At 36.5% G+C, this 72,089-nt stretch overlaps 1 long non-coding RNA gene across 1 annotated transcript; it reads right to left on the reverse strand.

Annotated features, from left to right (window-relative positions):
* Window positions 1–21,898: 21,898 nt before the first annotated feature.
* Window positions 21,899–46,473, reverse strand: LOC145674675 (uncharacterized). Its single transcript, XR_014129013.1, has 3 exons — window positions 46,273–46,473; window positions 40,912–41,080; window positions 21,899–22,688 (listed from the first exon to the last, which is right to left on the reverse strand). It is a non-coding gene; the product is annotated as an uncharacterized LOC145674675 (long non-coding RNA).
* Between the last annotated feature and the right edge of the window lie 25,616 nt (window positions 46,474–72,089).

Here is a 72,089-nt window from a genome sequence, read left to right on the forward strand (position 1 = left end):
GCATGTTTTCTAAAGCTTGCTCCCATATAGTGGCATTATTAGGGCCATCAATATCTTCAGAGGAAATTTTCCACTTAACCATCAAGGTATCAATGGGATCTCTCCCAAGAAACAATCTAAATGGAGAAAATTTCAACTCTGAATCTTCAGCAGTATTTAGAGAAAACTGCAGTTGGTTTATAAAATATGCCCATTTCTCCTCTTTTCCATTCAAATAGGATTTCAGACTAGTTTTTACTAATCTCACGTATTTCTCGACTGCATTTAGACCAGGAAAGTAAGAAGAGCTCCTAATATGTTTTATTCCATTTCCAAAGAGGAAATTCTTGAATTCCACGGAAGAAAAACACGAGCCCCTATCGCTCGTGAGAGAACGACAAAATCCGAAACGACAAAAAATATCATTCAGGGCTTTGATAACAAGCTTGCTCGTTGCATTACGTAAAGGAACTAAATGAAGGAATCGAGACGCATTATCGAGACAAAGTAGAATGTACCGGTATCCATAACTACACGGGAGAGGCCCAGCCAAATCTACGTAGTTATGGCCATTCACTTCAGAACAATATTCTGAGATCAACTGCCCTTGAGGAAGATAGTTTCGAGCCTTCGAGAGTTGGCACTCATGGCACCCTCTCACATACTCTCGAACTTCATCGTACATGTTCTTCCAAGTGAAATACTTGGAAATTTTCTTGTAACTCTTCAAAATCCCAAGGTGAGCCCCATTAGGTAACATTGAATGATAATAACTTAATAACATAGGGACAAGTAAACGGGGAACCAAAACCTTATAAGGTGAATATTTCGCCTTAGTATTTTGATACAAGATATCCTTCACAATCTTATAATCTTGGTATTCCCCACCATGTTCAACCACCTCCCGATAGATATCTTTAGTATCAGCTTCTGTTCGTTGATGTTGTACAATATCGGTATGTGACAGAGGTAAACTCCATAGACTAAACATACAATTCTCCGCGGAATTAATGGAACAAGGATCAACGTCTACATCCGTGGGATTAATTTCATAAATCCGCGTCAAAAAATCCACTTGAAAATTCTTTGCACTCGAAATGTGCACAATTTTGAATTTAAATTCAAATAAATTCTGTACTATATTACCATAACGACCTAGATTCTTCGGATTACGTAACATGTGTACGAGAGCATTATTATCTGTAAATATAGTAAATTCGTTACTCAAGAATGAACGAAACCGCATCACCGCATTATATATGGCAAGTAATTCCAATTGATATATTGTTCTATTAAAATCAGCGGGTTTTAAAGTCTTACTGAAAAACCAAACTGGTTTCAACAAGCCCTCGTCCGTTTTCTGAGACAAAATTGCGGCTTGAGATCTCAACGTAGAATCTACATGCAAATAAAATCTTTTATTTAAATTGGGGATGGACAAAATAATCTGTTCTTCAAAAGCTCGCTTTATTTGCTCCAAACAAGAGTCCTCTCTGGGACCACAAACAAATTTCTCACGTGGAGAACGCATTTTCGATAAGGGTTCGATAAGGCCCGCGAAGTCATTACAGAAACGAGAATAGAAATTTAAAAAGCTCAAAATCTTCACAAGGCCACGTCGATTTTGAGGGGGTTTAATATCCCTAATTGCCTGTAGCCTTTCGGGTAACATCTTAATCTCACCATCCTCGATCAAGAAGCCCAAAAATTCAATTTTTGTCCTCAATATCTTACATTTGTCGGGAGAGAGAGTGAGGCCTCTGCTCGAAAAACGAGAGAGAACTTGTTCAAGCATGGAATTGTGTTCCTCAATAGAACGTCCATATACGACAATGTCGTCCGCGTAGAATTCAACCCCCTTTCCTCTCAAATCTCCCAATATATTGTTAAGAGCCCTCATTAAAGCCTGTGTCCCAATGCAGATTCCCATCGGTACTCTATCGTACTCATATAATTTGTCTTGTACAGCGAAGGCGGTGAGCTGTCTACTCTCAGGGGACAGCTGGACCTGGAAGAAAGCTCGACGGGCATCAAAAATTGACATAATTTTTGCATCAGAAAGCGAACTAATACACTCGTCGAGGTTCGGACACGGGACCCCATCTCCACAAATGATATTGTTCACCCGAGCGAAATTTACTACTAGCCTGGAAGAAGAATCCCTATTCTTAACAAGAAAACAGGGAGATCTAAACTCAGAGAGTGAAGGACGAATAACATTATTTTCCAATAGTTGTTCAATAATATGGGATAATTCCTTCTGCTGAGTTCTCGAAAAAGGGTACTGTCTCTCACGTATCACTTCATCTGATTTTCTTTGGATATGGTATACAAAATCACTAATGCAGCCTATACGATGAGTGATCACATTATCATATTTACTCAATAACCTATCTACATACGCCCCTAAACTCTTATCTTGTTCCAATAAATTTTTATCTATACCATCTATAATTTTCTTTCTCTCTTCTACAGTAATATCCCACTTACTCTCATCACCTGACTGTAACATACATAACAATGGATCGCCCCCTATTTCATTATCATAATCGACATTATTGACACCAAAATTCACACGTTTCCCACAGACGTTATCGTCATTTACTACATTACAAGTATCAGGTTGCGAAGAAGGCCCAGGTACGGGCTCATTTTCTAACATTGAAATATTATTTTTCTCAAAATTAGAGTCCGAAGTAACATTTGTTTTTCTTTTTAAATTTGATGAAGGCAAATGAAATGTCCTGGAAGAAAAATTTTCGCTGCAAGAGTACCTGTAACCATGTAGTCCCACTGTGTCGCTCCTGGTCGGCTTAGAAAGTTTACGGCTCCTTATCTGCGGTGCCCTGGTCGCATCGAAATCTTCCCTACTAGGATGTTTACTTCCGTTGTCAAAATGTCTCTTACAAGTCCAGGGCCTACGGGAATGAGGCGAAGAATCTCCCAAGAAAAGTTTGGCGGCAGCTTCGCTCACACTCCCCTCCCTGGAAGGATAAAAACCAGCAACAGACTTCTTTTTGTTATAAATAAGAGGGGAGGGGGGAGAAGATTTTACTAAGGGAACTTCTATTTTTGACTTGGTCCAATATAACGTGTTTTTATCAAAGTCAATACATAATCCCTCTCGACGAAAACAATCGAGTCCCAAAAGAATTGGAAATTCAAGATTTTTCATCACATAAAACTTGCACTGAAACTTATATCCATCTATAACCAAGGGTAGCAACACTGAAGGACGTAACACTAATGCTTCTCTGTTAAAAGTATTTCCATGAAAACAGTCTTTATAATTAACACGGACTCCATCTAAGTTCTTGATTTTATTAAAAAGGTCCAAACTAATTAAATTAGCCGTGCACGCACAATCCAAGGCAGAGACGACTGAAAAATCCCCAACTTTCAGGTTCACCAAGGCAACGCCCCCACTATCTTCTACAGAGCACACTTTCTTTTCATTATTTCCCACAAACGACATAGATGAAGACCAATTTTTATTTAAACTACAGTTCCGTTTTAAATGCGGACCGCCACAAAGAAAGCACGCAACAGTTTTTTGTTTCTGTTTATTTGTAAAGTTTTTATTCACAACTGGCAACCCTACTTGAGAGCGCACCTTAAAATCAAATTGTTTAGAATAGAGTTCATGAAAGGCGTAATCGTTAACTAATCGGTGTAGTTCACTCATAGTTTTAGGTTTCTGGTTATAAAATAACCTCCCTTTAATTCGAGGCAGAACGCCACTGGTAATGAAACTTATTAATCTCTCATCACCACAATTTAATTTAAGCAAACGGTCCACTGTGACTAGACGTTTAACAAAGTCTTTCAAGTTCTCTGCCTGGCCTTGGGGCTTATACATATATTCAACAACTATGGATTGTATAGCACATTCCGACAATAAATTATGAAAAATATAGTCTCGCGTGAGCTCCCAGGTACGAAGCTGACTAGGCAATTCCAGTAATACATTTTTTAAAGGACCTGATACTTCTCCTCTTAAAGAATACAGTAATGCCGGGAAAGGAAAACGGTCTACATTATAAAACTCATCTATTTGTTTAACAAACTCATATAACACTATAGGGTTAGATCCATCACAACTTGGTAAATTATCAAAGAAAGATCGAAGTACCAAAGCTGCGGAATTCTGTTCTAGTTTTGAAAAACAAGCATTCGAAGAAGAAGTTAAGTTACATTGCTGACCTTGCACATTCTTATCAACTAGCGAGCCAGCAAAAGGTGAATGAACACTTGGTACAACAGGCACCGTGTTTGTATTACTCACAGGTACTACGTTAGCTACCTCCTGCTTATCAAGGTCAACAGACGACTGTGGGTCAGCTGTTTTATTTGCAAGGAATCTATAGAGTAGTGATTTTGCTTCTCCTTCTGATAACGTTTCTAAGACCTGTCTTTGGTCAATTGGATTCATTGTAGCAATTTCTTTCAAAAATATCGATTCGACCTTTCTTTGCTCTACGTGTTCTACATTTTCATTTTCCTTAAATAGTGGTATCTCATCCATAAAAAGGAACTATCACCACCAAAAGCCATGATGAATATAAACAAGTAAGCAAGGATATTGACTAACATGTGCCAAGAATTGGGTTCAATCCCGCCTGCTTTATATTATCAATGAAGACTATAACTGACTTTAAATTTTTAAAGCATACCATAAAAAAATTGACTTGTTCTCTTCTTTTGTAACAGCCAAGGTGGGTAATGTTGCCATTACCGTCCCTTCCCAGAAAAACTAAATCTTTGAAAATCAGGAAAGAAAGTTTTACGTTCCCTTCCCTCTACTCAAACAAGTAGCCCCTCCGAGAAGAGTTTCCCGGGCCAGGTATGTGGTTTAAAACGCCGCTTAACGCACGTAAAAATGTAAGCTACTGAAAGAGAATGGTATGCTAAAGTTCAACAAATAATAATAAGTCTTCAAAGGTTGCAGGAACATAACTCTACTTGATAAACAACACAAAAAAGAATTCCGATAGCTTTAACAAATTTTATTATTATTTAAAAAAAAAGTAAACGTAATGTTGAATCTAACAACGAATTTGTAAAGTTCGTAAAAGTTTGTCCGATTTTGAAAAATATTTTCAACTACTAGTAGATTTAAACAATTTCGATTCATGCAAAAACCACAAGAAATTTATAATTACTACAAATTTTATCAGGCACATGTTGCATGAAGTAAAAAGTCCAAGATGGCTCCTGCCTTATCACAAGACATATTCAGCATAAACCATATTTGAAATACACATATTTATATTATAGAAATTCAATACCAATATTTGAACTGAAGGTTCAATTAGAATATTTAACAATTTTCTATCTACATGTTTTTTTTATATACTCACGGAAAAACCCAGAATAGATTTTAAATTCACAAAATAAAATATACTATACACAATTTTAAATATGGTGTAACACATACCTCGCGAAGAGAACAAGTGACGAGCCCAATCACTTAATTTCAAAGCTCCTTCATCGGAAGGGTAAACAACCAATCAAATTTAAGTATAGCAATCACATGACATTAACAAAAGACTAACCATAATACCAGATCATTTAAATTAAGAAAACACCAAACTCTATATCGCAAAAATATACTGTAGTGGAATACAGGGAGGAAAAAGGAAGGTGAATAGGTTACTAAAATAATAATAATAATAATAATAATAATAATAATAATAATAATAATAATAATAATAATAATAATAATAATAATAATATAGAAGGAAACAGTATAGAAGGAAACAGCGCTGTTTCTAATCTTAAATTAAATCCCTTTTTCATTTTACTCTATTATACCAATGTAAAGATCACTACGGCACAACTCCCCTGCCCAGACTCTCGCGCTTTCTCGGCCTACGGTCTCGCATATCTTACTTATCAGCCTTTGTATCAAGAGTGATTTTTTCTTTTACTTTTAATGGCTAACTGTGGGCTTCCCTTCTGACTTGCTTTTTCTACGCCCTCACACCTCTTAAACTCACAAACTCACATTCTACCAAATATACGTGTTAAATTTATTTTCCTATTTCAAGAGTCTAAAAGATAAAATGTTATATCCAAGTAAACGCCCATTTAAATAACATGGTAATTTCTTCATCCCACCTTTAGACCCCATACAATAAAAAATATTCACTTCTATACAATCTAAAAATTTTCCTATCGCTTAGCTACGGAAGGCTATAATCCTGCCAAATTTCTTCATTCTTATCGTGCCGGAAGTGCCTAAACATTTTGGGGTGTTGAAGATATCCCATATAAATAACATAGAAAATATTTTTCTGTTCCTTATAAAACCTTTCTACAGTTTGAAATGTTTGATTTAGTTGACTTAATTAGGTAACACTACCGAAAGCATCAGTGCATTTTTTAAGAAATCGCTACTGGGTATCCAGGCACAAAAGGGCCCTTGGCAATAATAACAAAATTCAACCGCACAGTGTTTTTAAAGTACATTTTTGTATAATGTACTACGTTTGAAATAATGAAATATAAAATGACGTGTTCGTCAGACTTCTGCTAACCGTTTCATTTCTAATTCAACACATCGCCATCAATACAGGAGCATTACATGTAGCCCTACTTAACCTATGAAAATAGAATACATGCGATGTATTAGATATTTCGACATTATATACTATTAGGACTGTCAATTAATTATGTAACGCTACAGAGAATGAAAAAGGTTTACAATTTGTTATGCTTTGTGACATAAGGGATTTTTTTTAACAATTTAACTGTCGCCATTTTGTAGCATCTCACTGATCTTAAAATTACCAAAGAAAAAGAAACATTTCTGGCAATATTTAAGAAAACTCGCTCTGAACAAAAAACGGAAAAATACCCAGTGATTATAATCTGGTTCTAATATCTGGAAATAAAGGGAAAAAAGGGAGGTGCACCAGCGACAAATTTAGAAAAATATTTTAGTAGGGTCTTCTCTTAGGAATACTTCGTGTTTAGAAATCCCAAAATTTTAAGGGAGTTACTTGAAGGTAATAAGTAACAATTGATTCATTTTCTATAGAAATCCCAAATTTTTGGAGGAGGTCAGCCCCTTCCCCGCCGGCGTAAATCCGCCACTGAAGCTATGTAACAAATTGCTTCAAAAATTGTATTTAAAAAAATAGCGCTTTATACTTAATGGATAATCGCACTTTCTTAAAAGTTTGTGCCACTTATGGCACAAATTATGTCAGAAAATTTGCCTGAAGAAATATTAATTACCGATAGATATGAAATGTTTGGTTGATAGGAAATGTTAAGCCAGTATAAAACAGGTTAGGTCTGCTGAACAATCTTTGAGCAGACTGGAATTGGGCGATAATGAGAATTGGAAATCTCTGGATAACGAACCATATTACGAATGCACAAGCGTTGCTCAGGAAAGCTAGTCTCAACAGGCCTCTAAAATAACAACTTCAAAATTATGTATGCGTAGTTAATGCACTCAATATAACCTAACCTATGCAAACAATCAAAAGTTGTTTTATCAAAGTTTATAACTTAATATGTGTCACATCAAATGAATATCAACAATATAGTACGTAGTAGATCGGTATGATGGTAGAATGTATGAAAAAATCACGTTATGGTAAAAAAAAAATACAATCTGACTTTAAAAGAAAAGTCGTCCGTGATCACTTCTTCTAAATTGAACGGAAATGGATTCTAGGAAACTCGATATTCAATTGTCGCCAGAAAACATACAAGCAGCAAAACAAAACAAACATGGAAAGCCTAACTAATTCTGTCGCTCAATATCCTTCCTATTTACAATAACCTCCTCTTTAATAGACAGGCTAGCTTAGCCTCAAATACAGGGTCGTATCCCTTGTGCTGCCTCTTGATACGGGGGAACAGGAAGAAGTCCGGCGGTGCTACATCAGGGCTGTAGGGGGTGAGGCAATGTGGAAACGCCGAATTTGGTCAGGAGATCCCTCACAATCCACGCGCCGTGGCACGGCGCGTTGACATGGTGGGGCTTCCATTTTCCCACCAGGTCTTGTCGCATGCGTGTGATCCGATTTCGCAGCCGTGTGAGCACTTCCACGTAAAATCTTGCATTTACACTCTGTCCAGGAGGTACAAACTCCTTATGGACAATGCCACGACGGTCAAAAAATGCAATCAATATCGATTTCACTTTCGATTTCGACATTCTGGCCTTCTTTTTACGGGGTGATTGTGCGGCTCATGGTATCGTCCTTGTAGGCCTGCGTAAGCATGTCCTTGGTTTCGGTCGCTGATTTTCCCAGTTTGACGCAAAACTTGATGGTGTACCGCTGCTTCAAATTTCGCTCCATCGCAACTGACGACGAGGCGTCACAACAAAAGGTCACTAACACAGTGGTCCACACTCAACTAACACACGTAGGCAACTGCCGCCGGTCGACGCCTATTACCAAGGCTCCCCTCCATAACATCCGGCCTTGCAGCCCCCCCCCTACATTGCTCCGAGCGCGCGGGGAAAAAACAGTCCTACTACTTTTGGATACAATCCTGTATGTTCTAATACGCAATCCTACCTTATAGATGACAGACGACAATCCTGGCTTTGCCTTCACATAGCTACATTAATCATTCTGCATGGGAGATTTTCACTAAAAAACATCGGCGCCGATACTCTGAATCAGCAGCTCCTTTTTATTCTACATATCGCTGTTTTCTTAATCTAAGTGGCTATCGTCGCAACGCAAAATGTTCCCCAAAAGTGTTGTATAGGTTCTTTTCTCAATATTTTATCATAAATAGTGAGCCTTAATTGTAACAAAGCAAAACAGTATTGTAAGCTAAACATAATTAAAAATTCCATTTCATAAAATTTAAATATCCAAATAGCAAAGTTGTTTTCTTCTGTTATTTTCTTTCAGAGACTGTTCGAAAGGTATATAATCCAAACGTCATTTGGACCGATATTCATGTGAGAGTTTGGCTTCAACCTTTCTACCTTTTTAATCGGTCTATTAACTTCCTCTGTATTAGAGTAGAATGAAAGTGATAGACAAAACACGAGATAGACAAATGACTACGCAAAACGAAGGAAAGAGAGATTTCAAGAATGAAGCTCTCAAATTTTATACCTATCCACAGAATACAAGCTAATACATATAGTCACAAAATCAAAGTATATTGAAGTGATTTTAAATTTACAGTAATTCAAGAAATTTATTGTTAAGTAGTACTCTTCTCTTAACAATACCCTACTCTACCAGTAACTTAAAGATTTATGATGTTCACTGGGTATCCAAACTCCTGGGCCTGGGTATCCAAGTGCTGGGCCTAGGTATCCATTTGGATACAAAATGATAGCTTAAAATATGTCCTGGAAAGCATACAAGCAAACTTCAAACAAATTACACATTTCGCAGCTTCCACATATGAAAATTTCTCATGTGCCCTGTAAATATTTCTTGAATTTTCACTACGTTTGTGACTAGTCACTTCTTGTGTAGTCTATACGGCACAAGTTGTGGTACCTGATTTCGGCTGCTATGAGATCCATATCTCGGATCTGTAACAGTAATGATTGATCTTCCGCTCCTCTAGTGGCACGTTTACCAATTTAGTGACACATGTCACTAACGATTAACATGAACCATCCTTTCTTTTTGTCCGTAATCCCCTTTCTCGCGGTTTCTGGCAAAACACGCAGTGCTCCTCGTTACAAAGGATGTTTGCGACATTATCGTGCAACTGTACGTTTCAAATATGGCGAATTATCCACTAAGAGTGGATAACATTTTTCGGCCCGAATAATTCAACAAACTGACTTAGCAATCATGGTAATTTTGTGGAACTTTAGTAGTCCCAGCGATAAAACATGTTTGTTTGTGTCGTATTCTGTAGGAATTTGGATGCAAATTGATATTAAGGGGTTATTTTTTTTTAGTGTCGCTATTTTGTTGCAGTTCTTTAACCTAAAATATTTTACGGAAGTGTGTCTCGATGAAATTTCTTAACCTCATGTCAGTTTTGTTTTAGGGTAGATTACACAGATTTTTCGAATTTCCACAATAGCAATCCCTTTTCTTCTTGCAATTGTAGTCTGTCTGACTGGCTTCTTTTTGTTTGCCATTCTTCTTCAGAATAATTGAGATGACTTGGATTCCAGGAGGAACATATTACTATTATTAACCTACAAAGAATTAAGAATACGAATAATATAACAGATTGTTTAGCAGTGACGACGCCAGCTTTAAGTTCTTAGGGGGGCAAAGAAGGGGCAGATATATTTTCGGGGGGGGGCTATTTGCCATACCAAAAATGACATATTTATTACGTTTGACTTAACATTATGCATTTTGTTGCTGTTTTCATATTAGACCTATATGATTATAAATTAAACTTATTTCAAGTAAAATGTGTAACTAACAAATAAGTAACGTCATCACATGAAATATTTTTCAATGAAACTTTTGAAGCTTAAACATAAATTGAATTACTTTCGCGTATGCTACAAGTAATACATTGGCCTAGTACTATATGCTACGTATATATCTATGTATCTCTCTCTCTCTCTCTCTCTCTCTCTCTCTCTATATATATATATATATATATATATATATATATATATATATATATATATATATATATATATACAGGGTTTGTCCGGAAAGTAATAGGACTGAGTCGATTTAAAAAAAAAACATTGAGCCAATCGTTACAATTCTTTAAAAACTTTCAAAATAGGCTCCTTTTGCGTCGATGCAGCGCGGCCAGCTCGATTTCCAAGCATTGAAGGCGTCACGGAAGTCATTCTCCGGAATAGCCTTGAGAGCCGTGGTGCAAGCTGCTTGGATCCCCTCTGTCCAAGGTATATAAAATAACAGGTAGCCCCAGTTCGCGATTAGCGTTCTGATTGGCTCCCTGTCCGTGACGTCATGTGGAGGTATCTGTGAAGATTGTTTTCGCTTGCCTGCTTGTTACACTTCGCGCTTTATTCGTAAAACTGGATTCAAAACATAATTATGATATTCCTTGTCTTTCCAAATACAAATAATGAGTTATTTCTATTCACAGATGAGACAATATAATGTAATAAATATATAAATATCGTCAATAGTGGTTAATTATCTATACAAATAAAAATGAATATAATGTTTACTCGCTAATTCATTCTAGAGCTTTGGATCGATTTTTATGATTTTTAGTACCGTGCATGAGTTGACCTGGCCCTTATTACTTAGATTAAAGTGCGAATCCTAAGGGGTAGAAGGGGTTCAAAATTTGTACCTAAAATACACTATCTCACGAACCTATCAAGTTAGAAAGATGAAACTAGATATATAAACTCCTCATTAAGCTTAAAGAAAAACATGTCCCATTGTTTTTGAAAATTTCCGTTTTAAGGGAAGAGGGGGCATTTTCTATTCATTCTAACAATGTTTGATTGCCAACTCTCCTCGACCAACTTGAACGATTTTTGGTACTTTAAACGCAGCCAGGACTAACTAACTGCCGAAATTAGTGTCCAGTCCATGCTTTTCAGGATCACTGAAATAAATAGTGACCATCCCGATGCCGTTTAAAACCAAATTCATCCTCTTTGGGCGTTTAGAAAGGGGTGGCATTATGGATTTTTGTCATTGCACTTTCATTGAAACGTAAATTCTAAGGGTAGAAGGAGTTCAAATACTTTCCATAAACCAATCCTCTCAATAAGAGCATTTCAGGTAGTAAAATACATAAAGCAAATATTATTCAAAATTTCCGAGATTCCGGGTATGTAATAACAAATTAGGTTAGGTTGTATTAGGATAGGTTAGGTTATGTTAGAAATCTATTCTACCCTAACCTTATATAACCGAATCTAACCTAACCTAATTTGATTAGGTTATGTAAAGTTAGGTCAGGTTAGAAATCTAACCTAACTCGTTGTATTTAGTGTGTATTAACCAAATTGTCAGAAATCGTGACAGAAAAATATTTCCTTTACATTACTAATATTTGTTTATTACTCAATATAACACATTTTACAGTATGTATTACAGGTTATAAGTTGCACAGATATCTATAGAGTGGTATACCTACATACATAAAAGAACCATTTTCACAGGGGAAAATTTGCAGTTATTTGTCCTACACTTTGCCCTTCGATTCATCGGAATTTAGTTTTTGTGGCTTTACCCCCTCTCTCGGCCAGCCCTTCAATTATAAGAATATGGTAAGAGTGCACTTTGATCAGAACAAATGATTTTGTCACACGATGTGGCATTCGAGAAGGAATAAAATCAATGTGATTTGTACGTAACAGGTACGGTTCGGTTGAACAAGATTAGATTAGGTTAGATTAGATAAAGTTAGGTAAGGTTCGGTTCGTAATAGGTTCCTATGAATGTTCTGCTCAAATGCACTTTGAACTCTTTGCTAGAATAATGTTTCAGATACTTAACAAAACTTACGAATATCATTTAAACTAAAGAATATATGAGGTATACATTTATATTCTCGTTGATACTCCCTTCCACTTCACTTTACGTACATAAACTCCTTAAGCTTCAGGCCCTCAGAAACAAATGTCATAAAAGTAAAATTAATATTGTTGTTACACACCTGTTTTTCAACTTGACTAGTGTCATGCCAGTTTGGTATCAATAATGAAGAAACAGCGTCAGATCTTAAACATTACTTTTGCAGGAAACTTAGAAGCTCATTTTTTCAAACTCTTTGATAATTCTCTGGTGGAAAGTGAGCAGAACATATTCGTGCGTTATCCACATTAAAATTGTTCTTTCGCTTACAGCGAGAAATCAATCTTCTTCGAAGTTCATCATTTTTAGAGAATCGATGGAACGTTATTTCGTTTGTATCTTCCTATGTTATTAGAATGAGCTACTGCACAAGTAAGATAACTTTTCCCCATCTTGAAACAGTAGTGTTATTGTTTATGCAGAATTTCACTTATTTTGAAAAATACAGCGATACCTCCACGTGACGTCACCGACCGCAAAGTATCCTGGGAAAAATGAGAGCAGAAAAGCTATCCCGAGAGTCCCCTGCCCTCTGTCGCCTCAAAATACTTGCCTTTCATCGGGCGTTTCAGGCGAGGAAACAAAAAGAAGTCCGGGCGGCCACATCTGGGCTGTAGGGCGGCTGCGGAAGCGTTGGGATGCCGGCCTTGGTCAGGTAGCTGTGCACAAGAAAGGCGGTGTGAGCCGGGGCGTTGTCGTGGTGCAGCTTCCAGTCGGCTCCGATGTCTGGTCGGACTCGATTGACCCTTCGTTTGAGTCTCTTGAGCACTTCCACGTAAAACTTGGCGTTGACGGTTTGTCCGGGAGGAACAAATTCATGGTGGAGGATGCCTTTGATGTCAAAAAAGACAATGAGTATCGTTTTCACTTTGGATTTGCTCATTCTTCCCTTTTTTTGGCCAGGAGACGCCGGTGTGTGCCACTCGGAAGATTGCATCTTTGTCTCGAGATCATACTCAAAGATCCATGATTCGTCACCTGTGATTACGTTATTCAAAAATTGGGGGTCACTTTCACACATGTTCAAATTTTCTTGGCACAATTCCACTCGCCGCAATTTCTGGTCGTCAGTGAGCACTTTTGGGTCAATCTTCGCGCACACCTTGCGCATGTTCAAATGCTCCGTCACAATTTCATGAACCACAGTTTTTGGTAAGTTTAACATCTGGGCAATTAAACGAATACTTAGTCGACGGTCTGAGTTCAAAACTTCGCGCACACGAGCCACATTGTCGGTGTTTGTCGAAGTCGAAGGTCTTTCAGCACGGTATTCATCGGCGACCTCTTCCCGGCCCTCCGAAAAGGCCTTGTGCCACCGAAACACACCACTTCTTGCTAAAGCATCATCTGGGTAAGCCTGCTTGATCATATCAAACGTCTCTGTCGCAGATTTACCGAATTTAACACATAATTTAATCGCGTACCTCTGCTCTAACGAACGCTGCATTTTCGACTTGCACCACTCATATAAACACGTCGCGCGAAAAAGCCTGTCCTGACTCTCCGTGTGCTCGGAGACAACTGACCAGCCGCTCGTTCGTTAGCTAGGAGCGCCCTCTACCCCGGATCCAGTCGGTGGGCGCACGCTCCGAAGTGCAGTCATGGCGAAATAAAATCAGTCCTATTACTTCCCGGACAAACCCTGTATATATATATATATATATATATATATATATATATATATATATATATATATATATATATATATATATATATATATATATATATGCTGAAAATGTCGTAGTCCAATCCAGAAGGAGTGTAGGTACTAGGTAGAAAAATGAAACTGTAGTTTAGAAAAACGTATCTCTGTATGTGCAATACAAATTTTCATATTAATAATGAAATTCTTATTGTTTCTCAGGCCTCTGAAGTGGTTATGTGTGCCCAAACAGATAATTTCACGAACATCCAGATCCTAACTGTTATAACATTTTTGTTCCACCAAGGAAAGTCACCGAAGTAAATTAATTAGGAAATCAGTGAAACACCACGGGACTCTCCTCCGTTATATACAATGGTGAAGAAATGAGTGTCTTAGTATAAACGTGGCGATTTCTCAACAATTTATGTTTTACATCCAGGATGATTAAAAGCAATGACTCTTCCCGAAATCAAGGATGCAATTTGTGACATTATTCTTGAAAATTATAACATTTCAGCCAGTGCTGGATATAGCCCGGGGCCGGAGGGCCTAGACCACCCCAGTTTTTGAGTGACAAAAATAATTTAAACTATTATTTATTTAGTTTTTAAAGTGTATAGTAAACTCACGATATACTTATTATAGTCTGAGGTCTGGCTGCACCCCGCTTTCTCAGTTTTTACCTTCTCAGCAAAACTTGTGTCAGAGATTCCGGGCATTTCTTTGGAGCTCGTCGGTAGCATAATTCGGAATGGCTTGGGTATGCGCAAGTTCTCGGCATAATGGGTTCCAAAAAATCTGTCAGGAGAATAAAAGAGTGACGGCATTAAGAGAAGTCTTCTTCCAATTTGACCGTAATGCTGATCAATTTCGCTCACGAATAGTAACCATAGATGAAATATGGTTGTACCACCATGATCCTGAAACAAAACAACAGTCAATGGAGTAGTAGCACTCATTTCTCCATTGCCTCAAGAGGTTCAAGACACAGAAGTAGGTTGAGAAACTGTTTGCAACATTCTTCTGGGATAAGTATAGAGTCGTACTCATAGACTACCTCCGCAACGGTCAGATATTTAATCCAGAATCTCTACATTACATACAAAACTGAAAGAAAAATTCGAAGTTCAACGCCGCGGAAAATGAAAAGAAAAGAATTCTGTTCCTTCAGGAGAATACACCGTCTATCATGCCCCTGCGAACACAACTGACATTGCATAATATAGGATTTAAATGTCTAGATCATCATTCTTATTCCGCAGATTTAGCCCCGTCTAACTATTACGTGTACTTATTTCCCAAACTTAAATAACACTTGAAAAGATGCCATTTTAAATATGATAGGAGTAGTGCTACGAACAGTGGTGCAAGGAAATTTTCAGATTTTTTTAACTTTTCTGCAAAAACTGGAGCACTGCACAAGGTAGTATATTGACTCTCGGGGGAAGAGAAGAAGAAGTAAAACTTCACCATTCCACGTACACTCCTTCTGGGTTGGGTTACGAATTTTTCAGCAGTTCCTAGCCAATATGGTAGACGTCACGTCAGTACTTTGAAACTAAAAAAGTTATGGAGCACTAGTATAAACCAATTACTAATTAAAGATCAGCACTCTGACAATACGTTTTACTGGGAATCAATTTAATTCCATAGATTTATTATCATCATTTGCAGGAAAGGAAAACACAACTCTTTTTATCCCCTTCAAAAAAATTAAGCCCTGGTAGTTGCAAACTAAGCTCTTATAAGCACATCCTCTGAATATTGAAAGCGGAGAATAATGTTTCAGAAAAAAAAGTATATAACCTTTAAATAAAACAAAATATGAAACTGAAAACTTCAAACCTGGGTAAATACAAACAAGTTACGTAACTGGTTTTACCTTTCTTTTGTTTCCAATCGAAGTTGATCCAATGAGAAGAAAACAAGTCGATCAAATCTACTATTATTCGCTAGGTACAATAATTAAAAATCATAAGAAAGAAGCATAACTAAAATTTACCTCAAATACGCTAAATTAGAAAACAGAAATATGCGTGCATACCCACACGCTCAAAGAAGAAAGCTTGAGGACTAATCTGCCACATAGTAAATGCATGGAAAGTAGACTACAATTTGACAATGAGATTGGTTATGATACTGATATAAAATACTATATGTAGAACGTATAAAGATTGTAGGAGTCTGGGGGGGACAGTCTAGGTGGCAATCAGGGGGGCAGAAGTAGCTACTAGGGGGGCGCTCGCCTCCCTTGCCCCCCTCTGGCTTCGTCACTGTTGTTTAGTATTACGGCAATTGAAAATCTACATATTACTTACTATATTAAATGCGATTATGTGCAATAAGAATATGCAATATGTACTGTATATGCAATAAGAATACACGCACTATGCATAACTTCGAGGGTTTTGATAACTTCACATATCGGTAGACATGTTTGGAAGTTGTTTTCATTGTAGAACGCCAGAAAAACAAATATTTTTAAAAGAACATAATGTAATCGCACAACAGTAAAATTTTTGCTTTGAAATATTTTCTCTAGCAGAATATACCCATTCTTCGCATTGGTCAGATAAAATATATATGTAACAAACTGAACAACGAAAAAAAAATATTCGTCATTTTCTACTACTTTTACATATTAATGTAAACGCCCCCTAAGACCCCTTGGTTCAAAATGAAAAAAAAACTCGTCTGGCCCCAAGCCGATAGGGGCTGTATTTTGAAGTCAGGGTGTATGAGAATATCATCATTCAACTCAACAACCGCGAAAGCTTTGAATTTGAGACTAATTTCGGTGATTTTGGATTATGTTTACATGTCTCGATGACCTGTATGGCCCAGTTACTTAGCTGATGGGGACTAAATTTAAAAGGAAATGCCATCTTGAGTTTCACCATTGAGCTCAAGGACCCCGAAAACCATGGATTTGACACTAATATCTCCCATTTTGGATTATTTTTACATGTCTCGGTACCCTCCCACTCTTCAGGTGACTCCCGGTCCGCGTACAATAGTAGCGCAATTTGCTAGTCATCGCTAATAGAAATGTCACCATTGATCAAAGGAGTTGCTGTTAAACTGTGCTAGCGGTAGGACGTGTTGTCCGGTGTAGTGTTTGTTCGCAGTTTGACGTGCTCAGCTTTACCACTACGTGTGGTTTATTTGTGTAAGTGACTATATATTGTAAAATATTACGATGTCTCAGCTCGTTAGAAAAAATACCATCAAATGTGTATTTGACAAGAAGAAACGTAATAATCGCCCGTCACCCATCGCTATTCATAAATGGATCGAAAGTTTATTTAAAGAGGACTGCCATGACATTATTGCGCTCCAACTTCACTCTGATGAATATGCTGTGTTTGTGACCTTTAATACTGATGCCATTTTTGAAAAAGTGTTAAGTAAGCTCGAACCTACGGTACCCTTTAAACATAGTGACGGTAGTACCTCTTTTGTCAAACTTGTCAACGCAATGGAAAATATTACCAGGGTAAGAGTCTTTAATTTACCTATTCAACTAGATAATAACGTTATTGTGCAAATTCTGACTGAATATGGAACAGTGAAAAATATAACCAATGAGACATGGTCTCAAAATTATCCCCTTGCAGTGTCCAATGGAATACAAACTGTGAACATTGTCCTTAAAAAACCTATCCCTTCACGTTTACTCTTCAACGGCTTTCGTGGCTTCATATCATATGAAGGCCAGCCTGTAATGTGTTTTTTCTGTCGATCATTGACTCACCGCCTTAGTGACTGTGATAAGAAAAGAAGACAAGAACTGAATGGCCCTCGTACGTCTCAAACGTCTGACATTCGATTTACCGAGTTTTTCCCCCCACTCCGCCCCGCATCTAGCGCACCGCCCCTGCCTTTACAAATGGCATCCCTCGGCACTATTCCAAAAAAATCTTGTGAACAACATGTGCAATTACAACCAAACAGTTCAGAATCAGTAACTGACACCTCTACTACGATTGCTGCTCATACGGATGACAACTCTGATTCCAAATCTGGCCTTATCAGTAATGCAGGTGAAGAAACACATACACCTAGTGTTAATGTTAATGACCTTGCAAGTGTTGATAATATCGATACTCCGTCTTGTCTCCCTGGTAAACAGCCTGTTGGTACTGAGGGCTCCCTCCAAGCTGTGAAACAAAAAACTGATATAGAATTCATTGCACCTACTTCAGATACAGACGGTAGTGACCTTGACCTGGAAAGTGAAACAACAGACATTCTTGACACAACAAGGGAATTACGTTCACGAAAGAAACGAGGCTCACGTGGTTCTTATTCACAACCTGTGAATGTCATAACAACTCGAAAGAAGAAAAGACGTGGTACTTCAATACCTGAATGTTTACGTCACGACGATACTGCCTCAGGTGTGCTCACTGACCTTCAAGATTTGTAAACACTTTTTTCGCTTTTTTGTTGTCAGTGTGACTATATTGACGTTCCCGTCTTCTGTTCATAGTAATGCGTTGATATGTTCCAATCTTACATTTGCTTTTTTTGTTTTCTTACTTCTAACACTATACATTACACGTATTGTTTCCCTCAATGTAAACCGTATGCAAAATAGTGTTAAAAAAGAATTGTTTAAAAAATTTGTTTATGATTATGACGCAGATTTTATATGTCTTCAGGAAATAATCTCCGATGAACACTGTTCCATCTATGGTTATAAGAGTCATGTTAATATTGGTGTACATGGTTTTGGAACTGCTATATTAGTGAAAGAAGAAATACAAATTGGTTCCCTTAAAATGTTGGTGGATGGCAGAGGGATCGCGTTGTATTGGAAAAATACTGTAATTGTCAATATATTTGGGAATTCGGGGCATCAAGGGAAGACGGGTAGAGAGACCTTATATTCTGAAGATTTGTTGTATTTGCTTTCTGAACCCTTTAATAACATTATGCTCATGGGCGATTTTAATTGTGTACTTCGAGCTAATGATTGTGTCGGGACCCCATCATATAGTCCTGCACTACAATTTTTTTGTTTCTCAATATAGGCTGGTTGATACTGCTATCTACTGTAAAAAGGACCATATCTTTACTTACGTGCGCAGTAATGCGGCGTCCAGAATTGACCGTTGCTATTGTAATCCAGACTTGGTTAAATTGATTGTTAAATATGATGTCTGTTTAGCCCCGTTTACTGACCATTTGGGTCTAGTTCTTGAATTTAATATTGGTTCGCCGTACTGTGTCTGGGGACGATCCTACTGGAAAATGTCCCCCCTTGGTCTAAATGATCCTTCTTTTCTTAACCAGTTTCATCGGCACTGGTCAGTCTGGCTTCACCACCGCCACAGGTATACCACAAACCTCAAATGGTGGGAGCAATATGTAAAACCCAAAATCAAATGGCTATATATTGATCACTTTCGAGATAGGAATGCCAATAGTAACCATATGATGCAATTTTATATGAAATGTTTACAATCTGTTAGTGGTTTATCGGCTACTTCCCCCATATCGTACCGAGATATGCAGTATTATAAAGGTAAAATTTTACATTTGCAGAGAGAATGTACTGAAAAATTTCGTTACTATTGTAAAGATAACACTGTGGTACAAAACGAGCGTATGACGTTATACCATCCAATTCATACAAAGAAACGTAAAAATCGAACTTTAATTTCACGATTAACCTCTAATACTCAGCAAGTACTAACTAATCCGAGTGAAATTAGAGCTCACATTCATAATACATACCAAGAGTTGTATAATGTACCACAGAACACGACTCCTGTTTGGCAATTTACGCCACTGCCAGGTTATACAGTGACATCTGACTATAACGACATGTTAATGCAACCATATACCAAACATGAGATCCATGATGTAATACTCAGTTTTCAGCGTTATAAAACTCCTGGAATTGATGGATTAGTAGCAGAATTTTATCAAAAGATGTTTCCTATTATAGCAGATGAGTTTACTACTATTGTCAATGAAATATTGCATCATGGTGTAATTAGTGAATCCTTTGCTACAGGTGTTATTATATTAGTACCAAAGTTACCAAATCCTACTTGTCTTAAGCATTATAGAGCGTTAACTATGTTAAATGTTGACTATAAAATAGTAGCAAAATGCTTTTTCAATAGGTTAAAAACAGTGCTCTCAAGCATTCTCCACCCAATGCAAGCAGGATTTCTAGAAGGTAATAAACTTCTTGATGTATTGATGGATCTTCGCGATGCAGGGGCATATTTTGATTACAACAACTGTAAAGGTGGCCTTCTATCTATAGATTTAAGGACGGCATTTGATTTGGGTAACCATAGGTATTTATATCAAGTAATGGGAAACTTTGGATTTCATCCTGCTGTAATTAATCAAGTGAAAATTTTGTATATGTTTGCGAGATCTAAAATTCAGGTGAATGGTTATTTAACACCTTTTGTAACAATCAATAGATCTATTAGACAGGGATGTCCGCTTTCTATGTCTCTTCTTAATATTTACATTTCACCATTGATTTGTGAATTACATGCTATGCAAATAGGTATTTCCTTTGCTGATCTCCACCTTACAGTGCGTTCCTATGCTGATGATCTTTCTGTTTTAGTACGAGATGAAGCTCAACTTAATCAAGTTATTCATGTCATACAAAATATTGGACAATCTAGTGGAGCATGCATAAATTTTCAGAAAACAAAATTGCTAGCATTTGGTACTTGGGACTTTCAGATGATTACTTTTCCTATTCTCCATGTTGATAGGATAAAAATTTTAGGTGTCTATTTTTATTGCAGGGTCGAACAAATGATTTTAGAAAATTGGGCTCTAGCCCTCCAGAAGGTGAAAGGTTTATGTCAAACGTGGAAATTTCGTGGCTACTGTCTTGAACAAAGAATTTGGATTGTTAATACATATATTACATCTCACCTTTGGTATTTAAGTCCGTTTTCTTCATTGTTGAAATGGCTTGATTGTTGAAATGGATACCTAAACCTTTAACAATAGAACTGTTTCAACTGTGAAGAAAATTCTAAATAAAAAATCGGCACGGATTGTTCTCTTTAATAGGTTATGAAGTTCCTTCTCTAAAAATTTGAAGTCTCTAGGTTGAAATTTGTAAGAGAAATTGTAAATTTTCGTGAAAGGTAAAAAATACACGGGAGAGATACGAAGACTGTAGCGACATCTATCGGCAGAACTTGTCCCTTTACACTAACCTTAAATGAATTTTTCACTGATAACTCAACAATATGAGTTAACTTATTTGTCCTATGAAAAATCGCAATAGTAATTTACTCTTGGGGTATTTTCTTTTAGGCGATTTTTTCAAAAACGAATCGGTCCATTTTGTTAATACTTCATTAATAAATATTTCAGTAATAAACTTATAATAGAGCAAAATCCATTTGTCATGAAATGCCCACAAGAGTAGTTTGATCTTGGAGATTTTCCCAAAAATGTCTCTGTCAATTTTCTCTACATTTCTAAAATAAATATATCATTAATAATCTTACAATGCACGAAAAGTCATTTCTTCTGAAATAACCAACAGAGGGTAATTTACGCTTGGGAGTGAGTTCCTTTTCGAAAACCGCTCAGACGATTTTCTTTAATTTTCATAACCTGTAATACTCTGTAAAATATTTCTTATGAAAATATTCACAAGCTTTAGGGGATACGTTTTCTTCATACGAAATTTCCACGGAAAACTAAATATAATTTTGTTAGTATTTCACTTAAAAAATAGTTTCAATTATAACTACAGAATAACGTGATGTAGTTTAAGAAATTTCAGTGACAAAGTTTAATTCTGTCACCTGAGCCTTTTATTTATTCATTTCATAACAAAGTTATATTTTTGTGTCTGAGAGATATTGAATATATAAATTTCAAATTTCATGATTGACCGAACAAATGTATTATTTATTTTATAATTTTGAACACTTAGTGGTATTTTCAAATATTAATTAAGAGAATAACAATGCATACAAAACAAGATTGTCTTATAATATTTATGTAAACTTCAAATTAAAGGTTTGACAAAACACTTTTTTTTAATTATATTTTTTGAACGCTGTTGGATATTTGCAAGTGTTATCTACAGAGAATAGCTATTTTCAAAAGGCATATGAAACAAAGTTATCATGAGAAATTAATATGATTGCAACACATGTCATATTTTCGTTTTGTGGCGAAATGTGTTAAGGCAAAAATTTAATGCTTGTGAATATAGGCTTACAATAAGGCAGTTTTTGCCCTTTAGGTCCTCAAGCTTTAAACAGAAAAACCAATACACTTGTTTGTTTAAATAATGACGTTACAATTTATGAAATTAATTCAATTAATCTTTACCCTTGATTTCTTAAATTTCATTTATAATGCATTTAACATGTTTTGCAACCGTATTAGTCAATCAAGAAACATGTTTCTTTATCTTTTTAATGTACGAGTCAACCCTTTTATACAATTTATATCTTCATTTCTCTTTCGAACTCTGTGTAAGAGCTAAATCCTTGATGATCCTCCGGACAAACGTTTCAGTTTGCTTCTGGATGTCTTTTCTAACCATGCTTTGGTAAAACCTGTAAAACAATAAGTTTTCACTTTAGTAATTATCTTCAGTAGTACTGTTAAATTTAATCGAATATTATTTGCTAATTTTTAAATATCTGAACATTTGTTTTCAGTATTCGAACAATTGTTTGTTATTCGACTATTTATTTAATAACCGAATATTTTTCATATATAAATTTATTCTAATAAATTATAGGACATTTGTAAAGTACTAGGTAGGGAAGGTAACTACAAGTACACACTTACAAATTTACTGCAGGTGTGAAAATACTATTATATTTATGACTTTTTGCGGAATTCTAACAAAACCTATCACAAAACTGTTTAACCCTGGGTTCTGGAACTAGTAAATTTAACTTACGAATTATTTTGCTTGTATCCCTATTTTATTCATAAATAAATTCAAGAACTGTTTTTCCTTCTCAATCTGAAAACATTAACGTTAGTATCGAAACCAAGATTACATTCACCAAATACTGTTTACGTTTCAGAGAGCCGTCTGCTTGACGACCTCACGTGATTGCAGCAGCTCTTTTGATGGAGTGAAATCATGTGAACCGAGTTGGCAATGATTTTCTCTCTCCTGCCACTTGCAAGACAAAATTCTTTATTTCGTGACTGTACACAAATGAAAAGACATATTGGAGAATACACTTGGAAAGTTGGAAGTATTTTCATTGACAAATGCAATAGTAGTAGTAGAAACAAAAAGTGTCAAACTAACTGCTATTTAATGAACAACAAGGAATTGGTCGAGTTGTCGCAAGCAGATTAACAACTGTTCAGAAAATAGAACTTATTTTTATAGAGACTGAGTTTGTTTTTATGATTTGCATTATAAAGGGTATCATGTAGGACCAAGGTTGTAAAGAATTGGACCTACTATTAACGTAGGCTTTGAATCACGAGTAGAACTTAAGCCCAATGCGCTTAGCAAGTGCAAATACCATCATACAACATCAATGGTCGTAGTATATGCTCTTCCCCAGGGCAGGATCTCTCTTCCAAGATAACTGGACTACAGGCAGAGCCGGCTCTACTAGGGATGAAGATTGCTGTAAACGTAAAGCGCGCATTCAGTTTGCCACTTAAACCGGTCTGGAACAGTTAACCGAAACCGAATCGAATAGTTTCCAAACCGAACCGAACCGTTCTCAAACTGAATAGAACCGTTCAAAAAACGAATTGAACTGTCGTCAAACCGAGCCAAAAGGTTTGAAATGTGGTTTTGTTTACTATTGGCTAACCAAAACTTAAGCGTACTCTCTCAAAGCGAATTCAGCTGTGTGCAAATGGAGCTGAATTTAATCTTTAACTCACTCGTAATTTACGACCAGTTAGCAGATTTGTGTAGAATAAAATATTTTACGTGTCACAATTTTTACGTATAAACGAATTATAGAGCTCCTTCGCGGCTAAGCGGTTAGCGTACGCGCCTTTGGTGCGGGAGATCCGGGTTCGATTCCCTGTTGTGTGGTTCGGATTCCACGTTAATCAGTAGGTCCCGTCTCATATTGTCTCGCTGCTGAAAAGGACGTTAAACTCAAAATAAACTCAACTCAAACGAATTGCATTGGACTACTGTGGGTAATGATAATATTAAGTTTATTTTCATGAACTTTGTTAGGGTTAGGTTTTGATGAATATTTATATTTAAAAGTTAACTAATGATCTTTTCCACTGTCCTTTATCTAGGAAACAATATCCTTAAGTCGTAGGAAGATAAAGTTTGGTAGACAGATAGCCTATTGCTTAAAGGGGGTACTAATATAGTGTGCCTGTGAAATTCTCAAACGGTGGGCTGAGGATTTTTTCACAATCAGAATGGCAAACCTGAAACCCCAGAATACCTAGAAATACGAAATTTTGAAAATAGATATTCTATTATTCAAAGGGGTAGTACAAATAGTTAAATTTTTGGTAGTTTTGGTACTCACTTAAATAGTATAACTGTAATATTTTCATTGTGCGATAATATTTCCTTCGCACTAGAATATGATTTAGTACTATAAAAAATATTAAACTAGTTCCCAGCTGCTTCAGTCAATTATCATATGTATACGATTCTCATAACAAAGCATCAATACATAAGAAACGATAGTCTTTACGCAAAATTGAGGGCCGCGGTGGCTCAGTGGTAGAGCGTTCACCTCTGGTGCTTGGGGTCCCGGGTTCGATCCTAGCTCCCGCTAAGTGAACTTTGTGGTGGACAAACACCGTGTGCGTGGGTATTTCCGTGGTTCTCCCGTTTCCTCCCACTTTCTTCGTTCCACCGTTTCATTCATTACTCATCATCACCGTCTCCTTTAGCCTAACCGGCATAACTATGGCACGTAAAACTCAAAGATTTCGTTTCATTTTTCTTTACTCAAAATTACTTATATTTCCTTTTCCCTTGTATTATACCAGGTAACTAAGGAAGTTCGTGAGGTTTTCGTCACTCATCAAACAAGACCCACAAAAGTCTTAAAAACCCATTTTAAAAGAGGAAAAAGAAATATTCTTGCGTGATAATGGCCATGAAAACGTACGAATGATTCCGGTCGGGGAAGACCGAAGTTTACCTGTTGCTGTGACATCATTAGAGCACGTGGCCTTTCCAAGCATTGAGCAAACCACGATCGTTATGCCATCTGTTGCCGAGAGTATGAACTCCTATTTATGACACATTTGTGTACTTTGTATCACAAAAGCAGTAGAATATGAAGGAAGAGGAGGGTTCTAGTTCATCAGATTATGTTCCGATGAGTCCAACGTTCTAACCATTAGATCACAGGAGACCGCAGGGGCGGATCCAGGGGGGGGGCGATCGCACCCTCCCCGCAGAAGATGAAACTTTCTTATTTTATATATATAAATAAAACCCATCTGAAAGCTTAAAACCCTTGAAAGTAGCAGTATGACAAACCACCGCCCCACCAGAAGTCGGTCCTGGATCCGCCCCTGGGAGACACAACCCACCCAACCAGGTACATTCTAGGAACGTGCCATTTAAGTTCCATATGTACCGTTTACGTACCTGGTACTTGAAACATGTACATTTCATATGCACAGCACGTGTCGCTAGGTACGTGCCTTTCGAGGAATTTCTGACACTTGAAAGGTACTTTTACATGCTTCACTGGAATGTGAGGAATGTGAATGGCACATACCCCATGTACCATGGCATGGTTGTGCGTTTGCTTCGTATTGCGACTAGGGTTGCCAATTTAGCCACTTTGTGACGAGATCTGGCCATTTTGAGAACGTCGTTAGTCACATAATTTCCAAAGAGCCAATAGTGGCTTTTTAGCCATATGCTTTTCACTTCTATAGCCACTTTCTGAGTTTAGCCACATTGTAATATATTGTGTGTGTCATTTTGCAATTTTCTGACGTTTGATGCGTTCTCTAGGTTGTAACATTCTAAACCCCACTGGCAGAATTGTCCTCATAAAATTAGCATTGATGGTTATATTGTGACGTTACACAGCAGAGAATTAGTTCAAAACCTGTACGTTAAAACTAGACGTTAAATAAAATTTTCGGGAAGACGTAAGTTTAGGTATAAACTAACTCCTTAAAGAAATTCAGCCTGATAATATAGACATCCTTCAGGAAATGGTTATCCTTCCTTTTCCATTATTATTTGGCTATGAAACAAATGCCGGAGACATATACAACCGCTATATACAACAGTGTGGTGTTGGAATGTGTAATGATTAGGATGTGATGTTTTATTTTATTTTTTTGAAAGTTCAACACTTCCAATGTACCCGTAAAAATGTACTAAAGAAATAGTGCCCATGTTTTTTAAATATTCAATTAGAACTGGACAATCTACATGAAATTTGCAATCGATCAGTGAAAACGTCATCTTTCTAGAGCCTGTAATTTCTGAGATCTCATTGTCGAGAAACATATATGTGTATTTTAAAAGAGCTCCAAAGATGGCAGCACAATTCATTTGCATGTATTTCGGAGAAGGCTTACTAAAGGCAAAGGCCTTTGAACAATAATTTAAAAGGATAAACTTTGTGAAAAATATTTATTTCAGTAATTTATTTAAACTACACTCTTTTAAAAATATTTGTCTTTGTTATAAACGTGAAATCACAAATAACCGTAAATCAAAGGTTTGAATGCTAAGATTATAGGTTAGAGCTCGGTCGCTCGTAAATGTTACTGTAGTATTTTAATATATAGTTAAGTTGCCACACAGATGCCGGAGGAGGGCATCTATTTTCAGAGTTAGTTGCTTGGCTTTTTTTAAAGTCCAAGCTTCTAAATTCGAACGTAAAAATGAAGCGTTAAGGTTTTAGTACTCGCACCCCCAGTTGCATAGCACTGCCCTAAGGAACATTACTGACATGCCTAGTACATTCCTGGCACATGCCAATGCCAAGTAAATGTGTCAAGTACATACACGGTATGTGATATACGCATAATAGATACATTCCTCGGTATGTGTCATGCACGTACTTTTGGGCGGAAGTAACCTTATTCCTTACATGTGTATTTCACATGATTGCTCTATTCACGTACCTATCATGTACATTCCAATGTATCTCGAGGAACATTCTTTACACATGATCAGTATGTACTTGTGTTGGGTGGGAAATGTTAATTGCAACAATTTTAAAACAATTATGGTATTAGCAACCAATGTGGTTCATGGATGATTTATTTGCACTATTTGTTGCCTAATGGTCTCCGCATAGCATGGTCGTAAGGTTCTGTACTGTATCTACAGGGATTCAATGGGTTAGTTAACTCTGCCGAGATTATCGCTCTCTCTCTCTCTCTGTATATAGAGCTCCTCCGTGGTTAAGCGGTTAGCGTACGCGCCTTTGGCGTGGGAGACTCGGGTTCGATTCCCGGCGGGAACTCATGTGATTCGGATTCCACGTTAATCAGTAGGTCCACGTCTCATATAGCCTCGCTGCTGAAAGGGCGCTAAACTAAAATCAACTCAACTCTCTCTCTCTCTCTCTCTCTCGCTATATATATATATATATATATATATATATATATATATATATATATATATATATATATATATATATATATATGGGGAAAAATCAAAAGTTACAATTCAAGAGTTAACGTGGGGGCTCAGTGGTAGAGCGTTTATCTTTGGTTCATCCGTTGGGTTCCTGGTTCGATCCTCGGCCAATTAAATTTTGTGGTGGACAACGTCGTGTGCGTGCGTTTTCTCGCGGTACTTTCTCATTCCATCAATTCTTCCATCATAATTCACTTTCTTTAATCATCACCTTCCTGAGCTTAACGGGCATAATGTGGGAGGTTAAACTGGAAAATTCAAGGATGTTATAAAATAGAGGATCTGCCCATACGTATCTTCATCCTGTTAAATCAATGAAGCCGAAAAACAACCAAGCATCGGCATGTCTGATTGGCTACTCTCGTTTCCACCATCGTCTGAATGGCTACTTTTGTTTCCGCCATGACTGTTGGCTCAAAACATTGTGATACTATTGGTCGGAGTGGGCAGAGTAGGGGTGGCGAAACTGTGACGTATGGCTTCAATTTTTTGTTCTAAGGGTAGATCCTCTATTTTATAACATCCTTGGGAAAATTTCATGTTTTCAAGAAAAAAAATGAAATCTTTAAGTTTTACGTCCCACGTTATGCCAGTTAGGCTAAAGGAGACGGTGATGATGAGAGATGAGTGAAATGGTGGAATGAAGAAAGTAGGAGGAAACGGGAGAACCCCGAGAAAATCCACGTGCACGGTGTTTGTCCACCACAAAGTCCATGCGGTCATTTTTTCAAGAGTTAACATGTGAAGAAACGGATATATGGACGGATGGACATTCTAACAGCAGAATCTTATAAGTTTCTCTGGGTGATCACAATAATACTACACATTCCTTATAATGTCATAATTCTTAAGTACTGAACGCCTTTTCATTTCATGAAAGGCTTTGAAGAAAATATTGTTAATTTTCATTAATTAGCATTTTTTTATTGTACAAACTGAAATTAATTCTATGGCCTGTGGAACCCGGAGGTTCAATTCCGCGTTCAGAAAAGCTCTCCATTGATTTCCATCCTCAAACAACTAGACCCAGTTTCTACTTTGTATTTCTAGTTCTGCGAGATCCATCTTAATATTGTCCTCCCATCTACTCCTAAGTCTTTCTAATGGTTGTTTTCCGATTGGACTTCTAGTTAAAACTTCGAAAGTATTCTATTTTCCTTCATTCTGGCTACATGACCTGCCCACCTGATCCTCCTAGATTTGGTGATCCTAACAGTGTTTGGTAAACGATAAAAAAATTATGTAGTTCCTCGTTATGAAGTTTTCGCCATTTCCCCATTCCCATCCTTCTTGGGTTCAAATGTTCGTCTCAGGATCTTGTTCTTAAATACTTTCAGTCTACGTTTCATCCTCAGAGTAAGTGGCCATGTTTCGCAATCATACAGGAGAACAAGCATGATTATCATTTTACATATTTTAAGCTTCAAATTCCTCAACAGAATTCGCGACGACAATAGATTTTGAACATAATAATAACATGAATTTCCTTATTTCAGTCGACATTTAATTTCTTCGTGAGTATAGTTTTCGTTTGTTAATATTGATCCTAGATATTTGAAAGTATCTACTTTATTGAAAGTATTATTTGATATTGTAAAACATCCATAATTTCAGTATTACGATCCCGACGAACTTCCTGTATTTAGTTTACTCTGCATGTACTTTAAACCCATTATGTCCCTTCACGCGCTTAATAAGACAATTGCTTTGTACGGTATTAAGTTTCCACAAGTATATTGGGGTTATTATCATTATTATTGTTGTTTGTATTGTATGTACTGAAAGCAATAAAACACTGGTGAGAAACGTAATAAATAAACATCTTGAACGGAAATGAAACAACTCACTGGTTTGTTTTTATATTAAACATCCTGTATAAAGATGACCAAAGGTGTTACACATTTAATCTAGATAAACCTAACAGATAATATTTTGTAATTGTGTAACAATAATAGTGAATTCATTAATCACTTGTGTTGTACTCTTGTACATAACAACATGCAGGAAGAAATATGCTGAAACAAACCCGTAGTTAGAACGCAAAGAAGGGGGCGCGGTGGCTGAGTGGTAAAGCGTTCACCTCCGGTGCTTGGGGTCCCTGGTTCGATCCCAGCTCGCGCCGTGTGGACCTTGTGGTGGACAAAAACCGTGCTAGTGGGTTTTCTCGGGGTTCTTCTGTTTCTTCCCACTTTCTTCATGCCATCATTTCATTCATTTCTCATCTTTACCGTCCCCTTTAGCCTACCCGGCATACCTGTCTTTCGTAAAAATCAAAGATTTCGCTTCATTTTAGAACGAAAAGACAGGGATTCGGAGATATGAGGAGGGGGGTAGGGTCTCTAACACTGATTGTCCCGTACTGATTTTTTCGTAAGGAAAATTGGCAATCCTGGATAAAAACAGACATTGAAATCTTGTAGCCTACACAGATCATTCGGTTAAGTATGAGCTGAGTAAATATTTCTTAAAAACAAAAAAGAAGACGAAGAAGAAGAAAAGAAAGAAGGAAAAACTGAAAATGGAAAAACCCTGAACAATCACTTTTATTTATGTTTTCTATTTGCATCCACAGATAATGCTTATCTAATGTGGGTGCTATCTTCTATTTGCACATAACTTATATGCTTGTACTAAAAAAAAAAAAAACGAAGTAAAAGGGATGAAAAATATTGCATATGAATGCATATAACTATTGAGTCACTGAAGTAACTACTAGAGGTACAATTGGTGCTGCAACCGCTTTTCCCTGTCAACCACAGTGTTGTATGACAGAAGCGCGCTTGTATGACGTTCTTTGTTATGTGTGATGTTTGTTTGGAGGAAGAAAATCTCACTTTCTTCCCTCGCTTATCGCTATACAGAAAGATATAAAAGAGAAAATGATAGGTACACCGTTCTACGCATTAATTACACATAGGCGTATATTTATACAGGAAATCGGAAAACTATTTTCTGGGAAAATATTTTAGTATGTAAAATCAAGGATATTGTCGTTGCTCAACTACAGATACCTTGTTCAATTTCCTTAAAACACAAAGTTCATATCATTTTAATCCTGTATGAGGAGGGGAAGGCCTATAATTCCTGAGGAAGCTTCAATACAGTTGAGAACTTATCAAACAGAATATTAAGGACAATAGCCACATTAAGCTATTAGATTACACCAAGCGTAGGGAAGGCCGTAAGTTAAATGCATAGCTGCAGAAAGGAATAAATATGTTAAATTCAACGATCCTTGTTTAATACTAATTAGAGCACTTAGTGCAATTTTTAATATTCACACGATGTCACAAGGTGATTGAAACCATAATATGATGCATCGATATGCTACAGTTTAAGCTTTGCAGTTATTTTCTATTTCACTCCAATTGATCTAGGTAAAATTAAGAAGGATTCAGATTTATATTGCTGGGCTTTCGGCATCTATGGCCATGTTAGACCGTCACTAGGACTAGGATTAAAATTTAGATATCTGGGCTTTCAGCATCTAAGGTCATGTTAGCCCGTCACGTATGAGGGATGGCGATCACACTATCCGAGGAAAGAGAAGGAAGGAAGGGGCCTGGGACCTATATATTAGGTACCATCCCGGCATTCGCCTGGTGTGCATGAGGAAAACCCAGGGAAATTCACTCAGGATGGCTAACCTAAAAAAGTTGTTACATTTTCTAGACCGAGTGTTCCCACCGGGAATCAAACCTGGAACCGCTCGCACCAAAGTTTTTTTTTTTTTTTTCAAAATATAACATATATAAGTAAAATATATCTAATATGCGTTAATCGTACTGCATAAAATATTACACACTAAGAAATATGCATCAAAGTGCATCTTTGGTATATGTAGTTTTAACCACATAAACTTTTTTCAACTCCAATGCTATTCAAGATGGAACCACTTGCTACAGTAAAATCCAACACTAAGCGGGCAAGAGCACCGATTTCTCTATAACATTTGGGGCGTATTCAGATACAGAAGGCATATGTGAGGATTTTAAGAGAATTTGAATTCAAATTATGCCAAATATTATATATTAATAAATAAAATGCGGAGGACTCACATGAGCTTTGGGGTCCTGGGCCCCCCAGGATCGGCGCCCTTGTGCAGTTCTGTACTAGAGGGAAGCATTCCACCATGGATCGAAGTTATAACCAAACGCAGAGCTTTCTGGTCACAATAATGTTATCATATGAGTCTCTTATGCGGGAGACCCGATCGATTCTTCGTAGCTCATGCGGTTCAGATAACATCTCAAGCCACAAAACCAAGTCTCATATAGCATCAGTACTGATAGGGACGCTAAACACAAGTTCAATCGCAACCAAATGGCTTGGCCACTTGATCACAAAGATGAATATATCCGAGTTCCATGAGTATTTTAATGAATTATTGTATATTGTAAAACGTTTTCACCGTATTCTTGATTTTACTAAAGTAGTAAATCACTGGAGTAAAAGAAAAATGAATTTATAGATTTGTTTGATGCGTATTATTAACAAGAATATTAGGAATAATCAAAAAAATGGATCAAAAGATTGCGATCTTGCCCAAGAATTTTAGGAATTATCTTGCGACCTTGGCCAATAGTAAGTTTTTGGATCAGGGGCCACAAAAGTTTGGAACGGCTTCTAAACTGGTTTTCCGTATTTTTTTACGGAACAAGCACATCATACTTAGTTAAGTGATAGTTTGGGTTTGGCTACACTATATGTAGTTCTCCAGATATAATGCGTACAAAAAAATGTTTGATTGAATGAAATATATTGATTTTTTTTGCATCAGGGGCCACAACATTTTTGAACGGCACATAAATCAAATTTTCATATTTTTTACGGAATAAGCACATTATACTGAGTAAATTATTAGTTTCGGTTACGCTACACTTTATGTAGTTCTCAAAATATGGGGCATACAAAAAAATGTTTGATTGTATGAAATATATTGAACTTTTTGGATCACGGGACTCAAAATTTTTGAACGGTCCGTAAATCGAGTTTTTATTTTTTTTCTGAATAAGCACATCATACTGAATAAATTGTTAGTTTTTGTTTGACTACAGTGTATGTAGCTCTCAAAATATGGGGCGTAAAATAAATTGTTTGATTGTACGAGATAGGGCCTATGTTGAAGTATTTGGATCAGGAGGCACAAAATTTTTGAAATGCTCCTAAATCGAGTTTTCATTTTTTTTTTTTTTTTTTTTTTTGCGAAATAAACACATCATACTGAGTTAATTGATAGTTTGGGTTTGGCTACACTATATGTAGTTCTCCAGATATAAGGCGTACAAAAAAATGTTTGATTGAATGAAATATATTGACTTTTTTGGATCAGGGGCCAGAAAATTTTTGAAATGCCCCTAAATTGAGTTTTCATATTTTTTACGGAATAAACATCATATACTAAGAAAATTGTTAATTTTGTTGTTCTCAAAATATGGAGCGTACAAGAAAATGTTTGATTCTATGAAATATATTGAACTTTTTGGATCACGGGACCCAAAATTTTTGAACGGTCCGTAAATCGAGTTTTTATTTTTTTTCTGAATAAGCACATCATACTGAATAAATTGTTAGTTTTTGTTTGACTACAGTGTATGTAGCTCTCAAAATATGGGTCGTAAAAGAAATTGTTTGATTGTACGAGATAGGGCCTATGTTGAAGTATTTGGATCAGGGGGCACAACATTTTTGAAATGCTCCTAAATCGAGTTTTCATTTTTTTTTTTTTTTTGCGAAATAAACACATCATACTGAGTTAGTTGATAGTTTGGGTTTGGCTACACTATGTGTAGTTCTCCAGAAATAAAGCGTACAAGAAAATGATTGAATGAAATATATTGACTTTTTTGGATCAGGGGCCAGAAAATTTTTGAAATGCCCCTAAATTGAGTTTTCGTATTTTTTACGGAATAAACATATCATACTGAGAAAATTGTTAATTTTGTTGTTCTCAAAATATGGAACGTACAAGAAAATGTTTGATTCTATGAAATATAATGAATTTTTTTGGATCAGGGTGCACAAAATTTTGAATGGTCCTTAAATCAAGTTTTCGTTCGTTTTTTTTTGTTTTTTTTTTTTTACGGAATAAGCACATCATACTGAGTAAATTGGTAGTTTTGGTTTGGCTACACTGTATGTAGTTCTCGAGATATAAGGCCTACAAGAAAATTTTTGCCTGAAATATATTGGATCTTCTCATCCAATAATGATCTCGATATTAATTTATTTTCAATGAAAATGTAACCTTAGAATCTCATGTAAATTACGAATCGCTCATTTATTCAAACTATATCGTGTAAAGGAATCTATCTCTCTCTCTCTCTCTCTCTCTCTCTATATATATATATATATATATATATATATATATATATATATATATATATATATATATATATATATATATATATATATATATATATATTAGGGTGAGCCCGAAAAAATCTTTTTTTCGAATTTTGATTGGCCGGGGTGCGGTAAAGTTGCCTCGTGTTAGTGGTACTAAACATAAAAAAATTTGATTTTTTTATCATCCCCTTCCTTTGCCTCATGGGACTTGAATATTTTTATAGCTACGGCTATGCAATCTGCAGGACACTACAAAAAAAATTCTGCCGCACAGCTTTAACCTTTGGTTATTTTTCACGCTGGAGCATATTGAGACTGAAAATAAAACGCAAGATAAAAATAAGATGCGATATTGTTCCTATGTGGTTAAAAATTATAATCAATTAGACGAAAAATTGTATTTTTATGTTTCAATTTATGATGTTCATATATAGAGTGAAAAATATGCTGTCAACCTTACATTTCCTTTAGACCCGTTGATATTATAAAGAGAATGTTAATCAAGTAATCTGATATCAAGTAATTTTGAAATCAGCTGTGCAATAATAGAAAATACAGTGTGAGTCAAAAGTCCTTAGACACCTGCGTAAGTTTGAAAATCGACGGGGAAAGTAAAAAGTGATGATGGGAACAGAGGTTTGATGAGGGGCCACAACTTTTGGAGTGTATGTCATTCATGGCCGCCATCTTAATATCCGCCATTTTGGATTCAAGTCATTTTTTTAATTGGAAGGGGGTGTATGAAACATGAAATAATACTAGCTTGAGCTCAGGAATTTAGTGGTGTAATTTGTTTTTCTTCTATCTTGTACAGTTTAGAAGTTATTAATGTTCAAATGTGGGAAATTACCTTGATACTGACCCAGTTCTCTCTTTGTTCCAGGTGATCTAAAATGGGCCTGACACGTGAACAGAAGATCGAAATCATCCTTATATAAGGAGAACGCAGCTACCAAACAATAGCAGCTGATTACAACAGATAGCACCCAGACAGAGAACCGGTATCGCACAGCACGGGGGCTCACGTGATCACCAAATTCCGGGAGACGGGCTCTGTTCAAGATAGGGCACGTAGTGGGCGACCAAAGGCTGCCGCCAATGAGGAAACTGCAACGGCGGTTGTTGCGTCGTTTGTCAAAACTCCTAAACGAAGTACCCGTCGTGTGTCCCTAGCATGTGCAATAAGCCAATCCTCCGTTGTTCGGATATTGCACGCCAATCAGTGGCATCCTTACAAGCTGCACATGTAACATAAACTGAACGAGGATGACCCTGATCGCCGGTTGGAGTTCCGCATGTGGGCTACTGAACAACACGAACTGGATCCTGCGTTTGCCAAGGGCATACTGTTCAGCGACTAGGCGTATTTCACTTTGAACGGGAAGGTTAATCGACATAATTGTCGATACTGGTGTGACGCAAATCCGAACTGGGTTGACTCGAGTCGAGAACATAGTCCAGCGAAGGAGACGGTGTGATATAGTATATGGGAAACCCGCGTCGTTGGGCTATTTTCATTTACAACACCTTAAATGCACCACAGTACCTGATGCTGCTGCAGGACCTTGTGTTCCCTGCCACACTGAACACTGACAGCATTTTCCCATCTTATTTTCAGCACGATGGAGCCCCTCCACACTATGGACTTGGTGTCCGTGAATGGTTGGGTGAACAACTGCCAGGGAAGTGGATTGGTCGCCGTGGTCCCGTGGAGTAGCCGCCCGGATCCCCTGACTTAACGCCCCTTGGTTTTTATGTATGGGGCCATCTTAAGCAGATAGTGTATGCTGAGACAATCCGTGATTTGAGACACCTGGAGGGAAGCATCCAACAAGCCTGTGGCCAAATTTCGGGAGACATTCTCCTCCGTGTGCAGTCAGAGTGGTTGCGGCAACTACAGTTGTGCATTGCACGAGATGGACAACACGTAGAACATGTGTTGTAGCATTCAGTATCAAAGTAATTTCCCACATTTGGACATTGATAACTTCTAAATTGTACAAGATAGAAAAAAAAAACAAATTACACCACTAAATTCCTGAGTTCAAGCTAGTGTTATTTGATGTGTCGTACACCCCCTTCCCATTTAAAAGAATTGACTTGAATCCAAAATGGCGGATTTCAAGATGGCGGTCATGAATGACATACACTCCAAAAGTTGCGGCCCCTCATCAAACCTCTGTTCCTATCATCACTTTTTAATTTTCCCGTCGAGTTTTAAACTTATACAGGTGTCCAAGGACTTTTGACTCACACTGTATATTTACCTACAACATTGTACACGACTATAATAATAATAATAATAATAATAATAATAATAATAATACGTAAAACATTTTTTATAAGAAGTCGGTAACATTGTAATTTTATACACAGTCCAGCAGCCTGTGTCTTTCGGTACCGGCCTGACGTGACAATATGGTGTTAAAAGATTTGAGTAACGATCAGCAATACCTTTTGGATATTTGCAGAGCCATTTTAGAAGTTTGTGTCCGCCAGACCCTCTGAAGGAAATGCCAGGACCAATTGTCATGTCCCAATGGTTGACGACAGCTTCCAGAATTCTCCGATTAGCACCGGAGCCCGAAAAGCACTTCGTTGGCTTGCACAGTATGTCAGCAAAGTATTTGCACAAGTTTGGTTTGAAATAAAGCGAAATTCTTCTCTCTCTCACCAATGGGACGCGACACTTGTGAATACTCACTCGACCTGCATCCTTTCTTCCAGAAGAATTAAGAAGAATCCTGTATATTATGATTAGCTACAACACTTACTTTGAACATCCGTAAAACTTGTTGTTTCCAATGATCACGGACAGGAGCCAGGACATCCAAGTTTTAGGATGGAGAAGAATAAAAAAATATCGACACAGGAAGAGATCAAGCCTACGTGAATTTGTTGTGCCATAAGTAAACTTAGACGCAAGTAAATGTCATGATATCACTGACTGGTTCTCAACGGACGTCACCAAGCCTGACAAGAGAATTTTCTTTGAGCTAGATAGAAGAAAATATTAGAACGGTGGTTACAACTTCTGAGGAAATTAGATGTTTTCCGTGCCATTCGCAAGCGGTGGAGAGGATGATAAAACTAGTTACAGAAGTGTCCGTGATACTGTGTGGAGCGGATAGAAGAGATGACTATCATGGAAAAATTAGAGTCTCGAAGAAAGCATGCAAAAGTTGGACTCCCGGCAGGACTATCAAATGTAAATGAGTCAAAAGACGGAAGCAAGTGGGTGGGGGGAGGGGTGGAACTCGATTTGCAGCCACCTCCTCGTGGTGGGTTCTGGGGAGTTTCGGAGTGTATTTGCCAAGACGAGCTAAAAGCTATAAGGGAAGGTTTATCAACAATTTTACATGACCTTTATTCATAATGTGGTTTGAAAACATCAATGCAATTTCTTCATCTAATTGATTATAATTTTTAACCACATAGGAACAATATTGCATATCATTTTTATCTTGCGTTTTATTTTCAGCTTCAGAATGCTTCAGTGTGAAAAATAACCAAAGGCTATAGCTGTGCAGCACAATTTTCATCGTAGTGTCCTGCGGATTGCATAGCCGCAGCTATAAAAATATTCAAGTCCCAAGGGGATGATAAAAAAAAAAAAAAATCAAAATTTTGCGTGTTGACTACCACTAACACGAGGCAACTTTTTCGCAACCCAGCCAATCGAAATTCAAAATAAAAATAGCTGTGCAGCACAATTTTCTTCGTAGTGTCCTGCGGGTTGCAAAACCACAGCTATAAAAATATTTAAGTCCAATGAGGCAAAGGAAGGGGTTCACCAATAAAGTCCAAATTTTGTGTGTTGACTACGACTAAAATGAGGCAACTTTTCTGCAACTAGGCCAATCGAAATTCGAAAAAAAAGTTTTTTCGGCCCACCCTATATATATATATATATATATATATATATATATATATATATATATATATATATATATATATATATATATGGGGTTGAACAAAAACTCTAAAACGTTTGCAAAAGTGTGAAAACCATACCTAGTATGGTGTGGGGCCTCCTTTTGCGTCCAAAACAGCTTGGATCCGAAGTGGAATGGACGTATACAGCTCCAGAATCGTAACGTCTGGAATTTTGTACCATTGTTCCTTCAAAACATGCTCCAGTTCCTTAAGGGATGCTGGTGAAGGATAATGAGACCGAACACGCCTTTCTAACTCAGACCACGATGGCTCAATGATGTTCAGATCTGGTGATTGTGGGACCCAGGGGAGGTGTGATAGCTCCTTGTCATGCTCCTCAAACCATGATTTCACCGTTTCTGCAGTGTGACAGGGTGCCAAATCATATTGGTAGATGCCATCACCATCAGGGAACAATATTTGGGCCATGGATAGAACCTGGTCCCCCAAAATGGCACACGGCAACGATAATATCGGTGGAAGCGATGATAATGTCGGCGGTGGAATCGACTTCAATGTACTCAAATCGTAGCTTGCACACGCCACCGACATTATCGGCCGATCCTCCGACACGAAGATGCTGTCGGCCAAGCCCCCGATATTACCTGCGATATCGCCGACACCGGTTTTGTCGGGAGCAATGTTTTCTTATGATTGGATGCAGATGCGGCCGATAATGTCGGCCGGCCAATGGTTTAGGTGAAAAGAGTGAGTGACAAGACGCTGCGTTTCTTGTCTTTGGAATTTTGTTTGTTTCTATTTTTTTCTATTATTATTATTATTATTATTATTATTATTATTATTATTATTATTATTATTATTATTATTATTAATATTATTATTATTCATCTTGTTCTACAAACAACTTCGGAGCAGCTTATTATTTTTATTATAGTCTCTGTTTTGGAGTAGCTAATTCCTAGTATTAAATAAAGTATAAAATGTGGGAAATGTGAAGAGTACTGGTTTTCCTCTAAATAGCTATTATCAAATAGAATATTGGGAAATTTAGAATTTTAGATAGCCAATTTCCCTTGATTGTCTACTCCCTTTTTATTTTAGTTCTCTCTCTCTCTCTCTCTCTCTCTCTCTCTCTCTCTCTCTCTCTCTTTGATTGTATCTTTTTAATCTATTAATGCATTAAAACTTTTATTACATTCTGAAAATTAATTTAAGCGTAATTTTCAATGTTTGATGCACTGTGAACATAAGCATATGGAAAAAAAATCCTGATTATTATTACTTGCTCTTATTTTCATCAGAATTGTGTGCAGATCACTTTTCCCGGTCCCACTCAATAATCAATGATCGAATAGAATATTTGTTGACAACTTAAAGTAGAATTATTATTATTTTGAAACAAAACCAGCACAATCATACACTCTTTGCAAAGCTCCCAAGGACAAGTGAATCATTTGACATTTTCTTGATTGTGATCTCAACAACAGGGATGCGACTCCATGCTTCACTTGTTGCAGATCTTTTCTCTCACTTCCAAAATTATCCCCTCCCCCATTTTTTAAAAGAATTTCTGGAATGGCAATTGAAAACAAAGACCAAAGCTATGGGGGGATTTAGGAATTAGATTTCTGAGCTGTCGACAACTAAGGCCATTTAGCCCGTCATGTTTGAGGGATGACATCCTTCGGCGAGCACACTATCCGGGGAAAGGAAAAGAAGAAAGGACTGGAGAAGGAAGGAAGCGACCTGGGACCTATAAGTTAGGTACCACCCCGGCATTTGCCTGGTATGAATGAGGCAAACCCAGGAAAACCTCATTCAGGGTGGCTGGCCCGAAAAAGCATTCTACACTTTTCCGACCGAATGCCCCCACCGGGAATCGAACCCGGCACTGCTCAGACTAAAGCTATGTATCCATGTTTTCACTCTCCCCTTTGTACCGGGAACGACCTACTGATAGAGTTCTGCAGTTTACCTACGTTGACTGGATGAAAAAGTTGTGCATTATTACATTCTTACCTTTCTAATTTTGCTTAGAATTTTAGAGATGCAAGAATATTTCCATACGATATTTCAACCGTTACTGAACTTGTGGAATGTAGACTTTACATATGCGATAAGATAACAGACCTTTCAAGGACAGAATTGAAAAGCAAAAAGCAACGCGAGAAGTTCATTCAAGCCTTGCCGAGGATTTTGAGGTCATGGACAAAAAGAAACGAGAAACGACAGATATATACGGAGCAATGTAAAACAAAATTACTAATTTGAATCTTATAATTTAATCTATTATGACATTAGTGTTAATTGCATGGAAAACAAAATAATAGACATGCATACATATGATATGTAACAGTGTTTCAACAAAAATTAAAACTAGTATAGTTTGCAATGTACCGCAGGATCAATTCTCATCGAAACGAAAATATGTTTACGAAACCTATTTAAAACGGCACTGTTAAATCTAAACATGTTTAGGCATAGACCTATTTTTTCTAAGTTTTGTACCGTACTCCACCCTCTTCAGGACAGTTTTTGTAGTTCTTTTTTTTATAATTTTCCCGATTATTATTACTTTTATTTATTTTCATATATGAAGAAAATTTTTAGAAACACAGTGCAGAATATATTGTGTGTGTCGACTACTTTGCTCATCACCGGAAACGATATTGTCGGGGCTTCCACCGACATTATCGGCGACGTGTGCAAATTACGCCGACACCGACAACGATATCATAGGGGCTTTCGCCGATCTTATCAGTATCGTGTACAAACACACTAAGAATAAAAATGAAATTTTGCTGTTTACCTACCCCAGTCAACACGTATAGAGTACATATTAGATTCTAGGATGAATATCATTCACTTCTAAGAATAACTTCAATAAAATAGCTGCTAAAGATTTAAAAAGTCTACCAATACTTAAAATGGTCATTTGTTACCTGTGTGGAACGGTGACTATTATTGCTTCATTGCATCGGGAGTCTTCATACAAATGAATACGTAGTGCAATAGAAAAAGAAGGGCCAAACATGGCGGAAATACTTGCTTCCAAGTGACATCATTGAATATGAAGTACCATTGGGTTAAAAAGCAACCAGTAAAAAATATCTGCAATAAATAAATAATCAAATAAATAAAACATAGATAAATCTTTATTACCTTTATTATAGTTATCGTAGCATAGTTTCAAGGATTCGATAATTATTCTCATTAATAGTAATGCGCTCGAATTTATTGTTACATCAGCAAGCAAATCAAGTATCAGTTCTAAATTGACTCATTCACCAATTTTCCTCAAAATTGAAAATAACAAGTATTGAAAAAGTTATTTTGGGGGCTAAACTGTTGCAAATTTGTCTTTGCGAGCACCCTTATTTTCCTCAACTGAACATTAGAGTTTCAGCACCGGGGCTATATGAGACGTCGATTAACATCTTAAAGTGGAATTCCAACTACATATGTTCCCACTGCGAACTGAACAGGCGTTTTCTACAGCCAAAACGCTTATGCTAATCAAGGAGCCACGACGGAGTTTGGTATCTTGTATAGACAAAGAAGATGAGAATGTAACGTACGTATTTGTTTTACGATTTTCAAATTTTCTGATAGAGTGGAGTCCCTAAAACTCGGTACTCGATAACCGGGCAGTTCGGATAACTCGGCCACACCCGAACAGGGCGTAAAAATCTCGCGCGCAGACTCGATCAAGGTCATTGCCTATGTGCGTGTGTCCTCATTCATTATCATTTTCATCTGTAGTGAAGACTCTATGCCTTCATAAATTGTCATTTTCCTTTGTTTAAGGGTAATTGGACAGTTTATTCTCTATTGTGTTCTAAAGCAACCAATACACACCAGTACAGTACTGTATTTTCTGAAGAAAGCCTCATATTTTATCCTTTTTAAGCCCCACTCCCGGTAACCCGGTATTTTCATAAACTCGGCCACCCTTCGGTCCACATCAAGCCGAGTTTTCCGAACTCTACTGTAACTATTACCAGCTCAAGTTTAGTCACTTTCAAAACTTTAAAATTATAGTTACTTTGACCCATTATAGCTTACGTCCTATGTGTAACAATAAAACAAACCAAGTACACTAGTAAACAAAAAGTTGTGCATTCGTATATTGTGTATCTAAAATCGACCATACAAATTCAAAACTAAGCATACGGACATATTTAAATAGACACTTTTACTTTATTTAAAGTAAACTTTTATTTTATCATTATAACGTGAAAACTATCTCAAGTATCTATGGCAAAGTCATTAAAAGTAAATAAATAAATATTTTAGCCGTTCAAGTGGAACGTGAAGAGGTAACAGAGGATACTGCTTAATGTCAATAAACTATTTAATTACTATTAAATATATAATAAAATTTAACACTTTACGTTGGATTTAAACAAAATGTCAATGTATAATTTTAAGTTATTATATTCAACACCTATTAGGCTATGTACTAATGCCTAACCCAGCTCCTGAACTTTCTACTGACGTGTTAGAAAGTAAAAAAAAAAAATAATCAAGTTTTTCACTTATTAAGAATATATTTGTGAAATACATTAAAAATGGAAAATTATTTTATTATTGAATGTTTGTTTTAGTTGTAGCAACAGGGTGCAGGTTTATTCATTATAGCCATGAATACAAAAGGGTATTTTTTTTATATCTCACTGGTTTTGTAACGCTGTTGACACCTGTATAGTTGCTCTAGAAATATGAAATCGGTGTCAAAATCAGTATGATGCCTTAACTCGCAGATGCGGGAGTGTTATGTTGGTGATAAATGGATATATTCTATGAACATTGTTCGTACGATCGAATAGCAAACAGGGTCGTACAAATGTTTAATCATCACATTCACCACTGGTAAATACATTATAGCCAGATACACACAAATAAGGCCCACTCAGAAACATTTAAGATCAAAAGGCGTTCGTTCGAAAATATCAACGAAATTGTCATCTGAGGTGTTTTGTGGAATTCCTTGGCTGACAGACCAGTAGAACTCATGACCTGAAAGTGACTGGACCAGAAATTAAATATAATGCAGTTCACTATCAGCCACATAATTTCTAGCCATATTGGCCTGCAGGGCGTTCATAATGTTTGGGTTCACAACATCCTCCCGCATTGCATTGCTAAACGTAAGACAACCTGTTCGAAATACTTGGCGGGCTCAAAATACAATATGGTTGTCATAATGGTTTAGGTTTTATTTGGATTTATCTCATGGATAACGATAAATTTGAAGAATTACCTACCTTGGCACCCCTAGCAAGGAACGTAGCAAGTTTTACCATCAGTGTAGAGAAATATTTACAGAGGTAGCCATGAATGTTTGCGCATACGATTACTAGGGATGCGCACGAGACAACATTTATGGCTGTCTCGACTCGAAAATGTGCTGTAAAAGTGATGTCTCGACTCAAAAAATATATATTTTTCTATTGGAAGAGCGGTGTCTCGACTCGTCTCGTGCGTATCCCTAACGATTACCAGATAAAGTTTTCTCTAGAGCTGGAATCGGACTAGGGACGCGACATATTTCTTTGAAACTACACGTGGGAATATGTTGTTGTAACTGTTCATCAGCAAAATAAGACAATTTCTTCTTTGAACCATTTAATTTATCTGTTGTGAACCTCCCTTGTAGTTCTCGCTTGCTCAAATTTACTAGTACGTGCCCAATGGCTTTCCATCCCGTTCAGATGATTTTCTATATTCTTCTCTACATTACAAAATGGAAACGAAATCTTTGAGTTTAACGTACGACGATTATGCCCTTTAGGCTAACGGAGATGATGATTAAGGCAAGTAAATGATGATGGAAGAATTGGTGGAATGAAAAGAAGGAGGAAACAGGAGTACCCCGCTAAAACTCACAGGTACGATGTTATCCACCACAAACTTATTTGGTCAAGGATCGAACCAGGATCCTACACATCAGAGGAAAACACTGAACCACTGAGCACCATGCCCCTCTCTACATTTCCAACGCTTCCATTAGTTTTTCATTAGTTCTTTGCAATATTTACGTATTTTCTCCGCGCAATACAATAACTCACACATGAGCCGCGGTGGATCAGTGGTACAGCGTTCACCTCTGGTGCTTGGAGTCCCGGGTTCGATCTCAGTCCCCGCCAGGTGAACTTTGTGGTGGACAAACACCGTGTGCGTGGGTTTTCTCGGAGATCTCCCGTTTCCTCCCACTTTCCTCATTCCACCAATTCATTCATTATTAATCATCACCGTCTTCTTTAGCTTAACCGGCATAACCGTGGGACGTAAAACTCAAAGATTTCACTTCATTTCAATAACTCACACGAAATATTGGGGGGAGGGCGGTAAAGCTTGGTGTGAGGAATTTGTGGTTTGATACTCGGCCACACTAGTTTCTTGTGGACAACATGTTTATGTTTTTTGCGGGATGTTCTATCTTTCCTCCCACATTCTAATTACACTAATTATTCCGTAAATTTTACTTTCATTAATTATTCGTCTTCTTTGCTCTGAAGATCAGAAACGTGGAATGTCAAATTAGAAATTTTACTGCACATCAATCCACGATATATTTTATGTATTCTTTGTTGTAGATCTTAATTTAATTAATTCCAGAAAACACTGTTTTCGACCCTCCTATTGTCGAGTTTTACTTTTGTTTGCGTTTCAGATATTCAGATCAGAAAACATCACAATTTTATTATTATTACTAACTGAATACCCGTTGTTCGCACGGGAAGAGTACGTTTCATTTAAACATAATGGGGTGAATTTGAATTTAAGCAGCGTCGGAAGTGTCACTGTCAGTCTCAGCAACCCCCAAAGCTATGCATTCGACAATAATATCGGCCATTCACGATCATTGTATATATTTCCCCTCCTCACCCCTAAGTTCCCTCGTCAAACTGAAATTTAAAAAAATCAGGCTTAAACCCCATTTATGTTGAAAATTTGATCGAGATCGGTTGGGTGGTTCAAAAATGTATTAAATCACAAACGTAGTCACTGCCATTTTTATTTATTTTTATATATCTATCCCCTCCCCAGCCTTGCGTTGTACCGTCAAAGTGAAATAAGAAAAAAGGAAAAGCATCCTAGACCAGAAACGCCGGCAGGACATTTTCCAAGGAGTGCAAAAGACTGACAAACAATGGAAGTCGCAAACATATATATACATTGATACACACGAGACTTCATGTAACACAATTATTATTGAAATAAAATGAAATCTTTAAGTTTCACGTCCCATGGTTATGCCGGTTAGGCTAAAAGAGACGGTGATGATGAGAAATGAATGAAATGGTGGAATCAAGAAAATGGGAGGAAACGGGAGAATCCCGAGAAAACCCACGCACACGGTGTTTGTCCACCACAAAGTTCACACGGTGCGAGCTGGGATCGAACAAGGGATCCCAAGCACCGGAGGTGAACGCTCTACCACTGAGCCACCGCACCCCCCGTAACACAATTATTATTGATGCGCATTGCATCGTTTATTAACGGCAGTAAACATATTAAATACTGTAATGGTGGAGTAAGCAAACTTAATACGTTTTCACATGTATTTCGAATAACCGAACCACTTTCGAAAATCCAGGGGAGGGCAATTGCTCCATCTGGCCCCCCGCTGCAGGATCCCATGTACAAGGCCTGAACTTCATCTATGTTGAAAGTTTGGTCGAGATCGGAAGGGTTGTTCAAGAAGTTTGAAGTCACAAACATTGTCACTTTCATTTTATATTTATATAGATTATTATTATTATTATTATTATTATTATTATTATTATTATTATTATTATTATTATTATTATTATTATTATTATTATCATTATTATTATTATTATTATTATTATTATTATTATTATTATTATTATTATTATCATTTTGAAACTTTTGATTTTCCACTCAGCATTGTTTAGTTTCATTTCATTAAAACAAAGTAAATGCAATTTTTTTATCTCTATTTTTTTGAGGGGGTAACACATTGCGATTAGTACATTCTATTTTAAGTGTATTAAGGTCATTGACGGTATTACTGACTATCTGAAGGGGAAGTAAATATTTGCTTACTTGATTATAAATTTTGTATACAAAAAATACAAGACAAAAAAATGTAACAAATGTATCAAAGTTCTTAGATGTTTATTTGCAATTATAAGCCCTTTTGCCAGAACTGATAGTGATATGGCAAATTTACCTTTTGTTTATTTCTCACGGACTACTTGATCGCTTTTGTTTTCTTTTATTCCTCTTCTTTTCAATAGCATGACAAAAATAATCAAGTAAATGTAACTTACCGTTAGAAGAACAAAATAAAGCCTGTCTCCCACCATTCTGAAAAAAAAAATAACACAGCACTTGCTTTTTATACTTCTATCTATGACTGCACCAACTAAAATGAATACTAGATGATACGATTTTGGTGGTGTCACTCGCGAATGAACCGACTCTTTTAGATGAGCTAGTGAGTAGGCCTAGTAGCTGACTAGAAATGAGCTACGACTCTTTGGGGCTTGCGAGTCGTGGTTCTTCGGGAATCGTGGTTCTTCGGGTTCGTGGTTCTTTCGCAACCACGGTTATTTGGGAGTGGCAGTGTTTGGGGACATGAATCTTGTCCGTCGTTTACTTGTGAATCGCTTTCTTGCTTCTCGGTCTTGTTGGTTGGTTCGGTCAGTTGTTGTTTTGTAGAGAAGCGCTTCCTCAGTCAAGTTCAGTAGTAAGTGTGCGTACATGGGCGGCGATTAGGGGGGAGCAAAGAGGGGCAGTTGCCCCTGCTCTTTTTTGAAGTAACCCATTAATGTATATAGTTTCATTTGGAAATGTGAAGATTTTGTATGCGTTACTGGTTAATAGAAAAAATGGGCCATATAATATTTGCCGTTGCGTGAAAACGTATTGGTTGTCTTCCCGTGGATTAAAGAAAACTACAGGAATTGCGTTTTAATTGCCACAGAAAATAACCCAAAAACATAACCTATTGGAACACAATTCCAGCATACTTTCACTTCTTCTTACAGGGGCTCGATATGTTAGTGAGCCGCTTTGAAACTAATTGAGATAACATTATACAAAAAAAGTAGTGCCTATTTCACAAATTATTTAATTGCACAAAAATTGACAGTTCCTAAAATGTCTTTTCTTCTTTCTAAAGTAAGGAATATTGATTAAAAAGAGCGTGATAAGAAACAACTTCTACCTTTTTCATTGTTTTGTAGTGTAATATGCGAGTGAAATGTTGTGTTTAAAGGTGTGAGTGTAGACCTATATACAATTAAATTTAGTAAATTGAACATAATTCTAGGTTTTAAGGTTATTTTGTATAACTGAAGTGTGGATTGATTCTAACTATTGTTGTGTTTTGATGTGTTCCAAGAAAGTGAAAACTGCACCTAATGGCAACGAACATGTTTCGAGAAGTTGCAAACGCAAATATTTCTTTAAATGTCGTAGCATATGCTTGTAGTATTTACTGCCTTTCATTTTCTAAGAGTAATAACATACATTTAATAACATGTATGGAATTAAATATTAAGTTTTTCATTAATCCTTAGTTTCAATATAACTTTTGCAAAACAAGCATCATTATTCATTACTATGATTAGTATTATCCCTTCTATTTATTTGTTTTGCAAATTTATTAAATAATCTGATCACACAATTTTCCAGACAGAATTTTAAGATGTTCATGAGCAAGGAATCAAATCTCTTCTTACACTTTCGTTGTTTAAGAGTACAAAGGGCTAGTATCTACTTGCATTGCTCTTCTCAATTTACTTAACAAACTATTATATACGATATACGGTATTTTAACTGAAAATATATTATCCTACTAGTTATACAACCTTTCGTCAAACAAAGTGTTAGAAACAACCAGTAAAACTAACATTTATATACAAATATTCAGATCATGGATTGCCCCCTCACTTTTAACGTCCAACCGCCGCCACTGATAGTGTATGTGTACTTCTGGCATGAATAAATTTAAACTAGTACCAAATGTTTAGCACTTTGATGTGACAATTGGATTTACAATGATATCCTAACTATACAGGGTGTTTCAATACAACACCGACAATGTTTGGGAGGTGACTCCTGACACTAAGATAAGACAAAAAGTATAGTCCAACCTGGGTGTACAAATGCATCCTTTTGGAGTTATAGGCTGTCGAAAACTTGAAAAAAAATGAACTTTAAAGGCCCATAGCTCCAAAACTACGGGGCCTACCGCAGTTGGGTCAAGATTTTACTAAGGAACTAATATGTGCTCTATCCAAAAATATATGTCTCAGAATCCTAAGGTACTCACGCAACAATTTTTATAGAGGTAATTAGTGAGCATTTCAGATTATTTGCCCGTAACCAAACTTAAGGGCAATTCTTAAGGGGAAATGATATGTTAAAATGAGCACATATAATTCAAATAAATTCCTAAAATTGCAGTAAATTTTAATTATATTTTATAATAAGAGAGAATTGATTCTGACTACGACAGTTCATTATTTTCTATTAAGAAGGTAATTTCAGCGAAAAAAAAACATAATCTAATTAAGGGTGCTTAAGGGTACATTTAAAATACTTTTATAATAAATATGAAAATTGTTAAGACTGTGATGTACAAAATTGAAAACGTCATTCCCGTAAATTGTATCTACAACATGCTGAATTTTATGGAAGCACACAGAGTTGGATGGTTGGGGTCGAGCCCCTGTTAAGACTTTGTATACTTAAATATTCTTAAACTGTAATATTATATTATTGACAATAACTCCATTCTGCAGAAAAGTGACAAGAATGTTGTTTGTGATCGCATCACGGGAAAGTAGTTGAACGTTTAAAATGAATTTTTGGATATAGTTATCATCTAACTCGAACTCGCTTTTTATCATATTACTTGATCAAAATGCGTATCCTAAGAGGAATGGTGGCCAATATATTTAAAAAAAAGGCTCTCACGATGCTGTCAAGTTAGGAATATGAAACTTGGAATGTAAACTGTTCATTAAAATAAGCAGACTTGTATCCCAGCGTTTTGAAAATTCAAATTTAGAGGGGGGGAAGGGAGCATTTTCTATCATTTTGTTCTTCATATTAAATGCGATGTTGCCGGTTGTTCGTCATCACATCATAGAGAACTTATTGGAAACTTTGAAACACAATTTTGAACGTACAAGTTAGTTTCCACCTTGAGCTAGTTTTTTTTTAAATCATATTCCTTTAATTAAAGAGTGTGTCTTAAGGAGGTAGGTGGGGTTCAAAATTTATGTAAAAAAGACAGTATCTCATGAGCCCATCAAACTAGGAAGATAAAACTCGGTACAAAAACTCCTCATTAAAAATGTGGGGGCACGGTCTCAGTGTTATTGAAAATTTCTGTTTTAAGGAGAAGGAAAGGGGGCATTCCTATAATTTCTTTCACGTTGAAAGCGATGACGTCTGTTGTTTGTAATATCTCTAGCAAATGGTTGAACAGTTTGGATGGTACTTACCTTGAGCTAAGTGTTTCTCATGTTTCTTTGATTAAAGGACATGCCCTACGGGTGTAGAGAGGTTTCAAATTTTGTGTCGAAAACAAAGTGTCTCTCGAACCCGTCAAGGTAGGAAGATAAAACTCAGTATGGACAGTTCTCATTAAATGTAAGGGAACACATGTTTCACGTCTTCTGATTTTTTAAAGGGGTATTTTCTGTAATTTTCCTTCCATATTTAAATAGACATTGTCTATTGTTCGTAATAGCATCACGGGAAAACAGTTTGACATTAATTTTGGAACAGAATATCTGCCTCAAACTGATTTTACCATGTCACTCTGATTAACCTTTCTACGGCCACCAGGGACTTGAATGAAATCGTAGCCATGGAGACTTCTCCTAATTATTACAGAGTCATGATTGATACATTGTTGGAAAGCTTATAAAACACGTATTCCACCGAGGTAACATTTGTGCAATTCTCGCCCTGTTCGTATAAGGAGACGAACAAAGAAAAAGTTCTAATATATATATATATATATAATTTTGGAGCCATGACAACCATTGCAGTCAACATATACTGTCGATGATGCTAATGTAGGCCAATTTCAAGACGCTGGTGACAATAATATTTTTTTAAAAAATGCAGTCATTGCTGCAATACAAAGCGATATAAAAATTTTAAAAAAATATTTGTGTAGAAAAAAAATCAATGAATTTGACATTCGCTCCGCCCCTTCCCTCACCGCCGTACCACATTATATGTACACCACTTTTCCTGCACACGTCATGTACGGCAACAACAATTATGCTTCTAGACCAATTCATTGAAAAGATAACTCGTCTTATATGGAACCGTCCTGAAAATATTCTAAATGTTATTTACGTTTAAAAAAATGAAACTTGAAAATTGATCAACTTTGACCCCCTTCCTCCTCCCATATAAGCAGCAATTACGCATACAGGATATAACCATGTAGTAGGCTACTTCATTGCTTCACATACCAATTTTTATGAGTATACCCTCAAGGGGAAATGTCCCCCAAAACCTAATGCAAAAAACAAACTTTACCCTCCCCAATGGTGCCTCCCACATACATAAAATGCATATCGCTCGAAATCTTCGTCCTTCAAGAAGACAAGTATTAAAGTTATCATCCTAGCTTAATTTGTGGCTAAGCTATTGAGGTTTAAAGACCCGACGCAGCAGTTGTATCAGTGGAGGTTTAAAGGTTAAAGTGTGTATTCCAAGGGGAAGGAGCTCAAAATTTCGAACCTTGGACCACAAGTGTCAAAGACATGACTAGATCAATAGAGGGGAGTAGTAGAATTTTCAGACTAAAAGGGAAACCTATGATATTCCTTATATTTATTTTACTATAGACTTACAAACAAATTTGCGGGCACAAATGCGATCGTACTGTAAACAATTGAAAATAAGTGTCGCAATAGAAAATACATTATGTAGTATCGCATTAGAGAATGCGTTATTCTTTGTTCTACGTAATACGAGGGCAGATCGGAAAGTAACGCACAATATTTTTTTTCTTCCCAGGTATTGCAGCTGGAATGGTGAAACTGCACGACGAGAGAGTTTGAAGTTTTCGCTAAAGAGGGTATTTTGTTCTCGTTTGCGGCTCTAGTGAGAGAAGCCTGAACTACGAGAAAAACATGGCGCGCATATTACTGTCGTCCACGTGTGAACAGCAGCGAGGTTTGGTTAGATTTTTGTGAGCCAAAGACATACACTGAGTGAAATTCACAGGGATATGCGTGGCGTGTACGGGGACGATTGTATGGACCATAGCAATGTCTTCAGGTGGTGTGCATTCTTTGAAGAAAGCCGTGAGAACCTTAGTGATGAGACACACTCCGGGCGGCCGGTAACAGCTTAAACGCCGCAGAATATCCACCTCATCAAGGCAGCAATTTTGAACGACCGGCGTGTGCACCTGCAAAGCTTAACATTTCGTATTGGTGTGGTATACGACATTGTTCATGACATGTTGTAATTCCGTAAAGTTTGTGCTCGCTGGGTGCCTAAGAAACTGACAGAAAATCACAACGGCCAGTGAATGATGACAAGCTAGGATCACCTAACGCGTTACGCTACAGAAAGGCATAACTTTCTGAAAGGAATCATCAATAGTGATGAGTCGTGGGCGTACAACTACACGCCCGAAACCAAGCAGGCCTCCATGGAGTGGGAACATGCTGGTTTCGAAGTACGAAAAAAAGTAAAGTAACTCAATCTGCGAGCAAAGTGCTTCTGATAGTGTTCTGAGACATGTTTGGTGTGTTGTTAGTGGACTTTGCTGAACACGGAACCACTTAAATGTAGCAGCCTACATTAAAAGTTTGGTTAAGTTGTGTCGTGCCCTTCGTGACAAACACCTCGACATTAATGCTGATTGTGTCAAATTTCTTCATGACAATGCCCCTCTACACGCTGCTGCTCCTCTCCGTGAGAAACTCAACAAATTTGGGTGGGAGGTGCTCGAGCACAGACTCAAGCTCGAGCGTCAGACTTTCATCTCTTTGGTCCCACGAAGAAATTCCTGGCCAGCCAACACTTTTCTACAGATGCGGAAGTGAAACCTCCAGTCGGTAGATGGCTATACTCCAACCAAACTGACTTCTACGAATAGGGCATCTTGAAACTGGTACCGCGCTGGGAGAAATGTGTTGAGAAACTGGGTGAGTATGTAGATGTAAGTTCATTTGTGCTTTGTTTCATTTTGGTACATATTAAACGTTTTTTTTTTAACAAAAAAAAAAGATATTGTGCGTTACTTTACGATTCGTCCTCGTACTATACATGTAAAATACTAATTCATTAGTCATTGTTTTCATAAATGTAATAACCCGAAAGAAGTTTTATAATATTCTTTTTAACACATATGGAAAGTGCGTACACATCAATTAAACCAATTAGATTTTGCTGTCTTAAATCAACCTACAATACGTATACAGTAGTGCCTCTTAATAATAATCTGTACCTTACATAGAACTACAGAGAAATCCAAAGTCAAACCGTTTTACAACGTACAGAGTTGAGTTGAGTTAATTTTGAATGAAATGAAATGAAATCTTTGTTTTACCTCCCACGGTTATGCCAGTTAGGCTAAAGGGGACGGTGATGATGAGAGATGAGTGAAATGGTGGAATGAAGAAAGTAGGAGGAAACGGGAGAATCCCGTGAAAACCCACGAGCACGGTGTTTGTCCACCACAAAGTCCAAACGGCACGAGCTGTGATCGAACCGGGGACCCCAAGCACCGGAGGTGAACGCTCTACCACTGAGCCACCGCGCCCCCAGAGTTGATTTTGAGTTTAACGTCCCGATGCTATATGAAGCGTGAACCTACTGATTAAGTGGAATCCAAACCACATGAGCTCCCACCGGGAATCGAACCCGGGTCTCCCATACAACGTACAGAAATTACATACTTGTATTAATAGTAATGTTATATATTCTAAATTGTTCATGCATTTTGCATTTGCGTTGCATATTTAGATTTATTAATAATACTTTTATTTAGACTAAATTGTATATGTATTTTGTATTTGAATTATATTTATTTGTGCGTTACATCAGTTAATTATAATTTGCATTAATCTAAAATCGTAACTTCCTGAGATTTTTAAAACTTAAATTTCTTGATAACAATAAGCTTGTAATCTAAAATTGAAGTTGTAACTTTTAAGATTCGTTTCATATAATGCATTTTAGTTTTTTAGTTCCCCCTCTTCTACTTATAAAAGTGAGTCACTGAGCTGTTCAAATGAATCGACTCATTTCAGTGAGCAAACCATTGAGCGGCGATCTTAGAGCTGAATCATTTTGCCCATCACTAAGTGAACAGGTGGAATAGTAGTCTCGAACTAATGCTACACACGCTCATGCGCAGAACATTTCGCGCGTATACTGTAGTTCACATTTTTTTCTTTTATTACATGTTTCTTTCAGACTTCGGCTAAAGTCTCGTGATCAGTAAGTGGAAATGATAGAAAGCATTCTTTGTATGAAAATATTCCGCAAAACATACCAAAAACAATAAACGTATAATCGAAACAAAATTAATCTCGATTCAGTGCATCCAGCAACCGTGCTTTCGAGAGATTTTTGTAGCAGAAAAACAGGAAGGGAATTTCAGTAAGTGAGCTGGATAGGGAATAGAAGGAAGTGGAGCAAAGCGTTGACTGTATTGGTTTAAAGCTAGGGCCAATATTCTATATATTAACTTCTGTAATAAACATTTCTTACACAAATACACAAAAATGTGAAATAAAATCTTTCAGTTTAACGTCCCATGATTATGCCCTTTAGGCTAAGAGAGGCGGATGATTAAAGCAAGTGAATGATGATGGAATAATTGATGGAATGAGAAAGTGGGAGGAAACGGGAATACGACGAGAAATCCCACGAACAAGATGTCCACTACAAAGTTACTTGGGCGGGGGTCAAACGCGGGACCTCACGCACAAAAGGTAAGTGCTTTACCACAGAGCACCCCGCAAATATACAAATAAACAGAAACAAATTAATTCCCTTGAGACTCGAAGCAATGCACTACAGCTAGAAAAAGCTAAATATACGATAAAATGTAGGAAAAACCTTCAACTGGGATTGTCATGAGTAAATGATTACAAATTTGCATAATATTTTGACACTGGATTGAATTTCATTCCATTTACTTTATTGTCATCTATATACAGTAGACTCTGACTATCCGTCCTAGTTCTCTTTTATCGTAATTAAATGAGGAAACCAAGAATTTGCATTGGCAACATTGCCACGACATTGGAAGCGGGCGTCTGCTACTATCCTCCTATGTGTCGTGTGCAAAATACAAGTTGTGACAGGAAAAGAGCAGCGTTCTGCTCCTTGTTCATTGTTTCGTCAGTGTGTAACGGACCTCAATACAGTACGCTTGCCACTGTTCCTGATTATTACTGTGCAGTACGTACAGCACTGTATTCGTAAAGTGTTCTTTGGGTATGCTTAATATTTCCTTTTTTTTAAGTCTTTGACTAGCAACGGGATACATGTGTCCCATGCGAATAATTCAAACATCGTTGGGAATTTGTTTTTAGAAAATTCTAAATAATAATAATAATAATAATAATAATAATAATAATAATAATAATAATAATAATAATAATAATAATAATAATAATAATAATAATAATAAAGTTCTCTCATCGGGCACAGAAACTTTAAGTGCAATAAATAAAACTTACAAATCTTGTGAAGTGTCTTATTGTGAATGTTCTTCACCAACGAATGGCAAAGTGAAGGTACGAATACTTTCATAATATATTACGTTAAAATATAGTTCATAATATAGACTAAGCAAATTTTAATCGAATTTTTCCAAGACAGGTATTGCGTCCAGCGATGAATTTATTCACATTCACTCTTGCCTAAATGGCAAAATATTTTATCTCGAAACGTGTTAATAAATATTCAAAACAATTTATTTCACTATATCTTCCTTGGACAAAGACATGAATAAAACAGTACCAAGTACGGAAAATTAAATATCGCCTATTACGTTGAGACATTTCCTACATTCGCTAAACACAAAGGGGCGGCGGGCCGAATCGTACCTAGGGAAGGCGCCATAGGTAAGTCCGCCACTTGGTGCCATTTGTTGATCTAGGGCACATAGCACACTTATCCCGTTTCGCTGGAAGTATTTCGTCCTCAGAGTCGATTTGATACTATTCTTAGGCCAGTTTTAGACGAAAGCATTTATCGTAGCAGATGTGCTGCCAAAAATCTCGTATAATATTCTATGGCATCAAAAGTATATTGTGCTTTTACACGGTAGCATTTTGATAAGCATTTTGTCTTGACGTAGCAAACAAATCACTGGAGAAAAGCGCAATTATGGCTCCAAAACTAAAAACAAATATTTCAGTCACTATTTCTTCTAAAGCCCTTTTTTTGCATATGCTTATTATGATACAAAGGACTTTTAACGGTGCAGTTATACTATACAGATCCATAGATTTTAAAATTTACAGAATAAATTTCTAATATTTTAATAGAGTAGTGTACAAGTAATGGAAATATGGTGTGCACTTACATCTGAGATGCGTATTTACGTGGAAATATAGAAATTAAAGTCGAACCTGAAATGCACGTAATCTTCAATAAGCTGACATAAAATTTTGGAAAGTCTGTAATTTCCCCATTTTGTATCGAGAACAGAACCCAACCAACCCTTCGGAGCTTCTAACCCGTTCCCACTACTGCTACTACTACTACTACTCCTATTCCAAGTACTACTACTGCCCGTTCCTACTCCTACTCCTACTACTACTGCTACTACTCTTACTATTACTATACCTACTCCTACTGTTACTATTACTAAGTACTCCTACCCTTACTACTACTTACTCCTCCTTCTACAACTACTTACTACTCTACTACTACTACTACTACTATTACTACTAATACACCTACTACTACTTACTTCTCCTCCTCCTCCTCCTACTACTACTACTTATACTATGGATCCGTATAGTAAAACTACACGTTGCCAGCTGTCTTGAAGAAGACCTGTTAAAGTGAACCTGCACCGGAGAATGTAAGAGCACACCTTAAAAATGATTGCTGAAGGTACAATAAATGAAAGGAGAAAGTATTTTTTTAAAAAATGAATTTTTGTGTCGATCCGTATAGTGAAACTGCACGCTTTTAACTTTGTACAAATAAGGATGTTCCTAATATTTTTAATCAACATAATAATAATATCCCTACTCCAACTCATTTTTCTTCACTACAATTCAATTTCCCACACAAAACAAAGAGCATGGATATTTGACACATAATTTTTCGCTTTCTTTTAACACACCACGGCGCTGCAATCGGAGCAGAAATGCTGGGAAAAATGCTACGAAATAGAGCAGGTTCTATCGACAAGAAATGCCATAGGATATGCCATGGCATGGGAAATGCTATAGCATTTGCTACTTTACACGGTAGGATATCGATGATACGATTTTTGCTACGATAAATGCTTTCGTCTAAAACTAGCCTTACGTTCTTTTGTAGCATGTTACAAACATGAAGCAGCTGATTAGACATTTTTGTAGTGAGTTGGCAATCTTGCCTTAGTAGGTCAATGTTACAGATTGATAAGTAATCGTATGTTGAGTGGTGCTGCCATCAATGATTGTTTTACCTGCTGGGCAAACACTGCTCACTCTCCTCATAAGAAAACAGCAGGTAGCACCGATAGGACTAACAGGAAAATGTGACGAATAGATTCCTTGGTTCAGATCACCGTAGTGCATTGAGTAAAGTATATCCTATTCACTATGTTTGTGTGGAAATAGGTTTAAGTACCTGTTAAAAATCAAGAGTAAGTTGTATAAACCTGAAGGTGCTGCCTTTACTCAGTGGTTTATATTGGTTTGGTTGCTTGGGCTACCACTAACCTTTATAACACCTGTACATTATTATTATTATTATTATTATTATTATTATTATTATTATTATTATTATTATTATTATTATTATTATTATTATTATTATTGGAGTTTAGTTTTCGCGTTCTTATACTTTCCCCAAAATAAGAAAAAAAAACTTACAACGCATTTTCCTTCTATCAAGTAGACCCTAGATAAATATGATTTTCTCTTTACTAGCAAGACTTACATTATCAATCAAAAGCGGGCATTACTTGGTTCAAAATCTTTTGTCTTTGGAATTCTGTCCAGGAATTTAAAGTTTAAAATATAAAAAACGATAATCATGCCTGTTGTGCTGTATGGTTGTGAAACGTGATCGCTTACTCTGAGGGAAAAACACAGACTTGAAAGTATTTGAGAATAAAACCCAGAAATGAATATTCAGACCCAACAGGAACGGGAGTGGGAAATGGCGGAAACTTTATAACGAGGAACCGGATAATTTATATCTTTCACTAAACACTCACTAAACTAAAAATCTAGAAGACTCAGGTAGGCAGGTCATGTGGCCAGAAGGAAAGAAAGTAGGCACGCTTCCAATATTTTAACTGGAAACCTAATCGGAAAAACTACCATTAGAAATACACAAGTACAGATGGGACGACAATATTAGGATGAATCTCGCAAAAATAGGAATACAAAGTAAAAACTGGATCCAGTTGACTAAGAAAAAGAATTCAATCTATAGCTTTTGTTGACGATGTATGAAAGATCCGGTTTCTATATACCACAGAATTAGTTTGAATCTATATTATAAAGTTGAAACTGACTATGTTTGTGACTTGTAATCTCTTGAACCGCTCGACCGATCTCGATCAAATTTTCAACGTAGATGAAGTATAGGACTGGGATGAATTTTATCATTTCACTTTGACGGAGTAATGTAAGGAAGGGGATGGAGGTGGAGATATACAAAAATCAAAAAATATAAAAATAAAAGTGACTATGTTCGTGAAGTAATTACTTTTGAACCAACCGATCGATCTCAATCAAATTTTCAACATATATGAAGTTCAAAACTGGGAAGTTTTTTATCATTTTGTTTTGCCAGTAGATCTTAGGGTAGGGGGAGGGGAGGAGGGGAAAAATATGAAAATAAATAAAACTTGATAACTCTTGAACCACCCGACCGATCTGGATCAAACTTTCAACATAGATAAGGTTCGGGCCTGGGATGTTTTCGTTATTTCACTTTTACGGAAAATAAAAGTGACCGTCTTTGTGACTTCATCACGCTTTAACCACAAGACAAATCTTAATCAAATTTTCAATATGGATGAAGTTCGGACATTAGGTGGTTTTTACCATATGACTTTGACGGTAGACTTTAGGGTAGGGGATATATATATATATATATATATATATATATATATATATATATATATATATATATATATATATATATATATATATATATAACTTAATAACTCTTGAACCACCGGACCGATCCCGATCAAATTTTCAACCTAGACTAAGTTCGAACATGAGATGATTTTTCTCATATCATTTTGACGACGTAACTTACAGGATGGGAAAGACATTTACAAATGATCAAAAATGACGGATATTAGTGACGAATCTATAGTTTTATGGTCGCTGAGATGAACAATGACACTTCCAATGCCGTGGCCCGCAACATGGGGAGGAGAGGGGATATATAAAAATCATCGAAAATGACCCTGCTTCATCTGTTGTGTCGGTAGATGTCTCCAGATGTCCTTCTAGAGCATTTGAGTACAAATTCGCTACATTGAGTGCTCAGAACGTCACTGTTGGCCAGCATCCGTACCTGGCGATTATGCAACCACACATAACGGGCATGAAGGTGTCCGCCATTTTGTATTTGTTCCAGATATCGCCTTAATACAAACGAATTATTGTTACCTGGTAGAAACCCTATCAACTCATATCCATTTAGACCAATTTTCATTTGGCAGATTATCCGGGACTCCCTACGTTCCTTTGGGGAATCCCTTGCGCGTGCATGGTAGGATTGTGAAACATGTAAAATTCAATACAGAATGCATGACTACTTCAGCGAATTTTTTACCCACCCTCCATACGTTGGATAGTTTCCGAACTACTGGCGCCCAAAAGTCATTTTCCCACGCTTTCGGCACCTTGTAGATCCGAAACTATGTCCGATAGCCGAAAGTTCAAGAGAACTTTTTTCTTGTCTCACGTCAGTGGCAGAAGTCACCTCCCAAGAGTTGTAACACTTATTTTGCAACACCCGATATGCAGTATATATATATATATATATATATATATATATATATATATATATATATATATATATATATATATATATAGAAAGAGAAAGAGTGAGAGAGAACCGGTTGTTAAAAGATTAGAATAGCACCACTGGACGTAATTATAACAGTTTAAGAGTATATGCAATAATGACTACAGAATTATCAACAAATCAAATCAAATTAGAAATATTGTACTATATAATATGTTAAAGAGAAACAATAGCAAAGCCACGCTGTAATACAAGAGATATCATGATTAATTATTTATTGAGCGAACAAATATATCTCGATCTCTTTGAAGGACACTTTCTCTCCTTGCACATTCTGCTAGAAAGAAATTAAAACTACACATATTTTTACCAAAAGCTCCCTTGCTCTGTCTTAATTGTTTGTGACATTTTTACGCTCATTTCGCTAAGGTTAATATAGATTAATGCTCAGAATACTGCAATATCGTTTCTTAGTAAACTGCTACCTGAATCACACGTTTAAAGACATACTATAATCTTCGAACAGTGCCTAGCCCAGCATGGAGTGTGATACTCGCCTGCCTCCGCTCTTTCCGAGCCTAACCAGCGCAAGTTCGACGACAATTTTACCCTTGTGGTAACATATATGTGTAAAAAAATTTGATACTCTTGATACAATTGATATTTGCAGGCAATGGATGATTTTAAAATGAGTACATCGGCGTTACACATATGTGAGACAACCGCATTTAAGTAAGCACAAGCTAACCTAGCCGTACTTTACCGCATATGATTGTTGGTAAGAGTATAATAGTAAAGGCAATATGGTAAAGTTTAAACCGGACTTGTTAGTTTGTCTCATTTTGCTTGACATAAACTATAATTGTTCCATCCTATCGATCTACGTTAAGTGCGCATGAAGAATACTGTATTATTATTATTATTATTATTATTATTGTTATTATTATTATTATTATTATTATTATTTTGAAAATTTAGGTCTAAAATCTGCTAATCTACGAAAATAGTTTTGTGCAAGAAAATTATTTATGTAAAGGAAGAACATAAAAACAGCGTTAAAAAAGTGTCATGGTTACTAAGAAATCCAAATGCAAATCCACTTGTAGTGGTTACTATCCCAGGTTGGTCTATGCTTTTCTTACTTTTTTCTTTACACGAATACCCAACTTCACTGATCCTCCTGCTCCCTGCAGATGCATCCTTACGGGTGCTCGAGCTTCAAGATGCCCTGAATCATCATAAATGCTGTGTTCCCTGAAGTGACCACCCACCGCAGCGTAAGTTGGTACGCGTTTTCCTTATGAGTTTTAATACATGTGTATGCTCGCATGTTACAAATTTGTACGCCGTTCCTGGCAGACTCAAAGAAAATAATAATTCAGACACGATTAGCACATGAGATACGATAGTTAGAGAATTATACCTTTTAAATAATTACTGTATTTCTGGTGATGCATTTAAACTTCACCAGAGCCAAGCAGGGAATGAAGAATACGCGACAAAACGTACCACTTGATAAGACGGTTATATATATATATATATATATATATATATATATATATATATATATATATATATATATATATATATATATATATATATATATCGGCCAAAATAAGGTTAAAAGTTGAACAGATTGGTGGTGAGAAAAGTACCGACGCAAGACCAAGACTAAGACTAAGATCATGCCTGCAAGATTCTCGCAACACCAAGACAATACCTGTAAGATTCTCGCCAGACCAAGACCAGCAAGAATCTTGCATATGCAATATTTGAATATTTGCTGATTTCCATCACACTTTATCAAGGCTTTGGACCAGGGACGGATAGGCATTGTTAGAGAGGCGCGGGCGCTTTTTCCCACAAGGGCCACCAGCATCTCAATGTCACAAATCAACTGCACAGTTTTCTTTCTACAGTAAGTCAATAGTATTAACAATTGACAATTAAAACCTTATATTCTTTCATCAGTACATTATTCCGAATTATTCAAAATATTATATGAAGTTTAAGGAGAACGTATACTATATTACAAAATTAGCAGATGTTTTAGTGTACTAGTTTTTGATGCTACTGTATCTATCACTTTTGCATTCGAAATATTTTTTAATAAATCTTTCTCAATAGATATCAACATGAATGTTTTCAAATGTTCCTGAGACATGGTACTCGTTAGCCAATTTTTAATGTATTTCAGTTTATTTCAATTTTGAAAAAAAATCTTCCACATGTTACCTGAGTTACGGGCAAAGTCAATAAAAAATTGCATGCTGGAAACCTGGATAAATATTACTGCACAAATTACAATTCTGCAAAATTAAAAAGCAGCACATTGGACAATTTTGCAACACGTTTTGCATTCGCTTTCCTTGTAAACAAAGGTATTTTCTCCTAATTCTTAATCACTTGCACCATCAGCAAAGTCAATTTTTCTCGGTTGTGCTCTTCATCAAGACTGACTTTTAAGGATATCCACGTCCTTCAAAAGTCCAAGAGAATACATTTATAGTATCCTTGGAAATTTCTTAACTTAAGTTTTTCAGAAAATATGTAAGTTTATCGAAAGGCACGTCTGGAAGCTCTGCTACTTGGTTGAAGTGTCTAGGGTCCAAATAATCCATAAAGTACATTGCTTCTTGAATCTTGAAGTACTCGAAACTACCATGTCCAATATTGTGTTGAATGCTTCGATGCAGTACCTGGTCATTGAATAGAAACAGCTTCATCTTTATATTCACAGGAAAAATCTTTGTTTATCTCTGAAGGCGAATTGTCGACAGGTCAATAGAAAAAAAGAAATCACGTTCTAAGTCTTCAAGTTTGTTATTGGTCCATTCTGCAAAGCTTAATGCTGCATTCCTAACGGATTCAAAATCATCTCTCTACTAGAGTAGTCTGCACCATGCGATAGGACTACACTAGCAGCACACTCTGTTTGGAGATAGTTTGACAGAGAGGTCGTCACTTGAAATATTTTAAGAAACTTTTCTGCTGTCCGAATTGTTTTGAACTTGAGAAGATCTTTTATATATCTTTTCGCTTTACACCTAGCTTTTGGTTTGATATTTTCTGTTACAACGAGATACTTTGTATCGTTTAATAATTACCTGTACCTTGGGCAGAAAGTGCTCATACTCAAGCACTATACTTGATATAATGTTAATTTAAAAATAACAAAAGAAGAATGTTTTTAATATATGTGAAGAAATATACATTATTGTATAATTCGTTGCTATGTAGTTGTTTATAGATACCTAGTCAACATGTATGTTTGCAAGACAGTTTGAATGAAAATACGTTAAAAGAGTATCAACTAATAAACCATTTAATACCGATCATCGATTTGTAATTTCGATAGAAAAGGCGAGAATAATAGTGTATATAATTATTGAAGACATTTTTATGTGTAAACAATTACTACCACTCAAGATTTACTTATATCATTAGCCGAACCAGGTTGACGACTACCTTTGGTGAGTCGTTGTAAAATTTTTGGTTTACCTCACCCGGAAACTTTTGTAAATTCTTATCCTGAAGTATAAAGTAAGGGTGAATTTACTTCTGTAATAAGGTTCATGACTACGAACTTTACTATACTTCGAAGTGGTAAAATAATCAGAAGAAAAATGATGATCGGTGAGGCAATGGAGAAAGAAACTGGTGACAGTGGTAACGAAGAACAAAATACAGCTCCTGTTGTACCCGAAATGTTATCGTTAGAAGACAAAATCTTAATGGCTTTACAGAGACAAGAACAACGATTGGAACAAAGTTTAGCCCAGATGTCGGAAAATTTAAAGCAGACTTCCAGTAAACAGTATGAGGAATTAAAACAGACGATGGAGCGGAAATCCGAAGATTCCAGTAAACAGTATGAGGAATTAAAACAGACGATGGAGCGGAAATCCGAAGATTCCAGTAAACAGTACGAGGAATTAAGTAAACGATTGGAGCAGACATCCGAAGAAACGAAACAATCTATTATCCAGGCGGTGAGTGACATTACATCACAGTTCGATGAAAAGCTAAGAAGAATATCTGAAGATTGCCAGGATAATTACAACCATACAATTCAAGAAGTCAACTGTGTAAAAAAGGATTTGGAAGTAATAGAATCTTCTATACGGCAACAAAAGATTCAGGTCACGGATAATTCTACCAAAATACGTGCGAATACTCAGTTGATATCTGCATTACAAGAGGAAATCAGGATGCTACTGATTAAGGACAACGCATACCACAACAACATGGTTAATGATCATTTGGAGTTCCCTTGTTCACAGGAGATGACCTCGCGTTCACCCGTAGCAGATCAACGTGGACCTCACATTATCTCATCTTCTAGTAACCCATCCGATGAGGACATTACTTTGGAAGAAATTCATCCAAGGAATACAGATGGGCGTAAAAGAGATGGTGGAACTACACATCATGCAGTAGGTAGGAATTGTCACTCAACACGAACACGGAAAGGTGAAAGAAAGGTAAAGTTAAGTGTAAAGATGAGTGAAATACGTGCTATGAGTAAGTTCAGTGGTAAATGTAACGAAAATGCTACCTCTTTCCTAGAAAAATTTCAGGATGAGTGCAATATAATGTGTATAGATAAATCGCAATATATGAAACTAATCCCTCATTTATTACTCCCACCATGTTCTTTATGGTTTAAAGCAGTACGAGATCACGTCAATACATATGACGAATTTAAAGCTGCGCTGATTGCAAATTACGAAAATGACTTTTTGCTTGCAAACAGAGATGCCACGATTAGAAATCAACCTTTCAATCCTCGTTTGCACAAATCTGTTGTTGATTTTGTTGTAAATACATATAACGAATTAAAAGTCGTAAATCCGTTGCAATCGGAATCTAGAGTAATTGCATCAATTCGAAATTTGCTACCGTTTAAACTACAACAGATCCTGTTTTCTACCCAGTGTATGAGTTTTAATCATTTATTAATGCTTGTACAATGTTATGAAACTCAATACCACGCCCAGAATCATCAAGCGGGAGTAGATAAAATTAAAAATAATTCAGATCACTTTGTACCTGTTCGTAATCTAAATATCCGTAATGCGAACGATACGGAACACAACCTAAATCGAGTGAATTTAAGCAATCCGAACGAGCAAAATAGGCAAAGATATGTTGGAAATCCACCTAACCTAATTAATCGTGGCAATCCTTATGTTAGACCATATAACCAAAATAGATTTAAAAATAGACGTAATACATGGCGAAATTCAAGTAATACAGTGAACTACATGGATAGACGTAGTCGTAATTCAAGAGATGGCACTTCATATCAAAATCAAAGTCATGACGCAATTCATGTACAAAATAGTGTGGGACATAATAACGATTGTGCAGTACAATGTACTTTATTACAATCATATGCAAGTACGAATTTAAGCTGACTACAGTTGATGAAGTAAGGGTTAAACCCATATCAGCTATAGATTCTCATGAGCATTTATCTTCAAATTCAAGCGATAATGTCAAACCCATATCAGCTGTAGAATTCCTTGACTACCAAATTGATGCGTCTAGTGAAAAGATTAGTTGCGCCTGACATTCTTGCTCAAATTAATAAGAATGAAGGAGACTAAAAGAAAAAAAAATAAAAGAATGTTTTCTGTTTGTGTAAAAATAGATTTATTTTCTTCCTTTTGTTCGTCTAAACGTAGGTTACGTTTAATTTTTGATTTTTACTTAATTTAATTTTCTTTAATTCTCATTAACCAATGATAATTTTAAAATGATTTTAATTTTCTCGTGTTAATGTGAAGAATTATAATTCGATTTTATAACTGATTAAAGGCAAAGGTTATTTATATTATATGGATTTGTGTCGAGAATTTGTTGTCAAAGATTATGTTAAGAATAAGGTTCATTCTATTAAGCTATTTATCCGACGACTGTCTTTATGCGCTACTTTATATATTACCCGAATAAGATTCTTCTATATTCTGATGCCTTATGGATACAATGTATATTTTAAAAGATCATCTAACGTAGTTATCATATAATGCGCCCTGGAAAGATCAAATATTATTTTTCTTAACATCACCGTTTTAATAATGATTAAAAATGCTAATCATTGTGATTTATGTTTTTAAAAGGTAATTTGCCTCTTACGATTTTGACTGCGCACCCTTCAGTAATTATATTATTAAGCGACGACGTTTTTATAATAAAAGATAAATGATAATGGAATAAAAGATTTATTATAAATGTATTTATATATATGAAGCTTAAGGAAGATATATATATACGAGGGGCGATCAAAATGTAAAGGACATAAGTAATGTAACATCATTATTGTAAACGGACCAGTGGTTCTTAAATATAAAAGCTAAGCTCGCTTGTAACTTTTATATTCAGTCCCATCGTCGGGCGACATTTTTATACAACGAGATACTTTGTATCGTTTAATAATTACCTGTACCTTGGGCAGAAAGTGCTCATACTCAAGCACTATACTTGATATAATGTTAATTTAAAAATAACAAAAGAAGAATTTTTTAATATATGTGAAGAAATATACATTATTGTATAATTCGTTGCTATGTAGTTGTTTATAGATACCTAGTCAACATGTATGTTTGCAAGACAGTTTGAGTGAAAATACGTTAAAAGAGTATCAACTAATAAACCATTTAATACCGATCATCGATTTGTAATTTCGATAGAAAAGGTGAGAATAATAGTGTATATAATTATTGAAGATATTTTTATGTGTAAACAATTACTACCACTCAAGATTTACTTATATCATTAGCCGAACCAGGTTGACGACTACCTTTGGTGAGTCGTTGTACTGTAGAAGCAATTTTCCTAATTGTTATGGTCAACTCTATATACAAAGTACTTTTTGGGTTCGAAAAATGACCAAACTTTTTCTGAAAAACAGTGTGTTTTCTACCATCTTGTTTCCGCAATAACCGTAAAACGCCTTTGTTAACATTTGACCTTCCAAATATCCATTCGCTGATAAGACACACGCATAAATATCGCAGTCATTCAGCAGAACAATGACACAGAATCAATGCAATTTTTTGTCAGATCACATAAGACATGATTGAGTATATGAACGTAACACCACACGTGTAACTGAGTTTCTTAGTGGTTAAGCGGTTAGCGTATGCGCCTTTGTCGTGGGAGACCTGGGTTCGATTCCCGGCTTGAGCTCATGTGCTTCGGATTTCCCGTAAATCAGTATGTCCCGTCTCATATAGCCCCGCTGCTAAAAGGGCCGTTAAACTCAAAATCAACTCAATCACACGTAACTGATCATAGGTGAATTGAAAAAAATCCGAATATTGTCCTTGCATGTTACTTGAGCCATCGGTTGAATTTCCAATACACTTCTTAATATCAAGGTTCAACTTCTGCAGAATTTCCAGCAGTAAACCGCAAAGATACTGGCCTGTGGTAGATATGCATCTTACAGTGACAACAATACTTTGTTTAACAACCATTTTAACAACATACCGTAAAACAACAGAGCACTGGCCTGAAACTACTATATCTTGAGTAGTGTCTAATAGAACAGAAAATATTGAAGCTTGAGAGACTTCTTTCGAATATCTTTTCTGATAAGTGTGCTGATAGCATTCAAAACATAATTCACCGTGTTTAGTAAAAGTTATGCGACCACTATCCTGCTTACTTCCTCGTATATGACTCTTCTCGGTGACCTTATCTAAATTACTTTTAAGCGGAAGATCAAATTTGCTTAAGAAAGGAATAATATTCAAAAAGTTTCCATGATCTGTAGCTGTGTCTTTCAGTTTATAGACTGCTACACTTCCTCTGTAAATGAGCCCTCTTTTACCAATGAGTTTCTGCACTTTGACAACTCGATACATTACCTGTCTGTTCTTCTCAACCTTATACTGCCGTTGTTTTACCTGTTCATGAGGAAGTAGTTTCTTAACATTATGTTCTCTTTTGTTAGATATGTAAGCATCCACACTGGTCTAATGTATTTTGGAAGATTCGTTTTCTCTTACTCGCTGATAAACGTGTTTAATGTTACGTTTTCACGCACAGAACCTTTAAGAGATGTTTGTTCGGTCTGGAGAATAAGCTGTGCACACACTGAAAAAAAAAAAAGCATTTTGAGCTGGACAATATGATAGGAATCACTGTTGGTGCCATCTGTTCGTTAATAAGGAAACTCACGATTAAAGACTATGCTTTATTTTGGTTGATGGGGATGGAACTCAAAATCTTGAGGATATAATTCTCTTTTGGACGTATTAAATAGTTTGTTGCTCTGTTCTCTGTTGCTTAAGGTTAGGTTCTCCCTTCTTCAACTTGTTTCATGCTAATGTGATTTAGAACCTAACTAAATGTACTATGAAAAATTTCGCTCTACCTGAATTTAATATGTGAGAATGCTCTCATTACATTAACAATCTTTTATATGTTTTTCCTAATATTATATTTTTGAATTAATTTCTATGAATACATTGACTCTATCAAGGGGAAAACTAACTAAATACATTTAGAGTAACTCCGTCTTTGTCTATGATTCTAATATAATTAAAAATTTCATGTTGAAGTGAAATTTAGATTGAATATGTTTATGGCATAAGAAAGAAATCAGAAAGAAATAGGGGTGCTCGAAGAAAATTGTCTAGAGAGGGGCACTCCGTAGTTGCTGTATCACTTCTCGTATATCTGGTATTTAATATACGTGGTTCGCTATATTACGTATACATTTTTGTGAGCCAGGGGGGCTCACTAATCCCACCAATTACAATGCAGTTCACTCTAAATAATCCAAAAGGTAAACAAACTCTTTAAACTGCCTTCCCATCGGGCGCCCATGGAAAAAAGGTGTTCACCACTTGAGGATATCAAAGAAATCTAAAATACGGTGTATTTGAAGAAATTATTACACAAGTTACAAATCTGTCGCAGGACTTAGCAGTTCGTCTAGTTATAAGGGATTATTTCAGATTGCTACACGACAAGGTTTTATGTATAAGACAAAACAATGGAGGGAAGGAAAATTAAGCAGTTAGTTTACGTTTTAGTAGCTTACAATAGGGGAGAAGGTAGTTAAAGAGTTTGTTTACCTTTTGGATTGTTTAGAGTGAACTGCATTGTAATTGGTGGGATTGGTTGAGAATAGCCAATCAGATGTAAGGGATCTCAAAAGCTGTCTTTTATCATTGACATTTTTTTTTCATTTTATTCATAGAGTCTTAGGAAGTCTAAAAAGTAGATAGTTGGCGAAACTGTTACACGTTTAAGTTTTTCAAAATAAAATATATTACTGTGCTTAGTGTGTGATTAGATTTGAATGAAATTAAATACAGAAAACTGAGCTTTTGAAGAAAGGGGAGATTACAACTGGATTTTCAATAATTACATAGGAATATACTTTTCATGGAAATATCCCTGTTGCCTCGTTCAGTTATTTGATATGTTTTATGTCAAATCTAACTCAAAATTAAAATAAGTTTTATTTGCACTCACAATAGAGGAAAAATATATTTGACGAACAGTATCATTGGCACGTACATATTTCATACCAAGGTTGTTCGGGCGCTAATAACGCCAGAGGCAAACATATTTTACGAGATGGAATCATATCATCTTCCATCATCTCAATGTAAATGAATCGGTCGCTCATAGGACAGATAACAGTTCCTGTCGCTAACAGGACTGTCGCTTCTGGGACTAATTCATGCAAACGGATGAATTCTGTTCTCATTCTGTCGATACTCCACCGAAAGTCCTACCTCCTGAACATTCCGCCAAAGGCATGTCTTAAAATGGAAGAAGCACCCACTGATTTCTGTCGAAGGAAATACTTGGCGATCGCAGATATGGCCGACGATTCAGAATCCACGTTCACTATTTCTGGTTTCCACTCCGGAATAGACTGAAGGATGAGTCGAAACAAACAAATATATATCTCTTTATTCTTATTGGGTAATAAAGCAAACACTACCGTATTGATGTTGGTTTCTTCATATGTACTGCCAAAATCTGCATGGATACTGTAAATTTGAGAAAACTGTTTACTAGAGCACTTGAAAGTACCATCCATGAAAAAATAATTAAAGCGTTTCAAGCTCTCTTCGCCCTTATCACCACAAAAAAATTATAATTCTATTTTCTTCTTCGTCGTCAGCTAACAGAAAAGAAGTACCGTCAAGCATCTTGAGTGTTTCTTCTTCTAACAACGCTTCTTTACAGTTGTTAGGCTCTTTTGTATTTCCTTGAGCTGCACATCTCTGCCTCTGTAGAGTTCTTCTCATTAAATCTTGTCTTGGAATTTCGGCCACAAAGTCGTACCCTAAAAAAAAGAATAAAATATGAGAGAACTGTGACATCCCCGTGGATGAGTTGAGTTGAGTTTAGTTTAGCGTCCCTTTCAGCAGCGAGGCTATATGAGACGTGGACCTACTGATTAACGTGGAATCCGAACCACATGAGCTCCCGCCGGGAATCGAACCCGGGGTCTCCCACACCAAAGGCGCGTACGCTAACCGCTTAGCCACGGAGGAGCTCCGCATCTCCGTGGATGAGTGGTTACGCTCGTCACCTTGTAATCAAAGGGTTAACCTTGCCCAGGGACCTTCGGGTCAAACACCAGCTTTCGGGCGGAACACCTTCCATGAGATGATATTACTTCTTAAGGACAGGACCAACAGTTTAACGGTAGCTATGCGCCTTTACCGACAATATGTTCGAAATAGATTCTAACCCGGGACCTCTTGATTACAAAGCAACGAGCGTGCATAGATAGACACTAGATATATGCATAGGAGCTGCATAGATAAACACTTCACAATGAATCCATCTTAAACACATCATCTATTATTCAAAGCTTCGATTATTATATACAACCACATTTTGTTATAACTTTTAATATGCACGACAGTGGCTTTAATGTGGGCTGCTTCTTTATGCAGTGGTGAATATAATACTAAAAGTGAATATAACACTATTTTGAAGTACGTATGTATAATATAAAAATTACACTAACTTTTGTCATGTAAGTTGCCTAGTGTGTCACTGTAAACTCTCGAGATTGACGTGTCTTCTTCTCGAACCCCTTTTTTTCGCCTCTTCTATACGCTTTTTCACATCCAGCTGGGTATCGTTCGGGGCTCCACAAACGTGGTCACTCGACGGGCCACTAACCACTTCATTGTCTTTTGATTTTATAAGAACACAAAACTTACTAGATTGTTGTCTTTGAAAAATTCACGTGATTGTACCATCTTTTGCTTCTCTCTTTTTCCTATATGCATACCCCTCGAAATGAGCACACAAAAAACCCTTATTTGTAACACATATTTATTTCCTTTTTACGCTCCAAACTAAATATTGCACATGAGCAATAAGTCGTAATGAATAATGTGAGTGCAGTAGAACAGCCAAACCACCACATGATAAGACTAACCAATCAGCAAGCGAGGAGGCCTATTCCCCCCCCCTTCCCCACGAAAACCTTTGGCGAAAATCAATTTTAATGACCACGACCAACCCTGTTTCAATGTCAGATTTCCTCGAAGTAAATGCCTGACATTTCAAGATCAATTGGTGAAAGTAAATTTTAATGACCACCACCGATCCTGTTTACAATGTCAGATTTCCTCGAAGTAAATGCCTGACATTTCAAGGTTAATTGGTGGAAGTAAATTTTAATGACCACCACCGACCCTGTTTACAATGTTAGATTTTCTCGAAGTAAATGCCTGACATTTCAAAGTCAACTTGTTCCTTGAAGTGGTACGTTTTGTCGCAGATTAAATATCCGAAATGTTTTAATTAATCCATGACAGGTTGTCATTTATGACAGGTCGTCAAAAGTGGTACGTTTTGCCGAGAAAATTCAAGTGGTACGTTTTGTCGCTGGCACGTTTTGTCGCTGGTACGTTTTGTCGGGACACCGGGAATGAACACCTGCTAACAAAAGAATGAAGAATAAATTAGGAAGCTATTTCCATGAAGAGATAATAAGTTACTGAGATCAAGTATTCGTAATTGTATGTTATAAAATACATTGTTTATTCTGGCGCTGTACTCTTTCGCTCCGAATATCTAATCCCTAATTTAAAAAAAACTTTCTTCCATGTTAAACATTTTCACTGAAGCTAAACAAACAATATGGCAAATAGTATAACCATTTTCAGTAATTTTAATTAAACTCAATTTAAAATTATTATTATTAAGGGGAGCTCATGTACATGTTTAGAATAGTCACTCGCCTGTTGTCCAGCAAGTTATCAGCGATTGCAATAATTAAAATTAGAGTAATTTTGTTTCAAGTTATGATAAATATAGCCTTCCTATACGCATAGAGTAAATATATTCACTGATATTCGTGAAAAATTTCGCTTTCTTTTATAATTTTCGGTTCGTTCTTTTTACAATACTCACAGGTGCTACATACAACGCCGCTGAAACCTTCCTTCTTGGTTGAAACTACCTTGCAACCACATTAGCAACAGTTTGTTAGTAACCAATATGGCATGGCTGCACCCAGTAAAATTCACAGCAGACGAGTTTATCAGCATATTGTGGCGCGTATTGTGACACTCTCGACTTGGCTCCGTGCGACTTTTTGTTTCCCCGACTGAGAGCTGAAAGGAAAGCATTGGGAGACCATGGAAAACATCCAAAAGCATGTTACAACGTTTCTGAGAGACATTCCAGACGAGGACTTTCAGGGTGCCTTTCAGACGTGGCAGACATGTCTCCGCGAGCGTATTGATGCAGGGGGAGAGTATTTTGAAGAATTTTAAGGGGATCTTATACCTTTTACCACTGGTTTCTCAGTCTCCATAAGATAACATGTACATTTTACTTCATGAATATCTAACGAAATATGGTACGTAACAACTTAAAATTTTCCATATGAATAGAGAAAATCAATAGAAAT

Source organism: Thermobia domestica, chromosome 17, assembly GCF_964235325.1.
Source record: "Thermobia domestica chromosome 17, izTheDome1.hap1.1, whole genome shotgun sequence".
Taxonomy (NCBI): domain Eukaryota; kingdom Metazoa; phylum Arthropoda; class Insecta; order Zygentoma; family Lepismatidae; genus Thermobia; species Thermobia domestica.